Below are 72089 nucleotides of genomic sequence, written 5' to 3'. Positions count from 1 at the left end.
TCTCATGCAGACTCTAAGAGAACACAAATGCCAACCAAAACTACTATATCCAGCAAAACTCTCAATCACCATAGATGGAGAAACTAAGATATTTCATGACAAAACCAAGTTTACCCAATATCTATCCACAAACCCAGCCCTACAAAGGATAATAGGAGGACAACACCAATACAAAGAGGGAAACTTCACCCTGGAAAAAGCAAGATAGTAACCTTTCATCAAACCCAAAAGAAGTTAAGCAATCAAATTTAAAAAATAACGTCAAAAATGATAGGAAGTAACAATCACTATTCCTTAATATCTCTTAACATCAATGGACTTAATGCCCCAATAAAAAGACACAGACTAACTGACTGGATACATAAACAGGACCCTACATTTTGCTGCTTACAGGAAACACATCTCAGGGTCAAAGACAAACACTACCTTAGAGTAAAAGGCTGGAAGACAATTTTACAAGAAAATGGTCTCAGGAAACAAGCTGGAGTAGCCATTTTAATATCAGATAAAATTGACTTTCAACCCAAAGTCATCAAAAGAGATTCTGAGGGACACTTCTTGCTGGTCAAAGGAAAAATACAACAAGAAGAACTCTCAATCCTGAACATCTATACTCCAAATGCAAGGGCACCCTCTTTCGTAAAAGAAACTTTATTAAAACTCAAAGCACATTGCACCTAACACAATAATTGTGGGTGACATCAACACTGCACTTTCCTCAATGGACCGATCAGGAAAACAGAAACTAAACAGGTACACAATGAAACTAATTGAAGCTTTGGACTAATTAGATTTAACAGATATATATAGAACATTCTATCCTAAAACAAAAGAATATACCTTTTTCTCAGCACCTCATGGTACCTTCTCCAAAATAGACCATATAATTGGTCACAAGACAGACCTCAACAAATATAAGAAGATCGAACTAATCCCATGCCTCCTATCTGATCACTATGGAGTAAAAGTGGTCTTCATTAGCAACAGAAACAACAGAAAACCCACATACACGTGGAAACTGAACAATACTCTACTCAATGATACCTTGGTCAAGGAAGAAATAAAGAAAGAAATTAAAGACTTTTTAGAACACAATGAAAATGAAAACACAACATACCGATATCTATGGGACACAATGAAGGAGTGCTAAGAGGAAAACTCATAGCCCTGAGTGCCTCCAAAAAGAAAATGGAGAGAGCATACATTACCAGCTTAATGACACAACTGAAAGCCCTAGAACAAAAAGAAGCTATTTCGCCCAGGAGGAGTAGAAGGCAGGAAATCATCAAACTCAGGGCCGAAATCAATCAAGTAGAAACAAAGAGAACCATACAAAAAATCAACAAAACCAGGAGCTGGTTCTTTGAGAAAATCAACAAGATAGATAAGCCCTTAGCCAGACTGACCAAAGGGCACAGAGAAAGTATCCAAATTAACAAACTTAGAAATGAAAAGGGAGATATAACAACGGAAACTGAGGAAATCCAAAAAATCATCAGATCCTACTACAAGAGACTGTACTCAACACAACTGGAGAATCTGGACGAAATGGACAACTTCCGTGACAGATACCAAATACCAAAATTAAATCAGGACCAACTAGACCATCTAAACAGTCCCATAATGCCTAAAGAAATAGAAGGAGTCATAGAAAGTCTTCCAACCAAAAAAAGCACAGGACCAGATGGTTTCAGTGCAGAATTCTACCAGACCTTCAAAGAAGAGTTAACACCAATACTCTTCAAACTATTCCACAAAATAGAAACAGAAGGAACACTACCCAATTCCTTCTACGAAGCCACAATTATGCTGATACCAAAGCCACACAAAGACCCAACAAAGAAAGAGAACTTCAGAACAATTTCCCTTATGAAAATCGATGCAAAAATACTCAATAAAATTCTTGCCAACCGAATCCAAGAACACATCAAAACGATCATCCAGCATGATCAAGTAGGCTTTATCCCGGGAATGCAGGGTTGGTTCAATATACGGAAATCCATCAATACAATCCACTACATAAACAAACTCAAAGAACAAAACCACATGGTCATTTCATTGTATGCTGAAAAAGCATTTGACAAAATTCAGCATCCTTTCATGCTTAAAGACTTGGAGAGAACAGGAATTCAGGCCCATACCTAAACATAGTTAAAGCAATATACAGCAAACCGGTAGCCAGCATCAAACTAAATGGAGAGAATCTTGAAGCAATCCCACTGAAATCAGGGACCAGACAAGGCTGCCCCCTTTCTCCTTATCTTTTCAATATTGTACTTGTGGTACTAGCTCGGGCAGTTCGACAACATAAGGAGGTCAAAGGGATACAAATTGGAAAGGAAGAAGTCAAACTATCATTATTTGCAGATGACATGATAGTCTACCTAAGTGACCCAAAAAGTCCACTAGAGAGCTCCTACAGCTGATAAACAACTTCAGCAAAGTGGCAGGTTATAAAATCAACTCAAGCAAATCAGTGGACTTCCTATACTCAAAGGATAAGAAGGCTGAGAAAGAAATTAGGGAAATGACCCCCTTCACAATAGCCACAAAGAGTATAAAGTATCTTGGGGTGACTCTTACCAAACATGTGAAAGATCTGTATGACAAGAACTTCAAGACTCTGAAGAAGGAAATGGAAGAAGACCTCAAAAAATGGGAAAACCTCCAATGCTCATGGATTGGTAGAATCAATATAGTTAAAATGGCCATTTTGCCAAAAGCAATATACAGATTCAATGCAATACCCACCAACTCAATTCTTCACAGAGTTAGATAGAGCAATTATCAAATTCATCTGGAGCAAAAAAAACCCAGGATAGGTAAAACTATTCTCAGCAACAAAAGAAAATCTGGGGGAATCAGTATCCCTGACCTCAAGCAATACTACAGAGCAATAGTGTTAAAAACTGCATGGTATTGGTACAGTGACAGGCAGGAGGATCAATGGAACAGGATTGAAGATCCAGAAATGAACCCACACACCTATGGCTACTTGATCCTCGACAAAGAGGCTGAAAATAACCAATGGAAAAAAGATAGCCTTTTCAACAAATGGTTTTGGTTCAACTGGAGGTCAGCATGCAGAAGAATGCGAATTTATCCATCCTTGTCTCCTTGTACTAAGCTCAAATCCAAATGGATCAAGGACCTCCACATAAAGCCAGATACTCTGAAGCTAATAGAAAAGAAACTGGGGAAGACCCTTGAGGACATCGGTACAGGGAGAAAGTTTCTGAACAGAACACCAATAGCGTATGCTCTAAGAGCAAGAATTGACAAATGGGACCTCATAAAATTACAAAGTTTCTGTAAAGCAAAGGACACCATCAAGAGGACAAATCGGCAACCAACAAATTGGGAAAAGATCTTCACCAATCCTACATCTGATAGAGGGCTAATATCCAATATATATAAAGAACTCAAGAAGTTAGACTCTAGAAAACCGAACAACCCTATTAAAAAATGGGGTACAGAGTTAAACAAAGAATTCTCACCTGAAGAACTTTGGATGGAGGAGAAGCATCTTAAAAAATGCTCAACTTCATTAGTCATTAGGGAAATGCAAATCAAAACAACCCTAAGATTTCATCTTACACCAGTCAGAATGGCTAAGATTAAAAATTCAGGAGACAGCAGGTGTTGGAGAGGGTGTGGAGAAAGAGAAACACTCCTCCACTGCTGGTGGGATTGCAAATTGGTACAACCACTCTGGAAAGCAGTCTTGCAGTTCCTCAGAAAACTGGGCACCTCACTTCCCGAAGATCCTGCTATACCACTCCTGGGCATATACCCAGAGGATTCCCCACCATGTAATAAGTATACATGCTCTACTATGTTCAAAGCAGCCCTATTTATAATTTCCAGATGCTGGAAAGAACCCAGGTATCCCTCAACAGAAGAGTGGATGCAAAAAATGTGGTATATCTACACAATGGAGTACTATTCAGCCATTAGAAACAATGAATTCATGAAATTCTTAGGCAAATGGATGGAGCTAGAGAACATCATACTAAGTGAGGTAACCCAGACTCAAAAGGTGAATCATGGTATACACTCACTAATAAGTGGATATTAACCTAGAAAACTGGAATACCCAAAACATAATCCACACATCAAATGAGGTACAAAAAGAAAGGAGGAGTGGCCCCTAGTTCTGGAAAGACTCAGTGAAACAGTATTCGGCAAAACCAGAATGGGGAAGTGGGAAGGGGTGGGTGGGAGGACAGGGGAAGAGAAGGGGGCTTACGGGACTTTCGGGGAGTGGGGGGGGGCTAGAAAAGGGGAAATCATTTGTAATGTAAATAAATTATATCGAATAAAAAAATTAAAAAAAAAAGCATATAGCAAATAAAAAAAAACAAACCACTTTGCTATTTCATGGCCAAAAGGTGTTTACTTTCCTCAAATGTTCTGTCCTTAACCCTGCTACAGCATATCCAAATTGCCTCTGGCTTTCTGGCTTCTTATAATTTGACTGATAGCAGCATGGAATAAAAATAAATATAAATACAGAAATAAAGAAAGAAAGAAAGAAAGAAAGAAAGAAAGAAAGAAAGAAAGAAAGAAAGAAAGAAAGAAAGAAGAAAAAAGAAAATAAAAAGAAAATGTAAAGCTTTGTCTCTCTGTTTCAAGGGTCCCTCATTGGCCAGGCAATAGGCTTAGGTTTTGTTAATACTTTGTAAGCCAGTGAGAAAAGTAAAGGAAGAAAGGGAGAATTCAAGCACACATAGACCCTCACAGATACATTGGCCTGACATGTGGACACATATTTCAATAATTCTACAAGTGTTCATTTCATGTGTTTAGGCATGGTTTCATAAATAAACATATACCTATTCATGTATGTATGTTCATACATATAGACAAACACATACACACACGCACACACACACACACACTGCATAGCTGCATCATAGCACATACCTGTGGCTTCATTCTTAGACCTGACCTAGAATGAATGTTTTTACTTGATCACAAATTTGTTTCATGCCTGCTTTCTTATTCTAGTGCACTTAACCTGTGACACATGAAGGTTTGCAGATCTCTATTTGTAGCTCTATCCTATAGGGGGCTTGAGAGTACTTTTTATCAATTTACAAGTTCTATAAATTCATTATTGGAAATTGTAAAACCATCAAATTATGTAAATATCATTAATACAAGAGAATATATTTTCATGTTGATCTACAGGAAATTTGTCCAATAGGAAGGGCTGATGCCCAGGATTCATTAGGCTTTGTAATAGTAACCAATAAGGGCATATCAGCAGCAAGAAGCAATCCTGGCATGCAGTCTCTGTTGACTTTGCATTTCAAGTTTGCCAATAGTAGCCAGGCAAAGTGGTGGGCCATCTCTAGAAAACTCAGTTGCTTGCCTTAGATTTTCCTAAATGGCTTCTGTAATTTGTCATATATCCTTCTTTGCTCTCAAATTTAACTACTCTTCATTAATTATTGCTATAAGGGTCAGAGTACCAGAGTTTTCTGGAAGTTTATGTCTCCTAGAATTATCCGTAGCTATACCCTTAAAGTTTTACCAACATTGTGGTGTAAACACGTACTGAACAAAGATGATACCAAGAGACATGCTAACTTTGACAGGAGAAATCCCACTAGCTCAAACCTACATGAAAAGCTACAGGCACCTAAAAATGCAGAGAGTGGTGGAAATAATCTTTCCCCAGGGAAAAATGGTATTTTAAATACTAAATTCTTTTGTCAATTCTGAGAGATGTGAACCATCACATCTGAAACTGAAAATAACATAATAAATACAAATAATTCCTTACACATAGAATAATCTGAAAGAAAAGATGTTGAATTTCAAGTTAAAGAAAAAATCTATCCCAAAATAAAATCAAGAGAAAGATAAAAAACAATACATTAAGGGGACTCTGTAATTCTTCTAGAGGGTGTAATATACATATAGTCAAGTTTTTCAACAAGAAAGATAAAATGAAATGTTTTGAAGAAATTGTCCCTAGATTCTAAATTTGATGAAAACTGTAGCTTCAAGAACATCTGTATGTATTAGCAGTATGAAAGATATGTGAACATGCTTTCTCAGAGTCTTTTAGATGAATATATATTTTGTTCTTAAAAGTAACCTGGAGTATACTGGGCAAACTCTTGTCATACTGTAGTGAAAAACATGACAAGATATTGAAGAAATTCTTGAAGGTATACAAGATTTTGATGTCTCTTTTATGTAATTCTAATCCAAATGTTATAATTGGTATAGTATCATTTTATATGTTAAGGAATTTTTTTAATTTATAGCGATTGAATTACATATTCCTTTGGGGTTTTTTGATTTTGTTTTTTTTGTTTGTTTGTTTTTTGTTTTTTTTTTAAATCCAGGGTTTCTCTGTGTAGCCCTGGCTGTCCTGGAACTCACTCTGTAGACAAGGCTGGCCTTGAACTCAGAAATTTGCCTGCCTCTGTCTCCCAAGTGCTGGGATTAAAGGCATGTGCCACCACTGCCTGGCATATTTTTTTATTCCTTTGAGGGTTTATGTATGACTCCAGGTCTAAATTTAGCCTTATAACACTACTATTTCATATTTCCTTTAGATTGTCATGATTGTAAAGTGAAACCCAAAAGATATATCTATCTTTCAAGTACAGAGAAAAATTTAAAGTGATTTAAGTAAGCAGATTAAAACACAAAAATGATAGAGAAAAGAATGTATGCAATAGGGTTAAGGTAATATTTTCTAGTTTGATTGTCGTAAGATTTGATGTTTCTGTAAAATCTTTCTGATAAGTCACTTTATCTAACAGTCTTCAGAAGTACAGAGCTCTAAGTATAACTGTGTGTGGAGGCAGAGCTGCCTGGGATTGCCTAATCAGTGCATTGTGGGTCCTGACATTAATGCTCTAGTCTTCTACTTTAGAATTTAAAGGAAGCCTGGCGGTGGTGGCACATGCCTGTAATCCCAGCACTTGGGAGGCAGAGGCAGGAGGATTTCTGAGTTTGAGGCCAGCCTGGTCTACAGAGTGAGTTCCAGGACACCCAGGGCTATACAGAGAAACCCTGTCTTGAAAAAACCAATTCCAAAAAGAAAAAAAAAGAATTTAAGTGAAATGAAAAAACAAAAATTAAAAAAATATATATTTATTTTTTAAATTAAATGAGTAATAAATTATTTTTTTACACTCCACATTTTATTCTACCCCGAATTGTTTCAAATCCTATACCTCCTTCCAACTCCCTGTCTTCAGGTGGATTTCCCCCCTACCCCTGAACCCCACCTGACCTCTAAACTCCCCAGGGCCTCCAGTCCCTTGAGGGTTAGGTGCATCATCTCTGTATGAACACAGACCTGGCAGTCCTCTACTGTTTGTGTGTTGGGGGCCTTATATCAGCTGTTGTATGCTGCCTGTTTGGTGGTTCAGTGTTTGAGAGATGTCAGGGGTCCAGATTAAATGAGACTGCTGGTCCTCCTACAGGATTGCCTTCTCTTCAGCCTTCTTGATTTTAACAACAGGGGCCAGCTGCTTTTGTCCATTGGTTGGATGCAAACATCTACATCTGATTTTTCAGCTTCTTGTTGGGTGTTCTGGAGTGGGATCCTGATTGGTCCATTTTTGTGAGCTCTCCATAGCCCCAATACTAGTGTCAGGCCTTGGGAATCCTTGAGCTGGATTCTACTTTGAAAGTTATTTTTAAATTAATAGATTTCGAGTAAAATTGCCATTTCTTTATAAATAAATATTATTAAGTAAAATTAATAAATATATAATAATTTTATATTTAAGTTATGAAATACATTTTAAAATTAGTGTATAATTATTGAAAACTTTGTTTCTAACTCTATAACACAAAATTCAGACATATTTAATTTCATATGAATATTTTCCTTGCTATTTTGTAAATATACTTATAAATTTTTTTCTGTTGTTATCTTTGGATTCTTGATTATAAAACTTGGCATTTATAGTATGAATCATCACATTGACCCTGAATACATTTTTTTAGTGATCATCATGTTTATAAAATCCACTGTATTTCATCTTCCTAAAATTAGAGAATTCTCTATCTCTGCCACTCACAAGAAAAGATAACATTGTATCATCAAAATGTGAGAAAATTGCTCATGGCAGAGTCTATAACCATAAGCTTGTGGGAAATAAATGCCACATGGGAGAATTATTCACAGCAGTACATAGCAATATATAAAATGTTTACAAATGTCAACTGTTATTTATATATGGCCAAGTAGTTAATTGCATTCTATCCAACCAGCTATTGCTGCTACACCACAAATCAATGTAAAACTGGAACTATCTGGGTCTGGGAAGTATAAGCATTAATACCAGATCTTCCTCAGAGATTTAGCATCATTTCCAATTTACAGTCATAATAATGATCTTTATAACATATTTTTAGAATAGTGCTTGAATATATTTTTAAAGGCTATATAACAAACATGTGTTTACACATAACTCTATATTACATTCTCAATTATATTTAATTATTGAGGTACTATTAATTAAGCAAGTCACGATAATTAAGTTGTGTCTATTGTACCTATAGCATCTAGTTCTCCAAAATTATAATTTTCATAGGTATTCAAAAATAAACTGGGACAAAGTAACATGAAGATTGGAATCTCAAACCTTTAATCTCAAATTGTACAGATTCACTTGTTGAATTGGAAGCAAACACAGTGTTTTCCTTATTCACTAAATAAAATAATGCTAACCATGTATCAGGAAGTACAAATACTACACGACAAATGCTATCATTTATATCATGAAAACTTAGGCAATGCACAAATTGAGTAGAAGATAACCAGAGAAGTGAGTTCTAGTGATACAGCAAACTACTATAATACCAGTGTAGTGGCTATTCCTGGTTGTCAACTTGACTATATCTGGAATGAACTACAATCTAGAATTGGAAGGCTCACCTATGATCCTAATCTGGAGATCTCTTGGCATGGAGATCTTGATGCATAGTGGCTATGAATTTCAGAAGATTAAGACAAGGAGATATCTGAGTTCAAGATCATCTAGGATTAAAGGCACGGAGGCACGTGCCTTTTAATCTGGGCCACACCCTCTGTTGGAGACCTACAGCCTTTAATCTGGGCTACACCCTCTGCTGAAGATATATAAGGACATTGGAAGAAGGAAGATTTACTCACTCTTCCTTGCCTGCTTGCCTCGGACTCAGCAACTGCTAGATCCTTGGACTTTCATCCAAGCTGCTGCTGACCATTTTTCGGGAGTTGGACTATAGACTGTAAGTCATCAACAAATTCCATAACTATATAAAGACTATCCATATGTTCTGTGACTCTAGAGAACCCAAACTAATACAACCGGTTAAACTTTAGCGCTCCAAATTAGAAAGATCTGACATTCATACCCAACGGGGATATAGAGACTGAAGGGACCACCTCCTATAGCGGTGAAGAACTTCCAGAGGAGGGAGGGGACATCAATCCCCCTATAAAATCTTCAACCCAAAATTTGCCTTGCCTGCAAGATGTTCAGAAATAAAGATGGGGCAGAGACTGAGGGAAGAGCCAACCAACGACAGTCCCAACTTGAGACCAACTCCAAGTGAGAAAGTCAACCCCTAACATTACTAAAAATACTTTGATGTGCTTGCATTCAGGAAACTAGCACAACTGTCTCCTGAGAGGCTTCATTCTGCAGTAGATGAGGCAGAGACTCCTAGCTAACATCGGCAGAGCCAGGGAAGTCTTGTGGGAGATTGGGCAATAGCAGTAAACAAGAAGATCTACAGAGGCAACTAATCTTGGACCATCGGGGACTCACAGAGCCTTGGCCACCAACCAGGAAGCCTGCAGAAGCTGCACCTAGACCCACAGACACGTGTTCCAAATGTGCAGCTTGGTCATCATGTGGGTACCCTAACTACGGGAGGGGGGTTGTTCTTTGTTCTCTGCCATTATATCCCCTCATGTCTACCTAGAGTTCCTGTTTGGGCCTCAGTATAAGAGGATCTCCATTGTTCTGTGGGGACTAGGTATCTCAGGGTGGAGTGGTACCTTCTTTGAGGAGAAGGGGAGGAGGCAAAGGGGAGGGGAACGATTTGTAAGGGTGGAATTGGGAAAAGAGTGTAGAGGGGTAGTGATTTCAATGTAAAGTGAGTAAAATAATAAATTATTGGAGAAATACCAAAATGATCAACAACGTACAACACTTGATCTTAGCCAAAAGGCCGAGAAGTGATGATCAACAATGACAAAAGGAATGAGAGAAATAAAGAAGAAAAAGGAAACAAAGAAAAAAGAGGAACTCGAATTTAATGCCAGAATCAATGTAAAAAGAAGTGAGGCATTGTGGGATGTGTTTATGATCACAACACTGGGGCGTAGATACAAATACACCTCTAGGAATTTTGCAGCCAGCCTAATCTGCTGAGAAAGTTCAATGAAAATCTCTGTCTTAAAAGAATAAAGAAAATGAAAGAAAAAAGGAATAAATGTACATAATAGCCAGGGCTGTCAAAGAAAGTACTCTGTACTAACTATGTATGTCTTCTCTCTCTCTCTCTCTCTCTCTCTCTCTCTCTCTCTCTCTCTCTCTCTCTCTCTCTCTCTCCCTCTCCCTCCTCTCTCTCTCCTCTCTCTCTCTCTTGCTCTCTCCCTTCCTCCCTCTCTCCCTTTTTCCCTCCGTATCCCTCTTCCTCCCCATCTGTGTGTGTGTGTAAGAGAGAAACAAAGAGAGAGTGAGTGAGAGAGAGAGGTGAGAGAGGGAACTAACATTGATGCTTGTGCAAGAAAAAGCACAATTTTAATAAATGCTTTCCTGATAGAAAAAAATCTTACAAAATTAGCTGCCTTTTAAAGAGAAAATGCTAATATTATTACTGATTAATAGTTGAACTTCAGATTGACTTGATAGGAAAGAATTATAATACCCAATCATGAGAATTAATAGGACACAGTGATATGATAATTCCTTTGATATACATTTGTGGAGGTAAATGTCATGACTTAAAATTTTTACCAACTCCTTTAAAGGATAAATTGTATGTAAACATGAAAATATTTAGAGGCTTGTGTCTCTACACATGCTAAAATCAGCTACAGTGATAATATGTTACAATAGTGTTATCATTTTAACCTCTACATTCCCAAGTAGGTATATTAATGATAAGCTAATAAAAATAATCATTCAGTTGGCAGTTGCTTAGCCTTTATAGAAATGTAATGGTAAAAAATGTAGGCACATAACAGGTATGAAGTATGTAGGATATTAGCTGTGAAAGGAAGCAGGATTCTTGGTTACCCAACTCTTCCCAAAGATTTATGAAACTTCGATAAATAAAACCACACCTCAATTCTCACTTTTCTCCAACCTGGAGGGAACTGAGACTACAAGCAATAATCTGCCATCATGTTGATCTAACCAATCATTTTGACTCTGAAAAAAATAAGTGACTTCAGGATTTTGAAATAACAATAAATTCTAAGAGCTGGGAAAAAGTAGTTGCTCAAGTTGTTCATTAGCTGTAAGTGCAGGGCAAAGTTTGCAAAGCTCTTAAATTCTGGGCTCTCCACACCTGTGCCGTGGAATGATCCCAAATTATTACTGATTTGCAGCAGCTGCTACAAATCACGACTGCCAGGAGACAAATTTGTTGTTGGTAAGGAAATCTCCTGCCAACCTTCCTGTCTAAAAAAAGAGATTAGGTGATTTCAACAGTTGCCTGCATTACTAAATCAGGACAGGGAAATCTCCTTTTCTATTCTCACTACTGTCGTTCAAGGGATTTTGACTCCTCTGGACCTCTGCAAATAAGTTGTTTTCTGTGGACTGTATTTTCATTCTAAAGGATAGCTTTTTTCGAAGTGTTTGCAGTGTTGGAGTCTTCCTTCCAATGTAGCATTAAAAAAAATCCACAGTCAGATATTTCATTCTTCCCTATCAGGTATACATGATTTAAAATTAAACTTACTCTAATTTTGTTTTAAAATAGAAACATGCTCTGGTGTTATATCTGAGTCAAGCATAAACACCTACTTGTTGAGAACAGTGATCAGGGACAGTGGTGGATTCTCATGTATAAGTTCAAGATGGGTCTCACCTGCCTAATATGCTTATCAGAAACAAATATCTTAAAAGACAAGGCTTCAACTACATTAGTAATGTCATGACAAACTAATAACTGCATGAGCTATATTAAAATTGTCCCTAATGAAGTTTCCATACATGTATTAAGCCATCTCTATCTTCCACACATTGTGGTATAATAGTGAGAACTCACTGAGGACTCTTATTGACTATGTAATGCAGTAGCTTACTCTGTGTTCTTTTATTATTATTATTATTATTATTATTATGTCTTTGTTTTTTGAGACATGCTTTCTCCATGTAGCCTGGCTGTCCTGTAACTCAATGTGTAGACTAGGCTGGCCTTGAACTCAGAATTCCATCCACCTCTGCATCTCAAGTGCTGGGATTCAAGGCATGTGCCACCACTGCCAGGCTTACTCTGTGTTCTTTCTCCCTCCCAGTCTTTGTGTTGCCTGAAGAGACTCCATTTTCTAGCAGATTTTTTCCTCCATAAGTAAGATAGTGTACTTAATGTCTGCTCCATCTGGTAGGCATTATCCATCCAACACAGACTAATAAATTATACTGTGGGTTAGAAGAGTAGCCCTGTTCTAAGTTTTCTGGGAAGAACTGAAATCGTGAAAGACGTGTGGGTATACTAAAAATCATATCAGATTAACCAGGCCCAAATACTTATATTAGATGAACTGACTGAACACCCAACCCTGATTGTGATAACTGGTATGCTGATCAAAGACTAACAACTCTACAACTTGTCTGGACTCCCCACTGTCTGTGCAGTCTCCTGTTTGTGAATCCACCAGTGCAGAAGGGTCCTAGACTTGACCTTTGGATTCCTGCCATTATCCGTTTCCAGCTCCAATCCCAGCTCCAACTGTTTTGGCCTTTAACTTCACAGATGAGCTCTGTAGATTTGTTATGAAACTTGACTTCTATAGCTACAGGCACTTGTCTTTTTCATTATCTTATTTAATACAACTCTTCTAAATCCACTTTTGAGGCCCCTTGTATCTGCTTAAGTCTCTCAAATTTGTGTTCATTGTATAACTCAAAATATCATGCACAGATACAGAGCTATATTAGCTGTGCAGTGTGTGATTTCAGAGATAATGTTGTAATTAAGTCTGGAATGATGGAACTTACATTCACCTTTACTGAACTATCAAAGTAGCTAGATTATATGAAAAAAATAATATCATTAAAACACCAAAATTTTTGAATTTATAGATATTAAGCAAATTCAGATTTTATGGAAAGATACAAACATGACTGTCTGTAATTCTGACATAATGTGTGAGACACTATTTCACAGCTTCTAAGGTTTGTAAATACTGATTCTCTACCCAGTTCTCAATCCTGAGTACAGACTTCTGGCAGAACAATTGACTAAAGTGCTAAAGACTCTAAGTTCAAACCAACCAACCAACAAACCAATCAACAAACCAGTCCAAAAGAAAAAAAAAACCACAGAAAATATCTAAAATGCAGATTGTACTGTTTTCCATGGTAGTACTGATGGTGGGTGGGTGGGTTGTCTTCATTTCGGGTAATGAAGTGAAAATAAGTTTGTTTTTAATGTTTCTTTCTAATTTAAAGGATTAAAGCCACGAACACTGCAAGAACAAATAAGACATATTTTTCTTCTTTATATATTAGAAAATGAAATATTTAGACCTTCTAAATCTTTCAAATTGTAGAATAATTTCTAAATCATAATAATAATATTAAATAAATAATTAGGAAGATTAAAAATACATGGCAAATTGATTTATAAGTAACTATAATCCATTAAGTTCTAAAATAACTATATCAGTTCTATCTTTAAATATTACATCTTTAAAACTATAGTTTATTTTAAAAGTATATTTTTATTATCTAAGCATTTATCTTACTTCTGTAAAGTAGTGTAAATAACAGGAGAGTATGATTTATAGGTGAGAGAAAACTTGAGTTAATTACACTAAATTTCATATATGATTGGATAAATATTTTATTAAAGGTGAATGAATATGCACAATATTACAAAAAGGAAAACAAATCTATATCTATATATCTACATCTCTCTCTCTATGTATCTATTTGAATGAGTATCACCACTGATATGATAAATAATATAAACTTTAAAAGTCATATACTAACAGAATAATTGTATCTTTTCAATAGATGCCATGTTTAAAAGAAATGTTATTTTGGAACATTTATGCATTTGTATATATTATTAAACTTTGCTTAACAAAATATATTTAAAATTTTTTGTGTATGTTATACCAAAAAAATTGTCTCTGCTCTTTCATCCAGAAAACTGAATAATAATATCCTTGAAGTATTGTAGGAGTGAGATGCAACTACAATGATAAAATATTCAACTTACAAATATATCAAGTGTGAGACATCATTATATTTTAAAGGTTTAAATTCTCTTTTAAGAATCTTGAATAAAAAGGAATACTTAAACCAAGTTTATCAGAACATGATGAAATATCTTTCAATAGCTGAACTTAAAGATTCATGTGTTTTGTGTAGAAAGCATTCAACTACTCTAAACTAAAAAAGTTCATTTAAATTAAAAATGTATGTACTAAAATATGCTCAACTTTTACATGGCTTGAGTATTATTAAAGAAATGAATTACAACATTCTCATAATAAAAATGGAAATCAAAGTAAAATATAGCAATAGTTAAGTTTACTTGGCAAAGACTTGCAAGACAGGTTTTATTCCTAAAGCCCAGAATCAGTATTATTACCAAGGAATATAGAGTGCTTAATAAATCACAAGGTGTGTGAAATTAATGACTCAGAAAAAGGTTTAAATCCTCGACTCATTTAAAAAAATCTGTCGTTAACATGAAAAATGCAAGAACAGTGGATAATTTGGAAGTGAGGAAGACTTTGTTGAATTATTTATTGACAAACTGAAGATAACAAAGCACTTGGCTCATATTGAAATGAATGCAAACAAGCAGGATACATAACTTGCATTGCAGAGAAAATAAGAAAATCTGCTTACTCTGTTGAGTTGTATTTTAAAAGCCAGAGGAAGTACAGTAATGTATTAAAAGATAACTGCATAAAGGAGACATGGAATAGCTAAAGATTTTAAGTTTGTATGATGATGGGTAGTAATAAGACTCTTATGTTTAGAAACTACATAGTAGTTCTTAATTTTCCACTAAAATAATGGTAACAAACTAGAAGGGAAAAGCATCTTCAAATTCTAGGACATAAACAAAAATATAATTGCAGAATAGATGTAATATCAAAAGCCATAAGATCAGGTTATGTTTAACTTGGGATACTCAACTGAATTAAGAGAAGTCTGGAGAAGCATATATATATATATATATATATTCTTATAGCTCATTTTCTGAGGGAATTTGCAGATATCAGCACATTAAGTGTGAGTAGGTATACTGGGAAGGTCCATGCTTGAGTCAGACATGGACTAGCTAGCCACTCTATAGCAGATCGGATCAAGTATGAACAGAAACAAGATAGGAGGATCTTTCCTGGAGCTGATATATATATATATATCTTGTTGTTTGTTACCACACTTACAAATTCTCTCCACTTAGCACATCGGGGTAGACAGCAGCAGTGCCCCTACAAATCCTCAGAACTTCAGTTTGGGATGGAGATTGACTTGGCAGCTATGGATTGGGTATTAGGACAAAACCACATTGTTGGCATACCAGGAACTCAGTTTTATAATGACTTACTGTGGCAGAATTTGGTTTTCATAAATAAATAAACCTGTACGTGCATGTGCATATATATATTTTCCATGTATCATCTATCATGCTATCTAACTATTATTTATACATATATTATCAACCTATTAATCAATTTCACATCTATCTTGCATCTATATCTAACATCTATTTTGTATTCTATAATCTATGTAGCAGTTTATCAATTTACATACCTACTTATCTCCTATTGCTTCTACATCTCTCAAGAATTCAAATTATGGCAAGATATAAACCTTTTTCTTTTTTGAAAGCATTTAGCCTCTACTTCAGGAACAAAAAACTTTTTCTTAAAACAACGGAAGCCTTTCTTCCTAGTTATACGTTCAGTTGTTAGGCTGATGACTCAGAGTACCAAAAATAGAAACCACCACCACCCCCAACCAAAAAGAATCACCCAGAAACCAAAATAAATGAAGCTATTAAGCAAGTAAGTAAATGTCTTTAAAAGCCAGACAGGAAGCAGTCCTCGCCACAAATTTGTATATATGTGTGTTACATTGTTCATACTCACTTGGTCACATGCAGTCTACACACCGCATAAGACTGGACATCGAAACCAGTGCATTGTGTTAATTCCCTAAATTGATAGCACATCAGATTGCATTCTGTGTTTTGACAGGAAAATAAAATGCTACATAGATCAGAATTAAAGCAGAATCAGTCTTGAGGGTTTAGTCTTAGTCTTTATATTTCTCTACATTTGTTTTTTTCCTATTTTTTTCCTTTTTCCTTCAGTCCTCATCCTTCCCCCTGCTTTATTTGCTTATTTCTTTCATTTGAATGTATTAAGGATTCCAATGTCCAAGAATATTTGCGAGAAACTAAGATTCTTCCACTGTACATTGTAACATTGATTATTGAAGACCTTGAATTCAATAATCACCTGATGGTCTATTTATTGTACTCTATTACTATATTGCTATTTTGTATTACCAGAAAACATTACACTTAGATATCTGATAAGTGAACAAAGTAGTGGTAAAATATAAATTAATGTTATTTCCTGTGCCTCTGATGCAGACATCTTATTTCCTCTTCATTTTAAAGAAAAGATGGGAAATATTTTACCAAACATTTTTCATTTACCTTAATAAAGAAAAATTGAAGAACTGAAGCTTATTTTTCATTTTGAATATTTCAAGTTATTTTGTCTGGCACTGTAATAACAAATTTATTATTTCTCTCTACTTCTTAGATACTTCTAACTTATTATTACAACCATGTCCTGATTTATTCCCTGTCTTAATACAAGGCTCTCTTTGCTCTCTTATACAGCAACCCTTGTATGATACCCTTCTCTGGATGAGTATATTACAGTTGTTTCACATACTTTGAAATTCTTCATAATATTTAAAACAAAAAAAGGCTCTTTGTTTCCTGAGTTGGTGTTTATTTGCTGTCATCTTTTGCTGTCATTTCAAAACTCTAGAGATTGTAAAATGAATACATGGATACTAGACACTAAGGGAAATTGTCTGGTCAGTACTTGAGGAAGTTGAAAGACCTGGTACAATATTAGGGATTTTTTACATGCTTTCAGTTGGGGCTCTCTTCTGCAAACATTCTTGACTCATGAACAAAGCAGACATAAATGTGAGAAAAATTTTGGCTGTCTCTATACTGTTAGTACTGCTAATGCTAGTCATGGAACTAGAGTTGCCGCTTTGGTTTCTTCGTCTTGTTAATAGTATAATTTAAGAGAAAACTCAAACAGAAGCCCAATTTCATTAGAGGTTAAAAGGAAGTCTACAGGTCAGGAAAGCTGTAAACCTTGACAGCTACCCAATTGAGGAGAATAGAAATAAGGAGAAAGGCCTCACTGTTTTAGTTGCACTGACACAGATGTCAGCCTCAGCTTAAAAAGCAGCTGTGTAGTAGGTGGGAAGAAGATGTAGAGAAAGAAGGAAGTCCAGTATGATATGGAAAGCATGTTTTGAAAGAGCTGAAAAACATAAGGAAAAAGTTATATTTTTCTGACTAATACAGAAAATTCCTTAGACTTTAAACAATTCTGTAGCTCAGTAAGGACCACACTGAACTAGTTTGCAATCTCTAACAAGGAAACGTACAATATTTCTTTGATATATATTTTTTCTATATTCTTTGTTTACAATCCAAAAGCTTTCCCCTTTCCCAGGTCCCCCCTCCCCATATGTCCCATAAGTCCTCTCTCTATCCGTTCTCCTATCTTTCCCCCTCCCTTTTCTCTGTCCTGGTACTCCTCTACAATGCTGGATCAAGCCTTTCCAGGATTAGGGCCCTCTTTTTCCTTCTTCATGGGAATCATTTGATATGCTAATTGTATCTTCAGTATTCAGAGCTTCAGGGCTAATTAATATCCACTTATCAATGATTGCATTCCCTGTGTATTCTTTTGTAATTGTGTTACCTTGCTTAGGATGATATTTCCCAGATCCATCCATTTGCCTAAAAAATTCATGAATTCATTGTTTTTAATGCTGAATAGTACTCTATTGTGTATATATACCACATTTTCTGTATCCACTCCTCCATTGAGTGATATCTGGAAAACCATTGAGGATATAGGCACAGGGGAAAAGTTCCTGAACAGAACACCAATAGCTTATGCTCTAAGATCAAGAATTGACAAATGGGATCTCATAAAATTACAAAGTTTCTGTAAGGCAAAGGATACCATGAAAAGGACAAAACAGCAACCAATAAATTGGGAAAAGATCTTCACCAATCCTACATCCAATAGAGGGCTAATATCCAATATATACAAAGAACTCAAGAAGTTAGACCCCAAGGAACCAAATAACCCAATTAGAAAATGGGGTACAGACCTAAACAAAGAATTTTCACCTGAAGAAATTTGGATGGCCGAGAAGCACTTTAAGAAATGCTCGACATAATTAGCCATTAGGGAAATGCAAATCAAAACAATTCTGAGAATTCACCTCACACCAGTCAGAATGGCTAAGGTTAAAAACTCAGGAGACAGCAGGTGTTGGTGAGGATGTGGAGAAAGAGGAACACTCCTCCACTGCTGGTGGACTGTAAGCTGGTACAACCACTATGGAAATCAGTCTGGCGGTTCCTAAGAAAACTGGACAAGACACTTTCGGAGGACCCTGCTATTCCTCTCCTGGGCATATATCCAGAGGATTCCCCAGCATGCAATAAGGACACATGCTCCACTATGTTCATAGCAGCCTTATTTATAATAGCCAGAAGCTGGAAAAGTACAATATTTCATTAAATGAATAATAGTTACCTCCATTGCTTTAGCAATACATAATGTCAAACTACCTTTCTGAGAGGTTCCTTTCTCAGGTGATTGACCCACCAAACTGGAATGTTAGGTTTCCATCTAGACAAAAGACTTCATTTTCTTGGCAGTAGCTTTCATCTCAAGATGAAATAACGTTTGAAAAATTAATTATTTTATTTATTTATATACCAAATTTTGCCACCTCCCCATCTGTCCTCACAGAGTTCATTTCCCCTTCCACCTCCCCTTTGCCTCTGACAGTGTACCTGGCCAATATTCTTCTACCCTGGGAAATCACATTCCACTGACAGGACATCCATCTGCTTTGTAATTGCTGGGACCTTGCACCAGCAAATGTATGCTCTTTGGGTGGTGGGTCAGTCTCACCTCATGGAGCTTCTAGGGGTCCAGGTTAGTTGATAATGTTGGTCTTTCTATGGTGTTGCCATCTCCTTCAGCTCCTTCAATTCATCCCTCAACTCTTCCATAGGGGTCCCCGACTCCAGTCTAATGGTTGGTTGTAAGTATCTGCATTTGTCTCAGGCAACTTCTGATAGAGCCTCTAGGAGGACAGACTCCTGTCTGTAAGCACAAAATAGCATCAGTAATAATGTCAGAGATTGGTGCCTGAACATAAGATGGATCCCAATCTGGACATGTCACTGGTCAGCCATTCCTTGGGAACCGGACAAGGCATTTCTGGGTCTCTGCCAAAACAAGACCAGGGTCGTTTTTCTTACAATAGAATAATAGTGGTTCCATCTCTAAATGACCTGCCCCATTTGTACATCATCATTTCCCGTTGGAAGTAGTAGCTCTGACTTTATTTTAGAAACTGGAGATGCAGACAAAATTTGGTTTCTTCCTAATTGTTGTAGGTCATTGGTCTGGAAATTGAGGTCCCATTCCAGTGGGCTTATTTGGGAAATCTCAAAATAGCATAAATATTTTATAGAAGATATATAGAGAAAAGAAAATTATTTTCTACTGCCTGGAAAGAGAGCAAAAAGAAGAAGTAAATCTAGAAGTAGCTAAGGGAAAAGTGGAGATTTAGTATCACAAGCCATGTTGAGAACATCAAGATAAGCCAGAGTAGGGAAATTTTTAAACTGTTCAAATCAATGTCCATTAGAATGCCTGAAAAGGGTCTCAAGAGTATTTATTCTTTGGGGCTCTGCTGATCTCTTGTTTCCAAGGCTGCATTTAGGAGTGATGAACCCAGGATTCACTTTCAGTCACATTTATAGGTAAACAGAAAGCAACAATCATAATGTGACTTGATTAGTTGTAGGTGGTGGTGGAGAGAGAGTTTTGTACTGCATCCTGCTTCTCCAATGGGAATGGTCAAACCACCTCTGGCATGCAGCCTGGCAAAGGCCAGACTGGAGAGTCCACAGTCAATGATTTACTTAACTGGAGCAGAAGAATCTGGGACAAATGCTGTGGTTTCTTGGCTCCTTTGTACCAGGCTCTGCCGTGATTCCTCTGGGAGTTAGGAACAGGGTCCCTGTCTAGGTACGGGGACCCTGTTCATGATTCCCTTCAGAGTATCCACATGCTGGGCAGGAAGAGGAAGGCAGAGCCAGGACTGGCAGGTCCTGCTCTGATCCTGGTCTGAGAGTCCTGGAGAGGAAAGAAGAGGGGAAGGCCTTCCTAGGGAGTTTTGTCATAGCTCTTTAAGCCTTCTCCACTACAGTTGATCCTTTCTTGTTATACTGTTTTATTTGATGGTGGATGTAAATCTGCCAAAGTATTCAGAGTGATCCAGGGTTTAAATAGCTTTGAGAGAAAGGAATGCCCAGGAAAGAAAGCTCATTGGCTGAATACTGGTTGTTCTAGGAACTTCATTAGCATGGAAAAGAATCTAGGGTGTTTATGCTACTTGGCCCACTGCCCATAGTCCTCAGTGGGGTGTCCTGATTACTGGTAGAGGCAGGATGGGAATGTCTCCACTCCTGTTGATCTCAATTCTGAGATTCCCAAGGTTTGATCCAAGTTTACCTTTCTCAATTCTGTCCTGTAACAAGGTCTCACATGCTGAGAGAGAAAGAGATAGAGATAGATAGAGAGAGAGAGAGAGAGAGAGAGACAGACAGACAGACAGACAGACAGACAGACAGAGATTCTCAGCTTGAAACAATGATACTCCTGTTACTCAAAAGAAAGTAAAAGCGCTTCACAGATGAGCAAGGTTATGATGCCCTATAACAATGCACTGAATACTCCTTATTAAGAAGATAATTGCTAGTGAGAGGTAGAAATAGTATCTGATATCAATTTAAGCCTATTATCTGGGAAGTATGATTCCTTGAACTAGTTAAACAGCAGATCGACCATTTATAGGTATGTGTGAACATTCTTCTCAGGTATTTATGGCCATGCGGGTGACCATTCATAATGTGATTTTATGTTTACTTTCTAAGACAGTTTTGAGTCTGGAACTCAATCATCACTTGGACTGGGGAGAAGCTCTTGGCTCCTTAAACTTATTTTCTTTCTTTTAGGAAATTGTTCTGTGTATTGAGAATGAGTTAATAACCTTGCTTGACTTTGGTTTCTTTTAGTGTTTAACACATGGTGGTGGCCATCTTACCACAGTGGTATAACCTCTGCCTTACAACCTGATTAATACTTAATTAGTACAAAGGGGAATAGTTTGATATTGAGCCAAGTTTCAGGAATATGTGACAAACAGGCACATACACAGCCATTTCACAAGATGAGAAAGCTTTATATAATACTGTCCCTAGATGGAAAAGCTATAATTCATAGAAAAGTTTTCTCATAATGTACTTCAACTTCCTCATATACATCACACATTTTCTTCCTTTAATTTAAAAATCAGCTAGTAAAGTCTGACTTCTGAGAACTTTAGATATTGTGAGTTATTGTAAGAATGGGTGACTGGGAATTTATGAATAAGAGTGGTGTCTATGAGCTTCTTGCTGTGGCTGCTATTGAGAGGAATTAATTACTATGTCTATGTGTCATCACAGTTTAACGGAACCCTTATCCATGTCAATAGCAGATCAAAGTGAGCCAGGGATTTTGTTTTCTTAACCAGAGATATTATGGGTCTCCAGGGTCTTTACTACTATTCATGACCCTCCCCCAACAGAGTAAATAACACCAATTCATTTTTGAACTTGATCAATTGTCAGAGATACCGAATACCTCTGTCATCTTTGAACTCTGGTTCAAACAATGATAACATTGTCAATAGACTCAATGAAATTTCTGACTTTGTGTTTTAAAAATCAAAGTGGTTTCATTTGCTTGTTTGTTGTCTTTCATTTTGTTTGAGGATCTTACCCTAAGCTTCACCAATTTCTATCTGCTGCTTTTACCACTTCCCATCTGCAGAGGTTATCATGGAATTGGAATAATGTCTAATCTTCCATTTTTAGACTTGAGAATATTTTGTCAGGTAGTATAAACTTCTAGTAGGTTTTAAACAAACACATACACACACATCAACTTACACAGATACACACACACACACACCAGTCATTGGTTTTATTTGTATTACTGTCAGATTTCAGAAGTAAAAGACATCCTTGACTTTCAGAAAAAATTATTAACATTATAAATCCTAGGCAGGTGATAAGGAGAATCCAACACAGAATCTATTTTTAAAAGGTTCAAATCAAAGTTCATTGATGAGTTCACAAGAGACTACATCTCTTTTCTTTGGTTCCTCCTAAAGTTTTATTATTTTTCTGGGGCAGGGTGGGGAGGGTTGCGTGCAGCTGGTGGAAGTGTTTGTTTGTATTTTAGTTTGCCTTCAAATCTTGTCTTAAAAGAGTTAAAACCAGGACCAGTCTCAGGCATTTTGACAGCTGACAGAGTAGATAGAATTGTGGTATGGCTTCTGGTGAGGTAAAAACAAAATATTAACCACCACTTGATTTATAGGTTAAAATAATAGTGGTCCTGTCTTTCTTGTATATAGGTACATAATATAGGTGAGTTATGCTGAGGTTAGATAACATTTTTCTTACCAAGAAATAAAAACATTACCATTAAGAAACATTTGTTCAGAAATATTAAGAATCAAATCATTACTGGGAAACATCTTTTTAGGAATATGAATTGGACCAATTTTAAGGAGAAAGTATAAGGTATACCAGGGTTGTACATGTCTTTAATGCCAGCAGTTGGTAGCAGAGGAAAATGAATATCTGTGAAGTCTAGGCTAGGATAGTCTACATTGAGAGTAGGTTAGCCAGAAATACATAGTGTGATCTTGTTGAGAGGCCACATCTACTCCATCTTGAGACCAGCCTCTACTTTAAAGAAAAGAGAAAAAAAGAAAAGAAAAAATCCTGAGAACCTAAGCTATACACAAGTTCTCCCTAGCTACTTCCTAGAAACAGTTAGCCAAAGATTAGTCTCATCATTTTAGATGTATTTTCAGACTCTTTTCTTTAATTAGATATTTTCCTTATTTACATTTCAAATGTTATCCCTTTTACTGCTTTCCCCTCCAGAAACCCCCTATTCTATTCCCCCTTCCTCTGCTCACTAACCCATCCACTCCTGCTACCCTGTCCTGGCATTCCCCAACACTGGGGAATGGAACCTTCTCAGGGCCAAGGGCCTCTCCTCCCATTGATGTCCAACAAGAACATCCTCTGCTATATATGTGGCTGGAGTCATGGGTCCCCCCCCCCCCCATGTGTACTCTTGGTTGGTGGTTTAATCCCTGGGAACTCTGTGGAGTCTGGTTGGTTGATACAGTTGTTCTTATGGGGTTGCTCCTTCAGCTCTTTCTCTAACTCCTCCATTGGGGACCTTGTGCTCTGTCTGATGGTTAGGTGCCAGCATCCACCTCTGTATTTGTCAAACTCTGGTAGAGACTCTCAGGAGACAGGAGCTATATTAGGCTCCTGTCAGCAAGCACTTCTTGGCTTCCTCAATAGTGTCTGGATTTGGTAACTATATATGGATGGCATGGGTCCCCAGGTGGGGCAGTCTTTTGTGATTGTATGTGATGTTACTTCAGAGCACCCCCCTGCCAGCTTACAAAAGACATTCAGTTAAATATTTACCAGGATCTTACCTTCTTCTCGACTTACTTCAATTTTCTACAAAACCTTGTTCTGCTGAGGGTTTGAAGTTGTTCAGCCTTCCCTTCCTGTCCTGCTGTATCGGGGTTAGGTTGAAGGAGAGCCCAAGCCCATAAAGAGACCCTAATGTTATACACTGGAAAGCACTACTTGGTGTTCTTTTGGGGTTCATGAATGTTTCCTGGCACAATACTGTCTCAGGAACAAACTATCAGACTAACAAAACAGCAACAATAATAATGATAACAACTGCTCCTTCCCCACACACCAGGAAAAAGCAAAAACAACAATAAGAGAGTATATAAGAGCATTGGCCACTGGAGACCAAGCTTTAAGGATACTAATGTTCAGGGATAAAAGCGAACTAAACTCCAAACAGTTCCAGTTATGCCGCTTTCCTCCACAATCTACCCTCTGCTTTGTCTTGTGTTCCAGGTGTGTCTTATATACACTTTATTGATTCTATTCACACACCTACAAATGTTTCCCATGATAGAATAGATCATGTAATTAAAACATAAATCTACCTTCTAAACCAAATTATGGATGAACTTCTTAGGTATATATCATTATTCAAAGCATGGTAACTGTGCCAGCTAGTCTTAAGTCAACTTGACCCAAAATTAGAGTTATAGAAAAGCAGGAAACTTTAATTCAGAAAATGTCACCATTGTACCTGGCTTCAAGGTGTTTTTAATTACTGATTACTATTGTAGGTCCCAGCCCAACAATAGGCTTGTAGTCCTAGATCCTAGAAGAAAGAAGGCTCAGTATACATTGTGGAGTAAGACAGAAAGCAGTATTCCTCCATATCCTCTCTATAAGTTTCTTTCTCTATGTTCTTGTCCTGTTTGAATTCCTGTCCTGACTTCTTCTTTCTTTTTTTTTTCTTTTTTTTTATTCGATATAATTTATTTACATTTCAAAAGATTTCCCCTTTTCTAGCCCCCCACTCTCCGAAAGTCCTGTAAGTCCCCTTCTCTCCCCCTGTCCTCCCACCCACCCCTTCCCACTTCCCCATTCTGGTTTTGCCGAATACTGCTTCACTGAGTCTTTCCAGAACCAGGGGCCACTCCTCCTTTCTTCTTGTACCTCATTTGATGTGTGGATTATGTTTTGGGTATTCCAGTTTTCTAGGTTAATATCCACTTATTAGTGAGTGCATACCATGATTCACCTTTTGAGTCTGGGTTACCTCACTTAGTATGATGTTCTCTAGCTCCATCCATTTGCCTAAGAATTTCATGAATTCATTGTTTCTAATGGATGAATAGTACACCATTGTGTAGATATACCACATTTTTTGCATCCACTCTTCTGTTGAGGGATACCTGGGTTCTTTCCAGCATCTGGCAATTATAAATAGGGCTGCTATGAACCTAGTAGAGCATGTATCCTTATTACATGGTGGGGAATCCTCTGGGTATATGCCCAGGAGTGGTATAGCAGGATCTTCTGGAAGTGAGGTGCCCAATTTTCGGAGGAACCGCCAGACTGCTTTCCAGAGTGGTTGTACCAATTTGCAACCCCACCAGCAGTGGAGGAGAGTTCCTCTTTCTCCACACCCTCTCCAACACCTGCTGTCTCCTGAATTTTTAATCTTAGCCATTCTGACTGGTGTAAGATGAAATCTCAGGGTTGTTTTGATTTGCATTTCCCTAATGACTAATGAAGTTGAGCATTTTTTAAGATGCTTCTCCTCCATCCGAAGTTCTTCAGGTGAGAATTCTTTGTTTAACTCTGTAACCCATTTTTTAATAGGGTTGTTCGGTTTTCTGGAGTCTAACTTCTTGTGTTCTTTATATGTATTGGATATTAGCCCTCTATCTGATGTAGGATTGGTGAAGATCTTTTCCCAATTTGTTGGTTGCCGATTTGTCCTCTTGATGGTGTCCTTTGCCTTACAGAAACTTTGTAATTTTATGAGGTCCCATTTGTCAATTCTTGCTCTTAGAGCATACGCTATTGGTGTTCTGTTCAGAAACTTTCTCCCTGTACCGATGTCCTCAAGGGTCTTCCCCAGTTTCTTTTCTATTAGCTTCAGAGTGTCTGGCTTTATGTGGAGGTCCTTGATCCATTTGGATTTGAGCTTAGTACAAGGAGACAAGGATGGATCAATGCGCATTCTTCTGCATGCTGACCTCCAGTTGAACCAGCACCATTTGTTGAAAAGGCTATCTTTTTTCCATTGGATGTTTTCAGCCTCTTTGTCGAGGATCAAGTGGCCATAGGTGTGTGGGTTCATTTCTGGATCTTCAATCCTGTTCCATTGATCCTCCTGCCTGTCACTGTACCAATACCATGCAGTTTTTAACACTATTGCTCTGTAGTATTGCTTGAGGTCAGGGATACTGATTCCCCCAGATTTTCTTTTGTTACTGAGAATAGTTTTAGCTATCCTGGGTTTTTTGTTGTTCCAGATGAATGTGATAATTGCTCTTTCTAACTCTGTGAAGAATTGAGTTGGGATTTTGATGGGTATTGCATTGAATCTGTATATTGCTTTTGGCAAAATGGCCATTTTAACTATATTGATTCTACCAATCCATGAGCATGGGAGGTTTTCCCATTTTTTGAGGTCTTCTTCCATTTCCTTCTTCAGAGTCTTGAAGTTCTTGTTATACAGATCTTTCACATGTTTGGTAAGAGTCACCCCAAGATACTTTATACTGTTTGTGGCTATTGTGAAGGGGGTCATTTCCCTAATTTCTTTCTCAGCCTGCTTATCCTTTGAGTATAGGAAGGCCACTGATTTGCTTGAGTTGATTTTATAACCTGCCACTTTGCTGAAGTTGTTTATCAGCTGTAGGAGCTCTCTAGTGGAGTTTTTTGGGTCACTTAGGTAGACTATCATGCCGTCTGCAAATAATGATAGTTTGACTTCTTCCTTTCCAATTTGTATCCCTTTGACCTCCTTATGTTGTCGAATTGCCCGAGCTAGTACCTGAAGTACAATATTGAAAAGATAAGGAGAAAGGGGGCAGCCTTGTCTGGTCCCTGATTTCAGTGGGATTGCTTCACGTTTCTCTCCATTTAGTTTGCTGTATATTGCTTTTACTATGTTTAGGAATGGGCCTTGAATTCCTGTTCTCTCCAGGACTTTAAGCATGAAAGGATGCTGAATTTTGTCAAATGCTTTTTCAGCATCCAATGAAATGACCATGTGGTTTTTTTCTTTGAGTTTGTTTATGTAGTGGATTGCATTGATGGATTTCCGTATATTAAACCAACCCTGCATTCCTGGGATAAAGCCTACTTGATCATGGTGGATGATCGTTTTGATGTGTTCTTGGATTCGGTTGGCAAGAATTTTATTGAATATTTTTGCATCGATGTTCATAAGGGAAATTGGTCTGAAGTTCTCTTTCTTTGTTGGATCTTTGTGTGGCTTTGGTATCAGTGTAATTGTAGAAGGAATTGGGTAGTGTTCCTTCTGTTTCTATTTTGTGGAATAGTTTGAAGAGTATTGGTGTTAACTCTTCTTTGAACGTCTGATAGAATTCTGCACTGAAACCATCTGGTCCTGTGCTTTTTTTGGTTGGAAGACTTTCTATGACTCCTTCTATTTCTTTAGGCATTATGGGACTGTTTAGATGGTCTAGTTGGTCCTCATTTAATTTTGGTATTTGGTATCTGTCAAGGAAATTGTCCATTTCCTCCAGATTCTCCAGTTGTGTTGAGTACAGTCTCTTGTAGTAGGATCTGATGATTTTTTGGATTTCCTCAGTTTTCCTGACTTCTTCTAATGAAGTACAACAATATGAGAGTGTAAGCCAAGTAAACCTTTGCTTCCCCAACTTGCCTTTTTGGCCATGGTGTTTCCTTGCAGCAATAGACACCCTAGCTAAGGCAGGGTGTATCTGCATCTAAAACTACAGTCCACAGTTTGTAAGCTGTATAGGATACCTGTTTAAAACAGTTAACCCCCAGAGCATAATTGTGATATATCAAAGAATTTACCATCCAAAGAAAGTCCCAAATTCTGTTCACTACTTTTCACATTTACCTGTTTATCTGGAATGTTTTGAAATTTTCCTTTAAATATCTAGGTGTTGCTGTGATGTATTTTGTATGTCACAAACACTACTGCTGTACCCATGTACAGCAGTACATTTCTGCCTCTGTGCCTTATGCCCTGTGAACAAGAAATCTTTCATTAGACAATGCCTTCATTGTAAAATGTCTAGCCTCTAAAACATGAAGAAATATACTTCCAATTTAGGTAAACTACTGAGTTTTAATTTTAGGCATTTCGTTATGAAAAGATCACACATGCACACACATATACATATGAGAGAGAGACAGACAGACAGAGAGAGAGAGAGAGGAAATATCCTCAATGGTTGATTGATAATTAAAAACTTTTGTGTTTAGTGAGGTCCCCTAATATATATTTCATATATCATTTAACTGCTTTGTTCTGTATTTCTCTCAAAGTGACTGCCCAGAGTTTACATTTCTGCCTCTGTGCCTTATGCCCTGTGAACAAGAAATCTTTCATTAGACAATGCCTTCATTTTAAAATGTCTACCCTCTAAAACATGAAGAAATACTTCCAATTTAGGTAAACTGCTGAGTTTTAATTTTAGGCATTTCTTTATGAAAACATCACACATGCACACACATAAACACACATGAGAGAGAAGGGGGGTGTGGGGAGAGAGAAAGAGAGAGAGAGAGGAAATATCCTAAATTAATTGATTAATAATTAAAAACATTTGTGTTTTAAAATTAAAATAATCACAGTTATAGCCTTAAGATTCCTAAATATGCTAAGTAAGGATAAAAATTCTTGTGAACAAAATACTCACAGGAGCAGATATGGAGACAAAGTGTGGAAAAGAGACTGAAGGAAAGGCCATCCAGAGACTCCCCTATATACAGTCACCAAATGCAGACATTATTGTGGATTCCAAGAAGTTCATGCTGACAGGAGGCTGATATAGCTGTTAGCCACATAGTTGTCTGCCAGAGCCTGACAAACACAGAGGCAGATGCTCCCAGCCAACCATTGGACTGAATGCTGGGTCCCTGAAGGAGGAGTTGGAGAAGGGAATGAAGGAGTTGAAGAGTTTTGGAGCCCCATGTGGTAGCAACAGGGTCAACAGGCCAGAACCCCCAGAGCTCCCAGGGACTGGTCCACCAACCAAAGAATACACATCGAGTGACCCATGGCTCTTCTGGCCACATATATGGCAGATGATGGCCTTGTTGGACGTCAGTGGGAGGAGCGGCCCTTGGGCCTGAGGGTTCAATGCCCCAGTGTAGGAGAATACCAGGGCATTAAGACAGGAGGGAGGGAGGGAGGGTATAGGTGAGTGGGTAGGTGGGTGGGGGAACACTCTCATAGAGGCAGTAAGTGGGGAATGTGACAGAGAGTTTCTGAAGGGGAGACCTGGAAAGGGGAAAACAATTGAAATGTATATAAAGAAAACATCCAAGAAAAAAAGTAAAAAAAACTTCCTGTGGAAAGGTGGAAGAGTTAATTCATGGTGTTCATATATTTCATGTTATTTTTATGTATCTGTTACACCTGGACCTATGCTGTATTGTAGGTTACCTATCTGTGTCACCTGTGAAAACAGGGTGTCATTTTCCCCCACTATTAATAAGTTCTATTGAGTTTTGTTATTGTCACTTTGTTTTAGGAACTCTGGAAATTTTAATAAGCTCAATTACCATACAAAATGAAGAAAGTTTTGTTGAGATGTCAGTTTTAGTACTAAGAGTTTGTATTAAAATAGAAACCCCCACATTATAGTAAGAATTATTTTTTATCAACCACTGAAGCAAGTGCACAGTTGCAGAAAATTAAAGCCCTTCTGTTAAAATGCCATTTTATGTATACAGATACGATAACTTTCAAGGGTTCATTTAAAGCAGCAATGTTGTAACAATCAAGTTATAAGCAAAAACATAAGGTAAGTGACATTTTATTTAGTAAAGAAGTTAGTCCCTCTCTGCATCACTGTCTTAGTATCTAGAAATTTTAGATTTGAACAAAAATACAAATATTAATTATAGACCCTAGAATGGTTACTACTCATTGCTCTTTTCTGATATTATGGGGAGAGAAAACAAAACTAAAGAGGAAAAAGATGGAAAAAATGTAGAAAATTTGTGTGGGAAGGAAGTAAGCAAGCCAAAATTTGCAGAGCAGATAATACAGAAATATCATTTACTACTAACGAGATTATTAGATACAAGGAAGAGTCCTCAGCTTTGGCTCTAGTACTAAGCAAACTGTCACTAGAACAGGATCGCTCCCACTGAAAGCTACATTTATCAGGAAGTAAAATTTATTTGATGAGAAAAAAGCAAGGGGTAACTTGCAGTCATTCTGTTGAGGGACATCTACAAAAGGATTTTGTCAAGGTCAGCCTCTCAGATGCTTAGAGGCTCAGGAAGGACTTGTGGTGGCTCCAGAGTGAGTTTCAGGCTGGCAGAATCATTTATCATCTCGCATAGTGCTGGTTTATAGGTTTTTCTGATACAAAAATGGGGAGACCTGGAGGCCCAAGTCAAACCATCTAGATCTCTGCTAAGTCAATATGTAGCAGGACCAGCCTTACTGCTCACATCCCTGAACAGGCTCTAGATGAAGGTGGGGAGGTGACATTTAAAGTACAGTGATGAGTACAGGTTCTTTGGAGATGTCAAGGACTCAGGATTTTCACAGAATCAGTGAGACAGGGTGTGAATGGTGACAGCTCACTAACGGAAGCATGTGAGCATCAGGCAACAGAGACAGAGGGAGAAATGTACTCATGGTAGTTTTGGCCTAGATGATGAACATGTTTTGACTTTCTGTCTCTGATACAACATAATGAGCAAGAAAACAATGGCTAGATTTTAGAGTACTTATTATGTAGACAATTGTAGGTACAGTTAGAGTTTCATGCAAACCAGATTGTCTTTCAGTCTTCCGTTGTTCTGATATTTTCTTGCTTTATTTTAGCGTATAATCTATTCTTCCTGTCATGACATGAACTATCCCTTTGCCATGTAAAAAGAATAATATTAGCCTTTACTTATAGAAATAAGAAAAGCGCCGGGTGGTGTTGGGGCATGCCTGTGATCCCAGCACTCTGGGAGGCAGAGTCAGGCGGATTTCTGAGTTTGAGATCAGCCTGGTCTACAGAGTGAGTTCCAGGACAGTCAGGGCTATACAGAGAAATCCAATCTTTAAAAAAAAAAAAAAAAAAAAAAAAAGGAAAAAACTAAAGAAAGAAGAATAGCAAAATGGTAACAAATGACAGCTAGGCTAATGGCTTCGTTAATACTAGTGGAAATAAAAAGGGGATGGTCCTTAAACTTTATAGGAAGTAGAAAGTTGACTGAAGGGAGATTCCATTTTGCAACTTTTATGAAATTTTCATATGACATAGTCAGCCTTTTAGAGTGAAAGCTCTTTTTTTTCGTTTGAGTCATCTAAAATTGTCCTGATAAGTAATTTCTCATACAACCTGCTATAAGTAATTTCAATAAATTGATTGTTTCAACAAGCTCAGCTTGGGTGGAATCATTCCATTGGTCTGTTCTTATTGTGTTATCTGGAAAGCAACACAGGATTCATATCTCTCAGGAAAAGAATGAAAAAATTCCATTTTCCTTTTGTTCTCATATGTGACATGAGACTAATCCAATTGTATATTGGAAACATCACTTTCAAAAATAATCATTCATAGTTAAGGGACTGCCTTATTGTTCACACAAGACTTGGGATATTGATATTTTGAAGTGTTTTGGAACTGAAAAATCTGTTGGAAAATGTGAAACTGAGTTGAGTGTATTTTTTTGTTAGTAGATGCCAATGAAGCTACAGGGGCAAAGGTTGAAATACTATGGTTTTGATATAAAATGCGTTCCATATGGTCAAGTGTTTTAGCGCTCAGTCTCCTACTGGTTCGAATGATTTGGGTGGTTCTGAAAAATTGAGAGGGTAGAAGTGAGTCGGAAAGCAGAAGACCTGTAGGGTTTTAGCTCAAATGTGTTCTGGATCTTCTATGTCTGTCTACTTCCTGTTCTTCTGAGATGAGAGAAAGTAGACTCTGAATCCTGCTGTCAAAGTCAGGAGGTCATCTTTCTAGTGTTTCTTCCCCAAAATGATTGTGCGCTCAAACCATGAGCAGAAATGCACCTTGCCTTCCTTAAGAGTATTATTTTCAGGCATTTGCTCCAATAGTAGAAAAAGTAAAAAACACAGCTACTATTGTAAAGATAAAAAGTCCTTTGTATTAGTAGGTGGTATACCTGTAATATTACAGAATATAGTTTAATACTAGATAGATCAAATAAATAATACATCTTATATATGGTAGATAAAACAGAATCTTAAGTACAAAAAACTAATCTTGTTATTTGCATAGCTGCATATAGTTTTGGGGGATCCCCTTGTCCCTCTTCGCAATGTGGCTACCTTGATTAAATCTTGCCTTTATTCTTTCTAATTTTAATTTGACTTGTTTAATTTACTCATTGAAGACAGGAGGTCAGACCTGAAGGCCAGGCTGTGGCATACAAGCTGGTAACTCCCAGGTTGGCTATTGTCAATAGCTCCTGTAACCATGCCTGGCTACTACTATAAAGACATTTTGCTAACCAACCACCCTTGATTGATATTTTGTGCAATATATAAAGTTTAAATACACAACTATATGCATTCTTACTCTGATATATAGAGCATTAAATGTACTAAAATCAATTAAAAATACTTCTTGCCCAAGAAGTCATTTAAAGACTTCTTTAAGAATAATTGATCCTTAAATGAACCTTACTTTAAAACAATTTTCTAAGTAACCAGAAGTCTGAAATATAATAGCAGAAAATATTAAACATTAAATCATGTCTTAGGTTTATCACATAAAACAGTTTCTCTAAGAAGATGGAAAGCAGCCATTTATGAGATATAAATTCATACAGTCCCCAACAGTCAAATACCATACAAACTGTGCAGATTACTTTTCAAATAATGACCCAGATACATCCATCACATATCAGAAGTTAAGTAACTTAAGCTAAGAGGAGCTGTCCTTCTCATAACAATAACCAGATGAAATTTCCCCAGGTTAGAAGAAAAGAATTTACAAAACTATTTCATTAGCTATCGTGTGTCTTCCAAATCACACATACATATTAAGATCAACACACACACACACACACACACACACACACACACACACACACACACAGTCATGTTTTAAAATCAAGTAGCCAGTCGAAACACTGAAATGTTAGGTATTCTTAAAGAACAGTGAGCATGCTCCCCACTATGGGCCACAGAGGAAGCATTTGCAGTCTCCTTACCACCTCTCTCTCTCTCTTGTTCTTCCTTCCCTCTCCATAAATGTAAAAGAAATGGAAGGCAGCCTTCTGAGCATCCCCGTTTGTCCCTGCTTCTTAGTTTCTGATTGCAGCTTCTCCAAACCTTAAAGCTGTCAGGAGCACACTGTGTATAATGAACACACACAACAGCTAAACTAAACATTTCTTTGTTTGCCAAGTAAAAATTTACATACGGGTCATGTAACATTCTAACCAACTGTCTCATAATCGAAGGAACAATACACTACACTATGTCAGGTTTTTAAACATGCAAAATATTTAGCACGAACTACAGTTAATATGCCAAAGGTTTCTTTTTTTGCTTTTTATGTTGTTGTTTGTGTTGTTTTGTTTTGTTTATAGTCTCTGTACTCCAAAGGAAATATAAATATTTGGAAAAACTGGAGAAAAACACTCAGGTAAAGATGTTGAATGCACTGTCTTTATACAAAAAGTCAAAATGTGTAAAGAAGTATTCAAGGAACTGGACAATGATAATGTCACTTACATCATAAGAGCAGCTCAGCTATCAACATTCACAGCAAGCTTAATAATTCGATAAACTTTGCTTCTCAATCTAACATTAGAACTCTGTGAATCATATTGGTTTTGTAGTAACAAAATATACTAAAATATCTCAGAGTCAAAAATAAATTTTCATGAAAATCTGCCTAATCACGAAGTAAGTAGCTTTCTCTTTCTTCTTTCTTTCTTTCTTTCTTTCTTTCTTTCTTTCTTTCTTTCTTTCTTTCTTTCTTTCTTTCTTTCTTTCTTTCTTTTGTAGATAACAGGGATGCAATATTTTATTAGGCAAATAAATAAATAAATAAAAATAAACAAGAACAAAAAAGAAAAGATCCAGGAGAGACAGAGCACATCTCTACCCTTCAAGAAACTTTACGTGGAGAATGAAGAATTTATCTAAGCAAGGGATGACTCCATCTATTTTCCCCAAATAATCACACTATCATGGACCACCTTGAATATGGAGCCTGCATGTGTTCTCAGTTTTTCTAACCACGACTACTCATGTTCTGTACCAATAACTTTCTCCTGTTTTCTTTTCTTTCTTCTTTCTTTTTCTTTCTTTCTTTCTTTCTTTCTTTCTTTCTTTCTTTCTTTCTTTCTTTCTTTCTTTCTTTCTTTCTTCCTTCCTTCCTTCCTTCCTTCCTTCCTTTCTTTCTTTCTTTCTTTCTTTCTCTCTTTCTTTCCTTCCTTCCTCCCTTCCTTCCTTCCTTCCTTCCTTTCTTTTTTTGCCAGAGCCAACACACTGTAGGACCTACAGACCCCCAGCCCCACAATAGCCTCAGCCTCATATATCCTAAGCTAAAAGGCCTCCAAGCTTCTTGAAACCTCATTTAAAATCTCTCAGGAAGGAGACTAAAAAGCAGTGAAAGGGAACACTAGCAAAGTATTCAGTTGTTACAATGCATTCTTGACAACAGAGTGTAATATGTCTTAGCAAGCATTTTAAAGCAAGTTAGCTCATCTCAGCATTGACAATGTGCATACACTTGAAATGAACCAAGGCAAACATAGCTAGTATCTAGATACAGGTCAGTCCTGAAATTAATCAGTTTACAGTGTAATTTTTTCTATCAAAATCAATTAAGGTATTTTAGAAAACTTAACAGAAATGTATGTTTTAGCTGTCTTCGGGTTGTCTTTATTAATTTGTAATCAGGTATTTTTCTTAACCCAAATTTTAATTACTGATATTTAAAAAAAGCAGATCTAAAATATTTCAAGGAATGATTAATATTAACTTCACAATTAATTTTAAATAAACATGGCAGAGTAAATGTCTAAAAATTAGCTCTTTAAAATTTTAGAAGCCTTGGATTTTGTCATTTACAAAAATGGCCAAAACCAAATAGTCAGCTATGATATCATAATACATGTAACATTAATCAAACAACACAGGTTATATTTAGAAATGTATATATATGTATATATATATATATATATATGTGTGTGTGTGTGTGTGTGTGTGTATGTATATGTATATATATATATAGAGAGAGAGAGACATATATGTGTGTATGAATATGTATATATACACATATGCGTGTGACAATATTAATAAAAAAGAGGCCATAAATTTAAAAGACAATAAAAAGAACTCTTAAGGGGGTTCAAAGGAAGGAAAGTGGAGATATATGTATTGTAATAATATTATAATATCAACAAATAATAGTGATATATTTAGATATTGTTGATACAAACAATATTTTCTACATGCTCCATATTATATGTTTCTTTTCTCCTCACTGAAGTTCAGCTCAGAGCATTGCAAATTTAAAAGTAAGGCAAATCCTATTAAAATTTTTCAAATCTGCTAGTGTTATGTGCACAGGGATCACTGTTTACAAGCCTGGTAGTGTTGCTTGTCTCTTTTCTTGCTTTATTATTATTATTATTATTATTATTATTATTATTATATTATTATTATTTCACTTCTTTTGGACTGACCATTTGTAATTGGATAATCGAAAGGTGTGTTTTTCTCTGAAGTAGTCTATTTCTTCCACTCTTAACCTTCCTTTTTTGCCTGTGCTTCTCTGTGTAGAACTGCCTGAAGAAAGGCAAGAAGAGTGTTACTTCTTAATCTCTCTGCATATTACACGTATTAAAAGAGATCTCAATGACTACATTCTCACAAAATGTTCCATAAGTCTTAGCCAATTTTGTCCTCTATGGTGATGTATAATTATCTTACACTTTTGTTGTTTGTTTAATTTTTGAGATAGGTTTTCACTACATAGCTTTGTGTGTAGCCTTCTCAGCTTGCTTTGTGATTCAGTCTGGTCTTGAACACGTAGAAATTCCCACTTCCTCTCCCTCACGAAGGTTAGAATTAAATCAAATTAATTTAAATAATATCAAATTAAATTAAACTAAATTGAATATGTGCATTGTCACACCCAGAAAAGAAGCAATGCTATACATTTTACATACTCTGGCTTTCTGAGTTAAAATAAATATAAACCTAACTTACTATTAGTATGTAAAATATTTTGAACATATTTTATAAAATATTTAAAAGAAATAAATTTAAAAAGATATTTCTTACATTTCAGGTACTGTGCTGTGTGTATGGTACTCAAAATATTAAGTGTCAAGTCTGTTAGCAATTTTAGATATAATTAAAGATATGATTGAGTAATTACTTATTTAATTTCTTTGGTATCAATGCTATTCATCATTTTTTAGAAAAGCTCTTATCACAACAGAACAAATCAAGTATCACATATCCACAATGGGAAATAATGTTTAATTTTCAGGCATCTAAGATTTTATTTTTTATATATTCTCTTAATTTAAATATTCATTAAGGTTTCACAAGCAAAATCATACTTTAATGCATGAATTAGAAATTTTTTATTTATTTCATTTCATTTAACCTGTTGGAAATGTTAATGCTTATATGATTCACCAAGGAACATATGTTTTTTTTTCAGTAAATTTTGAAATGAGAGAGGGGGATAGAAGGAGGAAGAGAAGAAAAAAGAGGGGGAGAAGAGGATTAGAAAGAAAAAGAAGAGATGGACTTGGACATTTCCACTATATATTATAATTTCTACCTAATATGCCTTCCTCCCTCAATATTAGGTCTACTCATTAGTTTTAATTCACTCGACTTCTCGACTCTCAGTCCACTTATCATAAGTTTGAACTGAGTCAAAAGCTCCATGCTGTAACTTTATTAGTTTCCCCATGGCTTCCAAAGATCAAGGAAATTTTCAAATTTTACCTACGGATTCACTATTAACCTTCATGTCACATGAAGCTGCAGGCCTGTTGAGTATCTGTGCTGGCAGACATAGGGGCTAATGATTGATGAACTGAGGCTTTTCAGGCAGAGTGTCCTAGGAGTAAAGGCATCTTTAGACTCACATTTAAAGAGGTAAAACTGAATTTTGTTATGCCTAAAGGGAAAATAAAAGATCTTTGTCCATTTTGTAGTTGACCTGACTTTCGCAGGGACCTGCAGATTGCTTGTTCTTCATCAAAAAGTATAGATACAAGCAGGTTGACTTTTGACAGACTTTTAGAAGAAGAATGTATTATTTTGTTATGTCAGACATTACTGTGCATATTTTGTAGTTTTTGAATATACTGAAATAATTAAATCACCTATTTAAATCAATATATAATCAATACCATCATATTTGCAATGTTTTTTGAAATAGGGAAGGGTGTGGTAAATGGTATGCAGGTAACATACATCTGAGATTTAAAATATGTCTCTTTGAGCATGACATCTCTTTGACCTTATCTGAAATCCATTTTAGGGGGTCTCAGTAGGAAGAGATATCTATTGTAACTGAAATGCATTTCTCTTTGACTTTTGATTTTGAAAACTTTAGGGTGACTTTTACTGTAGAGGAAAGGATGTTTTTGAAGGAGAAGCAGACTTTATATCACTGTTGTATCTTTCCACTCTATAATACAGAGTAAAGAACAGAAAAAAACTTTTTGACCTAATTTTTTTGGAAATTCAGAAAAAAAAGATTTTAATTTCCCTGTAGTGTTAAAAAATTTCTATTCTGAGCTGCTGTTTTGTATTTGACAAAAGGTAAATAATTTTACATTACCTGTAATACAATGAATATGGTGTGGTTTGTTCACATGTTGAAATATTTCTGCAAACTATTTAAACATACCCTTCTGAAGAAGCCTTTAAATTTTCAAATATTAAAATAAAATAACTTGCCAAAAAGTGTACATTAAATAGTTTAATGACAAAATAATAAGTCACTCTTTCTTTATACCTTTTGCCTAATATGTGTTGTGATTAAAAATAGGTCATTAAGTGAGAGAGCATAATTCCACAAGTGTCTCACATCTCTACCTCTTAAATAGATTCTTTAATTTTATATTTATTTCTTTAAAAAGTAATTTATTTGTGTTTTTGGTTAGCATGGACATGTGGTGGGGTACCCGTGACAGTCAGAATACAATCCCATAGTCACTAGTGCTGTAGGAACAGGGAGTTGTATAAATTCCTATGTGGATTGGGAACTAAACCTTGGTCTTCTGAAGAGAAGCAAGTTCTAAATGACTGCCATCTCTCTAGCCCCAGCTCATTCCAGTTTCTATATCTCATAAGTCCACTTTCAATAATAGTGCCTCTTTTCAGACTTCTCATTTTCAGAATCAGCATATTTTCTTGAACAATTGACATTGACCTTCTACAAATGTTTATTGACATTAATAACGGTGGTGGCCTCAGTAAACATTTGATCGTCAAATTATATCTACTACATTTTCAATTTTGATGGCTATTTTAGTAATCCACATGAAAAGCAAAGCCAGAAAGAATAATACGTATTTAAGAAAGCAAATCTTGAGCTATATTTTTCATTACAGACTGTTTTTCTCTATAGTGTTACTATATTATTTTATATATGATACAATGCCAAAAGTAAATTAACATTTGTTGGTCCCAGGGTTCAGACACTGACCTTAAAGATTCCAATTTTCCAAAAGATATTCTCTAGACTAGTACTTCTCTACCTTCCTAATGTTGTGATCATTTAATACAGTTGTAATAAGCCCAACATGAAATTAATTTTGTTGCTGCTTCATAAATGTTTATAACATTTGCTAATGTTATAAATCACAATGCAAATAGTTTTGGAAAAAGAGTTTTGTCAAAGGAGTCGTGACTAACAGGTTGTTAATCTCTGCCCTAGACAAACATTAAATATATACTTAGCATCACCTTTTTGGTAGTAACTTTAGCCCACCCTCAGTCCAGGTCATACTGTGGTCACTAGTAATAAATGCGATTGATTTCATTTTACTTTTTTATGCTTGCTTTTTCATATGTATTGCTATTGAACACTATATAAGTTATAGAGAAGTTAACAATTATTTAATAATTTTACACATTGTGATATTAAAACATGTATAATTTAATAAAATTTCATAGAGCCACACATTCCAAAGACACCAGTTTTACACTTGAACTAAGATTTGTCTCTGTGTCTATAGCTCTTTTTCTGACTAAGGAAGAAAAGAATAATCTTTAATGAAAGTGTGCTTTATTGAATCTTTTTCTGAAATATATTTAAAGATGAGAGCAAATATCTATTTCCAAAACATATATTGTATTTTAATTTCTGAATTTTAGGAACTATAACATTTAAAATGTAAATAAAGAAAATATCTAATTAAAAATAGAAAAGAAAAGACAAAACAAATTAAATCTAATTAAAAGACAAAAACAAATATTGTTTAGTAATACTTAAATATATTCATTTAAATTATACATATTATATTCTTTGTTTTTAAACTAATTTTTCAAATACTTATCAGAATGCTTATCACATAAGACTACTATATATGCATTACCTCCATCCCTCTCTCTATGTACCTCCTATTTCCTTTCAAATTCATGTCTTCATCTTCAGCTTAGTACATATATGCATATATAGAACATATTGAGTCCACTAGGTGTTGCTTTTATAACTTGTGTTTAGGACTGACTATGTGGGCTTGAATAGCCCCTCAGAGAACTCTCCAGGAAAAGCTGATTTTCCTCTCAGCCATCATCAGTTCTTCCAGAAGTAAGACCTTGTGAGATGTTTATCGCCCATGTCGGTATGTCCATTTGGTCACTGTATATGTCTGGTTTAGTCAAACATAATGCTGAAAATTTCATGGGTACAGGTTTCCTGTCATGTCCAGAAGACACTCTTTTCTAGTAGGCTTCTTGGTCCTCTAGATCTTACAATTATTCAGATCCAGCTTTTGAAAAGAAATTTTTTTCTGAGCCTTAGAGGTAGGGGTTGCATTGCAAAGAATTGTTTGGAGCTGACGACTTATTCTCTGTATTTTTGTCCTTTTTGACATAATTTACTGTTGTGGGAAATATAAAATGTATGACAAGACCCGGAGCTACACTCAGCCCCAGCCGTCTCACAGGCCAGTTCTTATCTCCTGGAGACTCTGACTTAGAGCTCCAAAATCTCTCTACCTAGCTCACTAAGTTCTCTCTGCTGGTCACTACCATGCCAGCCCTATGATTCAAAACCCCCACTATCTTTGTGGTACACCTCAGACAAACCCAGGCTTTGCTGCTGTACCTTTTTCTCTTGAACACAGTGGAACCACCATATAAAGGAAAACACCACCCACTTAGATCAGAAACAATGGTAACTCAATCCCTGGGCACCACAGCTAGAATTGTAATCTTGTAAACCATATTAAACCTAAATCCTCCGGTGGTGATCAGATAAAAGTCAGGAGACATTAGTAGCTACATCTTGCCCTCTCACCAACCCCATTCAAAAAGTTCCTCTCTCCTGCTTCTTCTCTTTGTCTGTCCTACCTGGAATCCCTCCCTGCACCCCCTACTTAGCCAGCGATTGTTCACTTTATTCCCTGGGGAAGGTTCACAAGAAGTCACCTAAGTAGGTGACTCATTTCTCTTTCCAGAAGGCCCTTCCTGGGAAGGCGGAATTAACATCAAAATTACAGGTATCACCAGAGCCATTGCACAACAATAGGAATAGTCTCTATCTGTAGCAAAAAGGAGCTTCTTTGATAACTGGAAAGAGCAACTTTTATCTATAGGTATAATATTTAAAAATTTTTGGGAAATTCTATTGTTCAAGAAAAGCAGTGCAGTAGGTTTTCCCTTTGGGGGTCTGTGTCACCACCCCCACCCCAGTAATTGGCTAGATTTACAGTAATAGGCATAAATTCTCTCTTATTCTGTATGGCTTAGGCTCAAGGATATTGCTGTTTGATGCAACCCTTTTCTTCCAGGTAAAAGTGGCAGGATTGTACCATTGGGGACACCTTGCCTGGTCATCAGTGCTGTGGTTCCGAGGCTTCTGGGAGGACTATTGATTGCTTTTCTCCCTAGGTAGCTTACACAACACCTTTGGGGTTACTGCAGGAGCTAATCTTCCTGGAATAGGTTTTTAGCTCAGAAATGCAGACATAATACTATTTCTATTTATAATTCTAACATAATTCTAGAATCATCATGTGATATGTTTAGTTCATAGGTTTAAGTATTTAAAAACATATCTCAATAATTATATTGAAAAGCTATGGTATGATAGAATTTTAAGTATTCTAATACATATATTCTGGACTGTTGTATGTATGCAATTAGACAGTACCCTGATCCTATGAATGATATCTGACTAAGAGTCGTTTCAGAGTGGACAAGGGACTGAGGTAACTATCTTACATATTTACATATTAGGTTACAGACCTGGTGTCCTGGTTCTCCAAGCATCCCTTAGTTCCCACCTGGCTTACCCTGCCCCCAACCCTGAACTTTCCAGCTCAGGGGCTGGGTTGCCATTTCCCCAGAAGTTCTTTCTCATACAATCTAAACATGTCCTATGGCCCTCTCTTTCTCTCCTTCTCTTCTCTGTTCATGCACCCATTCCCCCATCCACCAACCCACCCCCATCACTCTATGGCAGAGACTTTCCTGATATCAATCCTTGAGGTCAGTGAACTAGTCCAAGAACAACTCCCAAGTAAACCTGCCTTTAATATAATTTAATCTGGCTTGAACTGACTTGTTTCACCAGTGTCAGAGACATAAACTATTGAAGACAACATGTAATACTTCAAAAAATTATTCTGTAAATCCTGAATTGCCTTTTAAAACTTTTATATATGTGAGTACACTATCACTGTCTTCATGTACACCAGAAAAGGGTATCAGATCCCATTACAGATGGTTGTGAGCTACCATGTGGTTGCTGGGAATTGAACTTAGGACTTCTGGTTAAGAGCACTGGCTCTTAGCCACTGAGTCATTTCACCAGCACTGCCTTCCAAAACTTTTACTCTTAATTTGTCAGTAACATATAATAACATTAAAATATTTATGTTAAAATATATGGAAGATCACTTCTCGGCCTTTTGGCTAAGATCAAGTGTAAAATATATGGTAGAAATTAAGCCATACAATTTTTCCATTTATTTGTGAATTGACACAAAGCCACATATATTAGCAGATACTTTGAGATGCTTTGATCATGAACATATGATTTGACATTTCAGAAAGGTTAATAAATAGCTGTTGCAAACAATATTCTTTTTTATAATTAAAACAGTCAAAATATTTTATGGAATTTCTAAATCTACAGTATGATACCATTGTATGTTGTCATGTTTCTGTGTGCCAGTAAATAGAAGCCCTCGTTCTTCTCAAATCTAACTTAATGTACACTGATAAACCTCTCAATGCTCCTTCTTGCTTTTGACCTCTCTAATACCAGAGGAACAGCATTACACTTTCAACTCATAAGAACTCAACCTTTTATTTTTACCTCTTTTTATGGCTAAATCTCTTTCTCCCTCCTCTGTCCACCCCTTCCTCATCCTGTCTGTCTGTATGTGTGTTTGTGTGTGTGTGTGTGTGTGTGTATAATGTGATAATGTGTGTGTATATATGTGCATGAAAGTCTGACTATCTTTCCAGGCTGTCCTTGAACTCATGCTCCTCCTGCCTCAGAATGGAATGTCTACTTTATTTGGATTATTCACACAAATGAACTCCTGTGGCATTTGTCCCTTTATGCCAGATATTTCAATTAGTTCCACTGTGCCCCAGGTGTGATATCTTTAATATTTACAGTCTTTTATTATTTTATTACTTGATTTTGATAATATTGGAATAAGCTATATTCCTTTAAATGATACTTGGTAAAGATATAGTAATGAGCTCATGTAAAGTTTCAAACTGCGATGGAAGTTCAGATTTCATCCAGTTGCACTCTGTGTCCTAAATCATTACTTCTATAACTCTTGTCATAAAACCTAACATCCCTAATGATGATATTTTCAATACTAATTTAAATATTTATTAACACATGTTTATCTTATTTGCACTGTAGTCTAACAGCATTAAAATATCTACAATTCACACTTTTAGACTTTACATTAATTTTCTAAATGTTCATTTTCCTGTTCTACTAGGTTTAATAACTATATTTTTATTCATGTGTTATCCCTAAATAATATTAAAAATGTAGCATGTGTAAGTCACTGTTGAGGTCCATAGAAATTAACAGTAGAAAATTAGAGACATCAGACACTCAGTCATGTATACTTGGAAGCACAAAACAGTAAGCTGAGGAGATGGATAAACTTAAAACTCTGCCTATTCATTCTTAAAACTGTACTTAGAATTGACCTTATGTTTGGATGGTATCATAGGAAGATGAGAATTAATAAACAGAGACACATAGAAGAAAATTTTGATTGTTACACATATATTTACTCTTGGTGATGATGGTTTGGTGGATGAATACACATGATAAAAACTTTTAAATTATAACCTTGATGTGCTTAGAGTACATGTAATATGTAAATCATCACTCCTTCAATTCAGTAAAATATATTTAAGTCTATACTGACATTAGAGGGTAAATCTAAGAAGTTACATTATTTAATATTAGGGTATCTAGTTCATGTGGTAAAATGCTTTCCCTGTAAGCATGAGGACCTACTTTTGATTGCTGGCTCCCATTTAAAACCCATGGCATGATGGCACATGCTTTTAGTATAAGCATTTGAGAAGTGGTTACAGGGGAATCTATGGTGCTCAGTGGTCAGGTAGCCTAGTCTGATCTGTGAAATCTAGGCCAATGGCGGACAAAAATGTAAGCTGTAGAACAACAGCACTCTATGAAAAGAGACTTTATACAGTTCAAACAGGACACTATTGGATAAGATTTCTCAACAATGGTTTATGAGAGACTAACAATTTAGTTCTCTTTTAAAGAATAAGCACTGTTCAGAGGCACTAAAAAGAGCCAAATTCATTGATTTCTAAATAGACAGGTGGATTTCTTTTTCTTAAAAAAAAATAAAAAGAATAAAAAACAAGGTTTTTTTTAAAAAAAACTGAGCTTTTAAATTCACCAAAAACTATTCTAATACTCTGAAAATAGTTTATTGCAGTGACTATAGGTTATGAAAATTGATTATTTATTTAATTGTATTTTACCAATTGAAATTGTACATCTTTCCGAAATAGACTATATCGTTTTGAATGTTGTTAGATTGTGTGGGTGGAGGAGGCACAAAACCTCTGCTTTTGTTTTTCTATGTATAAGATACAAATGACTTTAAACTGTATTTTCAAATAAGGCTTTTATAAAAATATTCTCACAGCTCAACTTTCCCAGGCCGTTCAAAGTCAATCTGAAATGTAATCCTTTTTTAAAGGAAACTAAAGTAACAATCACATGAGGTTTAAGAAAGCAAACAAATGAATTTCATTTTGCTTTCAGTTGACTTTTTTTTCACAAAAATACTGATTTATGCTACTGTCAGGTTTCAATGCATATAATACAACTTTCCCAGATTGAATCCAATTGATTTTCTATAACAATGTCAACCATTCAATACATCACAGGAGCATTGAGACTGTAATAAATAATTCTTTCAGGAAGAAAGTGATTCTTCTTTCCTTAAACACATGGGTAAATATTGTTTGCTTTTTCTCTTTCTATCTTTAAAAATCACTCTGTTCCAACTTATTTTTGCAATCCCATTAATGCCAAAGCAGCACTTCTTGTAAAATTTTTTCATGATTTTGTTTTCTTGTATTTTCTTTGTCTGGAACTTATTTAATGTTTGTCAGAACTTATTTAATATTGAGTAAAAGCCCATCAATGACCATTTTAAAAGAAAGGAAAATCAAATACAGCTATTTCAGATGATGTTTATAGAGATAAACCTATAGGAATATTGTATGAATATTAATTTGCAAAAAAATAGATTAAAATGAAGATCTGATTGAGTCCAAATCACTATAGTTTTTTATGTATTGCAAGTGAAGCAATACATTCAACATTATCTTATTAGGATGTATGAGGAGTTAAATCAGGTATTGGAAACAGCTTTTTATATGTACAGTGGCAACTTATAAAAGTAACAACCTTTGTTGTTGTTCAGAACACCTTGGTGTGCATTTTAGAAACATCCCTGATGTTATGGCCTGGGAATAGTGATGGGGAGGCTCCGACTGTGGCAGTTTATTGGCTCCTTTATTTGTATTCGTGTGTATTCATTATGTATAATCCTGGATTTCATAACTCAGTTTTTGAAGTATGTATAATTATTGCTACTTTGATTTTCAACTTGATTTGATGCAGAATCAACTGAGCAAGACAACTTTTGACAATAGGATTGAGGGCATTTCTAGGGAAGATTAACTGAAATTGACAGACGCCAATGAAGGGCAACAACTTTCTAGTTGCAGCCTGGACAGAAAGAGATCCAAAGAAATAGTAGCAATCCTGTTTGCTTGCTTCCCTTCAGTTTGAATCTCTCACTGTTGTTTCTGCTATTATTCTTTGCTGCAGTTAGAGCCTAAATTCCTCCCTGTTCCTAAGTGGACTGAACACCAATGGGTTCTCTCCAAATCCTCTAGGTCTTCATTACTAAAAAGTGATGATTCCTCATGAGATGAACATCTACTGCATTTTGTTTTCAGGCTCTACAGCATGCAAATAAGCATTATTGGATAAACCATCCCTTATAGCATAAGCCAGTATGACTAACCCTCATCATGTGCATTTATTTTATTGGTATCCTTCGTGTAGAGAAACTTATTACATATAATATTGTATTTAGGCCATACTCATTCCTATACTCTTCTTCTATGACTTCCTCATCCTATCAGCTTCATTTTGTGCTCTGTTTCATTCTATTATTATCTCATACATATACGAGAGGTTATGTGCATCTACTGAAAATCTAGGGTCAAAATGAATGAAAACATGTTATTTTGCTAAATATGATGTTCTCTAGTTCCACTTTGTTACATCTATTGTCTAGTAAACAACAACATTTTGTTCATCTTTATGGCTATATGAAAACATTTTCTGAATGTCTACTGTCATTGCTTTATCCATTTGCCAGGTAGCAGCTGATTTAAAACATCTCTTGAAAGCGTGGTCTCTCTTTCTCTTTCTCTCTCTTTCTCTCTGTTTCTTTCTTTCTTTTTTGATACCATAACATTATTGCAACATTTTACTTTTTTTCTTCCTCTCAAACTCTCCCATATACCTATTCCTGAATTTTTTTGAATTTATGGCTTTCCACCCCAATTGTTACGGCATTCATATAAGTGTATATATAACTTAAAATAACATTGGACTGTATTAGACAAAGATATTTTATAAACAAGAGAAATGAGAAATATTGTTTTTAAATATTTTATTCATTATATTGTATAAAATATTTGTCACATGAAATTCTAGTTTACTTGGAAGACTTCCTAAACAAAGGGGCATAACACTGAAGCAGAAATATTAAAGACAGCATGTTAATCGCAAGATAGAATTCTAAGTCAAAATTTTTTCACTATTGCTATAGTTCTGTAATACTGTAAATATATTATAAAATGTTATCTTTTACAATTTTAATGGGCAAGCTTTATACTATTTGAATAATAAAACTGATTTTAAAAGAGAAAAATGAGATTGTAGAACACTGTTTGAATCAAAGTTTACCATTTTAAAATGACCATACACTATCCATTCAATAATTCTTTCTCTATGTAGAGGTTTCAATTTATGGCTAACTATAAGCAAGTACACTGAGTAACTTAAAATCTTATTATAGAAGATGGCATAGTGATTAACTTATATATAGCACATTGGAAGGTGGTAGATCTTAGTGGAGACAGAATATCAAGTGAAAGTAGGGGAACATCAAGTAATAAGTAGAACTTCAGTTTTCAAAAGTTGCTATGGTTTCATAAGTTAAAAAAGTAGGGTAGAGTCCAGAACTCATTATCATCTCATTAGTCAAATCTTTATAATGTATTAGTAGACTCCAAAATTTTTGCATTATACTGGAATAAACTTTTTAAAATGTTTTGTTTGTTTTTCACAACACAGATGTAGAAGAATCAATAATATATTTTTGTAAATTTGTGGTGTAGTATAATGAAATCATATTTAGGGAAATTAGAATTTATATAATTCTACAAATTTTATAAATAAATGTGTAAGTTTAATCAACTTAACTTCAAATTTTTCTTTCATACAAAGTATTTAGAGATAATGTAACATCAGATTCGTTAAAACAATACAGAAATAATGCAAGCTACAGACAACAATTAAGAATCAGCAGGATTCAAGAAGCTTTTATGCCACTTTGCATTTTATGTGTTTACAAAGTTGCAGCCTATTGGCATTTAATTCCATATTTACAGTCTCATTGCACAGCAGGATTCAGAATGAGCCATAAACCTGTTATCGTAAGTATTGTGTCAAATGAAAATTTAATTAAGTCACACGTTTTTAAGGTTTCCTCTCTGTGTTACCCTTGGGTCTGTCATTCTTTGCTAACACTCGTTTTATTACTTTATCTATGCTGAATTACAAACGATAGACAAAACTAGATTGATGAATCTGTCAAATATTTGGAGTTAAGTGACTTTTTTTTCTGAAGCTATAAGTATATTAGGAGAAGTTATTTAATCTTACTGACTTGAAAATTTAAAGTAACATATAGTTTAAAGTTCTGAGAGTCCGTCTTCTAAAAATTGTACAGTTACATGACAAGGACATTTTAAAATAAGGAAAGTACATACTCCATTTAAATTTCATTGTAAGCTAAACACAGTGGTGCATAACTGTGTCTCCTGGTTCTTGAGAGATGAAGGAAGAAAGATTAGTAGTTTAAGGTCAGCAGCAACTTCTCAGCAGGTGCATGGTAAGTTTGAAGTATAATCACATCCTACCTAGAAGTTATGTCATTCTGTACTTTTCTATTTTTAATTCTTATGTAAACATACATGATCAAATTTTGTTTTGTATGGCCTTAAGACCAAATGATTTTTATACTAACAAATCATGCAATACTAAATATATTTGGTAAAAAATTGTTTACTTAAGAATGTCATTTTTTTTTGCAAAAGAATAAAATAAAGATAGTTCTTCACCTTGACTTGTGTAAGTGAAGTGAAATGGTAATTACGATAAGTGCGCTGTTTCTTTGCAACAGTTGAGAACTATCTAGGGGGGAAAGGGAGGGGTGGAAAGGTGAAGAACCAGTGCATATAATTTGCTCACATCAGAGTATTGTAAAACTCTGAAGACCTCATTGCATTTCCATTTTAAAAAGTGAGAAGAAAATTAGCAGAAAAAAATGATTTCTCATTAGAATGTGGGATAGTACTTAGAATTTCACTTGAAAATAGTAATAATTAAAGAAATGATGTGACAAAGAGAGTTCAAATCTAAAGAATTTACAGCAATGCGAGCCAGGAAGATTTATAATTGGTCTAGTTGAGAAAAAGTTCAAACCATGTTCAAACATTTAAAGCAGTTATTACAGTTCAAGCCGTCCTAAAGGTTCAGGTGAAGAGGTACAACCTTATCATGATGAGCAAAATTAAACCACAGCCCAATTATTGACATAATCACCTGAGGTAAGAAATTACGTCTGATAGCATAGTGATAGTAAGTAGGGAATGTGGTAATACAATTTTTATTGTAATTAATTTGCTTACTTTACATTCTGACCTCAGGTTTTTCCCTCTTCTCCTACCAATCTCCCCCTGAACCTCTCCTTCGTCCACCTATTAACTCCTCTTCCCTTTCTCTTCAAAAAAGGGTAGATTTCCCATGGATATCAACCAGCCTTGGCATATCAAGTTGCAGTGAGATGAGGCCATCTCCAATTCTTGAGGCTGTAACTAGTCAGGCCAGAGAAAAGGAAAAGTCCCAAAGGCAGGTGAAGAGTCAGAGACAACACCTGTTCCCACTGTTAGGAGTCCCACAAGGAGATCAAACTTCACAACTGTACCATTTGTGCAGAGGCCTTAGGTCAGTCCCATGCATGATCCCTTGCATCGCAAGTTCATTCTCTGTGAGTTCCAATGGGTCCACATTAGTTGATTCTGTGGGTTTTCTTGTGGTGTCCTTGACCCTCTGACTCTTAAAATCCTTCCTTCTTCTCTTCTACAACATTCCCCAAGCTCTGCTTAACATTTGGCTTTGGGTCTCTGCATCTGTTTCCATCAGTTTCTGGGTGAAGCCTCTCAGGTGGCAGTTAGGCTAGGGACTCCTTATGCAAGTATAGCAGAAAATCATTGACAGTGTCAGGGATTGATTCCTTCTCATCATATGGATCAATCTAGACCAGTTGTTGGTGGCTATTCCCATGGATTTTAATAAGAAAACAACAGTAGTGAATTTGGCAATAGATTTCAAAAAGAATTTGAAAGCATATAAGAAACAATAATTTGATAAGAACCAAAAATGCTAAATTTTCATAATTCATGCTCTTCTCAACATTGAAATATTTTAATAAAAATATATTTGTATTAATATATTTTTGTAACCGACTGCATGGGGGTCTGCCACAGGGGAACCAGGGTTCCTTGGTCCAGGAAGACACAGGTCTGGCGGAAACATGACAAACTGACATGACCAGAGAGATGGTTTAAAATCTGAGTGTATTTCTCGGGTATCTCTCAAAGTCTAGTTTAGTCAACATCTCGAATTAAGCATCATATACATTTGTGAAAGGCTAGCTAGTCTTTCTTGGGCAATATAGGGTGTTTACCCCAAGTCCAGGGTCCATGTGGCTAAATTGCTTTTTCATCTTGGTCTCGATGTCGCGCCGGCTCGGGAGCTGAAGAAGGATGGTTCTTGTGCCTAGCCTCCTGGCGAAAATGGCGACATTGGACATTGTAGAACTTGAGAAGCTGTCTTGCTTGCGCTCTTTTAAGAGTCCTTTTGCCTAATCTGCCGGTTGCATTCTTTTCTGTGCCATGCTTGGAGCCATCATACGCGCCGAGCCCAGGGCCATCATAGACCCCTGGGTGATCAGCTCTAATGGTTAGCTCTGGTAGCAGCCTCTAGCCTCTAGCCTGGTAAAGCTAACGGGCTGTGGCTTGATGAATTAACTAACTCATTCCTCCTCCAAGCGACTCTCTCTCAGGTATAGAGAATCTGTTGTCTCTCCCTGTAAGTCAAAAGTATCTACTGTCTCTGTCTGCCTCTCTGAAATTCTCTCTCTCTCTCTCTCTCTCTCTCTCTCTCTCTCTCTCTGTGTGTGTGTGTGTGTGTGTGTGTGTGACTCAATTTAGTCTCTCTGAGTAAGTATAAACTGTATCCTGAATCCCTGAATCACACCTGGATAAGCTAAGAAAAGTTGTTTTCCTTAAGGGCTCCCTGCTTGAGACCTGTAACACAAAAGGCCAATTCCTCATAAAGCTTCCCTTGCTATTCAGGTGGGCCTGAGATAGCCTGTCTGCAAGCAAAATCAAGAGTCAACAGGCAGAACTAGATTAACTTGTGGGGGGAGGTAGCTAGGGACCAACTCAAATGTAAATTCTACCTTGCCCAAACACTCCTCTTTCTGCCTGGGACCTCTCGGAAGATTTTTCAGATGTAAATATCCTTAGTCTGGGCTATTGTTTGGAAACTATCTGCCCTGAAAGGTAGTAGGTTAGAACCTGTGACTGGAATTTCTGGAATACCTTTTTTACCATAATAACATAAGTGGTTGAAGCAAAGCAGAATTTTTTGTTATAAGATAGATTCTAACATATCTATATTTGCTTGGTTAGGCCATGTCTCAGCTATAAGCATTTAGGAGAGTTTAAGAAATTGCCAAGTGAGATTTATCTGCTTCTAAATATATGGGGAGGTCCATTATTCCCAGGAGACGTTTTTTTTGTTTGTTTTTTTGTTTTGTTTTGTTTTTTTTTGCCTCTGTCTGTAAAATATCATGTCTACAGACTTTCACTGGGCAACCGTGGCACATTTTGAACCATTCTTGACTCAATAAAATAAGATATATATGAGAAGTGAAAGAAGAGAATTTAAATGGAATCATAGAATTATCTTTTAAATATCAAGCTATCTGATTTATTTTGGGATAAATTTGGGTATACATAGCAACTTAATAAAAAATGCAGAAAATCATTTAAGGCAAGGAAAGTAGGCTTAACTTGTCTGAGTTTTCCCCTTTTCATTCAGTTAACAAACAGAGGGGTTGTGTGATCTGAATTAATATTATTGGGATAAAATTATTGTTCTATCCTTATCCTAACCACTGTGAATGTGATCACTGCTGTGTCTGATGTGTCCACACTCTATAGAATACCAATTACTCAACAGATATAAGCCATCCTCATTTCTTTTATCAGAAAAATTGACTTCCTGTATTTTGATGCTCAAGTAACTCTTATTTATATAGTAATGACTCAAAAGCAAAGAATAGAAATTTTGGAAATCATTTAAATGCCAAAGAACAGCTGAAGTTCTTCAGTGAGGAGAATTGTCAAATTTATCAATAAAGCAAGGGATTATCTGTATTCTCCTGTATTTAGAAGATCTTTATAAAACAGAAAAGCATTGTATTGAAGTATATTTATAAAGTTATGATTTCCACAGGAAAATAAGAACACACAGCAGGGTATTATCATTTAGTAGTGCATTGAATATAATTATTTTGAATAATAATTTTGTTTTAAGTATTTGGAAGGGATTTTAACAAAAGTCAAAAACATCAGGTAATATTAGATTAAAAGAATATTCAATTTTGGGTCTAAAGAAGTCACAAATATTTTAGAGTAAACGTCTCCATTTACAATTTATTTATGCCACTAATATTTAGGGTCCAGCCCATCTTCCTCTTTATTTCTAATTCAGAAAATTTTAATATATGATTAATATCTTGATGTACTTAAGGTGCTATATTGTACCTTAGTGAAAAACTTAAAAGCATTGTAAATATTTTATTGTTTGGAACCTGAATGGATGATAGAGATACAGAAATCTTTATGCAAAATGGGAAAACTGAGGTGCAGCTCCTAGCAACCTGAAGAACTGAGAGTGGGAAGTCTCTGAACCCATGTAACTAATTTTCTTTACCCTTGCTCCTATTGGCAGAAGTTAATTGCCAGAAGCCAACAGCTTTTGGCCTCTGAAAAGCAAGAGAGAGATAAATTGCCAGAAGTCATCAGCTTTTGGTCTTGATCCCAGGAGCCAGACACCTCGCTGCTTTCCTCAGGAACATAATGGTTGGAGTGGGACATTGGCAGTTATTTTGTCTTCAGAATATGAAATAAAGTTTTCATTTGGAAAATCTTTTTCCCAACTAAAGAATGAGATTGATATTTCTCCCCTTTTCTGACCTCTGTCCATCATCTCTTATATTCATACTTTTTTACCTCTCAAATTCAAGGCCTCTATTTTTCAAATGTTATTGGTACATTTTATATATATATATATATATATATATATATATATATATATATATATATATATATATATGAACATTCTCATAGAACCTGCTCAGTCCATTTTGTTACTTGTATGTATATGATTTCAGTGGTGACCTATTGGTAGTAGAAAGGAGTATAGGGTGTCTTGTCCATTGAGATGACTATTTATCTCGCTTTTAGCATGTTTTAATTGCCTGTAGCTGAACCTGCCCTTAACAATGCCTTAGTATTGATTTTGGATATTGTATCTATTTTCATATGTAACTATTAAATTTGTAACTTAAAAGATAAAAGCTTACATTTATCCTTCTTTTAGTATATGAGTTGCTGTATAAAAAAATGATGATCCTTGAAGTATCTTTCTGAGTGTTTTGACAAGGTAAGGTAAAACAGATCTCACCAAATTTTTATTGAACCCAGGTAATTTCAGTCTCTTAAATATTTATCACAAAGTATTCTTCATAATACATTCTTTATGTACAAAGTATTCCATATACAGATTTTATTTGCATGTGGCAAATATAAGACAAAGCATTGAGAATTCTTAAAATTGTAATATTTAGAAAGCAATAGAAACAGGAATGTGGCATTGGTGGTTGTGGTGTGTGTGTGTGTGTGTGTGTGTGTGTGTGTGTGTATGCATGTGTGTGTTCAGGAATGTGTCGGTCATGGAGCACATAAGGATATCTGAGGAAAACTTGTATAATTAATTTTCCACTTCCTTCATGTCTTTCACAAGAACCAGAACTCAGATCCTCAGATTTGTGAAAAATGCTCTTAGACATGAATCCACAACTCCTTCAGTCATTTAATAAAACCATTCTTGTTAATACTTCAACTTTAAGAGAACACAAAAGGCAAATAACTGTAATAATTGATTATCAGATTTTTCAAATCTTCCTTCTCTGTTTTTCTAGTTCCTTATGAATTTTGTACAATTACTTTGATCATATTTGACTTCTCCCCTTTACTCCTCCTTGATCTGTATCCATTTCCCTACCAATGCAAATTTGTATTCTCTTAAAAACCATGACCAAACATACACAAGCATCATGTTCACTTGCACTTGTCTCCTTCACATTGGTTCACAGGAACCAATGGCCACACCATCAGACATGTCTATCCCTAAGAAGCTCTCTTTGCCAATACTTCCTAAGATAGAGATGAAGTTTAATGTCCACCTCTCTGCTCCCCTTGTTGTAATTTTTGTCTGTCTTGAGCTTTAATAGATATTGGGTATGCTTTAATAAATGCTATGAATCCCTATGTGTAACTGCCCTGCAATATCCAGAAACCACCCGTTCATTGTATTCCTGTACCATCTATGGCTCATATAATCCCTCTATACACTCTTCCCAATGTTCTGTCAACCTTATAGAAGGGTTTGTGATGTAGAGATATTATCTGTATGGATGAACATTCTACAGACTCATAGTCTCTGAAACTTGACCAGATGTGAGTAACTCTGTTAAAAACTACTGCCATTAAACTGATACATGGGCACAGTATTAAACTGGCTCCTACTTACTTCCCGTTTAGCCATCAATTCAGTTAACTCTTATTAAAGAAGATTCCATTTAGAGTAGTTGATGCTTAACATGTTCTAAACTTTTTAAAAGATTCCTAAGTATCTTTATTTCTTTTTATTTTTATTTAAATTTATTTTAGATTATAATGAAATTACGTTTTGTCCCATTCACCTTTCTACCTCCCCAAACTCCCATATGTCCCTCCTTGCTTTTTTTTTTTTTTCAAATTCATGGTCTCTTAACCATGAAGCCATCTCTCTAGACTTCATATGTGTAATTTTTATTGTATTATGCTATGCAGTCCTCACAATTTATGTTACCAAATATTTTACTTGCCATTATGCTTACAGCTCAGAAATGCTAATAAGATAAAATAACTAAACCTAAATTAAGAATCTGAAATCTGAATTTTTTATGGAATAAAATGTCTTCACTACTGCTTCAAATGCATTATTTATATTAAAAAAATACAGCTCCCTTAGTATAAACTTGAATTTAGATTAAATCAGTAAAAATACATAAAATTTTAATGTTGCCTTGATTAATATGTTTTCATAGAATGCTATATTTGAGAATCATCAGCATCTTTATACCATGATAATAATATTTATTATGAGCTAAGCATTTCGGAGTTCTTCATCATCTCCACAACAAATGATATGGTATGTGTCCTCATAAATGTTGAAAAATCACTGCTGAGATTTGAAAGTTTAAGATAATTTGCTGAAAAGTCCAAGGGTTATCAAGAGCAAAGGTAAAATTTAGAGTTTTTGTATCTTTTTTATGTAACTTTAAAATATATTTTATTTCTGTTTCTGTTTGTGTGAGTGAGAGTGTGTATAGATGTAAACATATGTAAACATAAAGAAGAGATCTGGGTGTGCTGTTCTTTCCCTCTCTGCCATTTTCTTGAGAAAATGTCTCTTATTCAATAGGTTGAGAGAAACTGGCTGATCAGGAAACAAACCTTATTTACTCTCCTGTCACCACACAGATGAGCTTTGAGTTACACGCACAGACATTCTTTGCTTCCCATACAGCAGTTGGCATTTGATTTTAGTTAAAGAGTTCCAGGTCAGTTATATAGGTTTTGTTTGTTTAATAATTTTGTTTTGTGACCCACTAACTTTTTAAATAAGAACTATCTGTGTGACTACTGGTTTGAAAGTTTTCTTCGAGAGCTTGTAGACTCAATAGTGGATACACAGATGGAGATATTGACTGTCCTTCTAGAATTTACACCTAAGCTCCGTTTATTAGAGAGGTGTATGCCTTCCTGGGCTGCTTCCCAACCCGTGACTGACTGTTGGGAGACTTAGACTTATATAGACCCAGTGCTGTAAAAACAATTGCTGTGAGGTCTGGATTGCAAAGGCTGTGTTGTGTCTTGAAGACATCAGTTCTCACTGTTGCTTCCTTTCTTTTGCTTTTGCCAGGAATTGCCCTCAGACTTCAGGAAGGTACTATGCTACTCTTGTTTAGTGGTAAACAGTCAACCTCCTGTTTATATTCTCTGGTATGAACCAACTAAAAACTATAAATGTAAGGAAAATAGAGTTAAAAAGAAAGATAGGTGATTTTAAAAATCACTTTAACTTAAACAAAAATATCTCAGAATCATATTTATTGCTGTTCTATACAGATAGAAATTCTTTATTTAAAATTAGAGAAGTATTCATCTATGGTTATAATACAAATATTTGGAGTACAGTTTGCTATCTTGTTATTTTTTTATTTTTTTTATTTTCTATATTCTTTGTTTACATTCTAAAAGCCTTCCCCTTTCCCAGTTCCCCCCACCCCCATATGTTCCAAAAGTCCTCTTCTCTCCATCCATTCTCCTGTCTTTCCCCCTCCCTTTTCTCTGTCCTGGTACTTCCCTACAATGCTGGATCAAGCCTTTCCAGGATTAGGGCCCTCTTCTTCCTTCTTCATGGGAATCATTTGATATGCTAATTATATCTTCAGTATTCAGAGCTTCAAGGCTAATTGATATCATTCCATGTGTATTCTTTTTGTGATTGTGTTACCTCTCTTAGGATGATATTTTACAGTTCCATCCAATTGCCTAAAAAATTCATGAATTCATTGTTTTTAATTGCTGAATAGTACTCCATTGTGTATATATACCACATTTTCTTTATCCATTCCCACATTGAGAGATATCTGGGTTCTTTCCAGCTTCTGGCTATTATAAATAAGACTGCTATGAACATAGCGGAGCATGTGTCCTTATTGCTTGCTGGGGAATCCTCTGTGTATATGCCCAGGAGAGGTATAGCAGGGTCCTCCAGAAGTGTCATGCCTAGTTTTCTTAGGAACCACCAGACTGATTTCCATAGTGGTTGTACCATCTTACAATCCCACCAGCAGTGAAGGAGTGTTCCTCTTTCTCCACATCCTCACCAACACCTGCTGTCTCCTGAGTTTTTAACTTTAGCCATTCTGATTGGTGGGAGGTAAAATCTCAGGGTTGTGTTGATCTGCACTTCCCTAATGGCTAATGATGTTGAGCATTTCTTAAGGTGCTTCTCGGCCATCCAAATTTCTTCAGGCGAAAATTCTTTGTTTAGGTTTGTACCCCATTTTTTAATAATTACTTGGTTCCCTGGGGTCTAACTTCTTGAGTTCTTTGTATATATTGGATATTAGTCCTCTATCGGATGTAGGGTTGGTGAAGATCTTTTCCCAATTTGTTGGTTGCCCTTTTGTCCTTTCGACAGTGTCCTTTGCCTTACAGAAACTTTGTACTTTATGAGATCCCATTTGTCAATTCTTGATCTTAGAGCATAAGCTATTGGTGTTCTGTTCAGGAACTTTTCCCCTGTGCCTATGTCCTCAAGGGTTTTCCCCAGTTTCTTTTCTAATAGTTTCAGTGTGGTGTCATGTTTTATGTGGAGGTCCTTGATCCACTTGGAGTTGAGCTTAGTACAAGGAGATAAGAATGGATCAATTTGCATTCTCCTGCATGCTGACCTTAAGTTGAGCCAGCACCATTTGTTGAAAAGGCTATCTTTTTTCCACTGGATGTTTTCCACACCTTTGTCAAAGATCAAGTGACCATAGGTGTGTAGATTCATTACTGGGTCTTCAATTATATTCCATTGGTCTACTTGCCTGTCCCTGTGCCAATACCATGCAGTTTTTAACACTATTGCTCTGTAATATTGCTTGAGGTCTGGGATACTAATATCCCCAGAAGTTCTTTTACTGTAGAGAATAGTTTTAGCTATACTGGTTTTTTTGTTATTCCAGATAAATTTGAGAATTTCTTTTTCCAACTCTGTGAAGAACTGAGTTGGGATTTTAATGGGGATTGCATTGAATCTGTATATTACTTTTGGCAAGATGGCCATTTTAACTATATTAATCCTGCCAATACACGAGAATAGAAGATTTTTCCATTTTCTGAGATCTTCGATTTCCTTCTTCAGAGACCTGAAGTTCTTCTCATACAGATCTTTCATTGTTTGGTTAGAGTCACACCAAGATACTTTATATTGTTTGTGGCTATTGTGAAGGGTGTCATTTCCCTAACTTCTTTCTCAGCCTGCTTATCCTTTGAGTATAGGAAGGCAACCTACTTGCTTGAGTTGATTTTATAACCTGCCACTTTGCTGAAGTTGTTTATCAGCTGTAGGAGTTCTCTGGTGGAGTTTTTTGGGTTACTTAATTATACTATCATGTCATCTGAAAATAGTGATAATTTTACTTCTTCCTTTCCAGTTTGTATACCTTTGGCCTCCTTATGTTGTCTATTTGCTCTAGCTAGGACTTCAAGTACTATATTGAAAAGATATGGAGAGAGAGGGCAGCCTTGTCTAGTTCCTTATTTTAGTGGGATTGGTTCAAGTTTCTCTCCATTTAGTTTGACACTGGCTACCGGTTTGCTGTATATTGCTTTAATTATGTTTAGGTGTGGGCCTTGAATTCCTCTTCTTTCCAAGACTTTCAGCATGAAAGCCTGCTGAATTTTGTCAAATGCCCTTTCAGCATCTAATGAAATGATCATATGGTTTTTTTAGTTGAGTTTGTTTATGCAGTGGATTGCATTGATGGATTTCCTTATATTGAACCATCCCAGCATCCCTGGGATGAAGCCTATTTGATTGTGTTGGATGATTGTTTTGATGTGTGTACAGAGCCATATTGGGGCAGCCATGCACATGGTTTGAATTTGACATTGTTCAAGGACAATCCCTGGCTTCAGGCAGGAATCTGCTGTTAGGACATAATAGGGAAGTAGGTTAAAGCAGGAATTTTTAACCTAGGGTCTAGAAGCTCAGTGAAGGTTAAGCTCATTGTTCCTCCAGGTCTAGAAGCAGGTGACCCACCCAGCTGCTGGAGCAGTCAAGACAAGGATCTCCAAGAGAAGCTAGACAACTTCTACCAGAACTCAGCCTGGAGTCTGGGGGGAAGGGTTTGACCAAACTGTTAAAAGGTTTGACCGCCATTAAAGTTTCCAGCCTTGATCAGTGAAATATTCTCTTGGCCCTCCTTTCTTTTTGCCCCTTCCTCATCCATCCCTCAGTTTCTGTTCCAGCAACCCAGTTCCTAATAGCTGCAGGCAGCTATGGAATACAACAGATGTGTTCTTGGATTCGGTTGGCAAGAACTTTATTGAGTATTTTTGCATTGATATTCATGAGGGAAATTGGCCCGATGTTCTCTTTCTTTGTTGGATTTTTGTGTGGTTTTGTTATCAGTGTAACTGTGGCTTTGTAGAACGAGTTGGGTAGTTCCTTCTGCTTCTTCTGATCCTATTTTGTGGAACAGTTTGAAGAGTATTGGTGTTAGGTCTTCTTTGAAGGTCTGATAGAATTCTGCACTGAAGCCATCTGGTCCAATGCTTTTTTTTTGGTTGGGAGACTTTCTATGACCATTGTTATTTCTTTAGAGGTTATGGGACTGTTTAGATGATCCTGATTTAATTTTGGTGTTTGTATCTGTCTAGGAAATTGTCCATTTCCTCCAGATTCTCCAGTTGTGTTGAGTATAGGTTTTGGTAGTAAGATCTGATGATTTTTTTGAATTTCTTCACTTTCTGTTGTTATATCTCTCTTTTCATTTCTAATTTTGTTAATCTGGAGGCTGTCTCTGTGCCCTTTGCTTAGTTTGGCTGAGGGTTTATCTATCTTGTTGATTTTCTCAAAGAAACAGCTCCTGGTTTTGTTGATTTTTTTGTATGGTTCTCTTACTTTCTACTTGATTGATTTCAGCCCTGAGTTTGATTATTTCCTGCCTTCTACTCCTCCTGGGTGAAATAGCTTCTTTTTGTTCCAGGTCTTTCAGGTTTGTCATTAAGCTGCTAGTGTATGCTTTTCTTTTTGGAGGCACTCAGGGCTATGAGTTTTCCTCTTAGCACCGCTTTCATTGTGTCCCATAGATTTGGGTATGTTGTGTCTTCATTTTCATTAAATTCTAAAAAGTCTTTGATTTCTTTGTTTATTTCTTCCTTGACCAAGGTGTCATTGAGTAGATTATTGTTCAGTTTCTATGTGTTTGTGGGCTTTCTGTTTTTGTCGCTATTGAAGACCACTTTTACTCCATAGTGATCTGATAGGAGGTATGGGATTATTTTAATCTTCTTATATTTGTTGAGGTCTGTCTTGTGACCAATTATATAGTCGATTTTGGAGAAGGTACCATGAGGTGCTGAGAAAAAGGTATATTCGTTTGCTTTAGGGTGAAATGTTCTATAAATATCAGTCAAATCCAATTGGTCCAAAGCTTCAATTAGTTTTACTGTGTCCCTGTTTAGTTTCTGTTTTCCTGATCGGTCCATTGAGGAGAGTGGAGTGTTGAAGTCACCCACAATTATTCTGTTAGGTGCAATGTGTGGTTTGAGCTTTAGTAAAGTTTCTTTTACAAATGAGGGTGCCCTTGCATTTGGCGCATAGATGTTCAGAATTGAAAGTTCTTCTTGGTGGATTTTTCCTTTGACCATCAAGAAGTGTCCTTCTGTGTCTCTTTTGATGTCTTTAGGTTGAATGTCAATTTTATCTGATATTAGAGTGGCTACTCCCGCTTGTTTCCTGATACCATTGGCTTGTAAAATTGTCTTCCAGCCTTTTACATTAAGGTAGTTTTTGTCTTTGACACTGAAGTGTGTCTCCTGTATGCAGCAAAATGTAGGGTCCTGTTTCCTTATCCAGTCTGTTAGTCTATGTCTTTTTATTGGGGCATTGAGTCCATTCATGTTAAGAGATTTTAAGGAATAGTGATTATTACTTCCTCTCATTTTTGATGTTATTTTTATATTTGATTGGTTATATTCTTTTGGGCTTGATGAAAGAAGGTTACTATCTTGCATTTTCCAGGGTGAAGTTTCCCTCCTTGTATTGGTGTTTTTCTCCTATTATCCTTTGTAGGGCTGGGTTTGTGGATAGATATGGGTGAACTTGGTTTTGTCATGGAATATCTTGGTTTCTCCATCTATGGTGATTGAGAGTTTTGCTGGGTATAGAAGTTTTGGCTGGCATTTGTGTTCTCTTAGAGTCTCCATGAGATCTGCCCAGGATCTTCTAGCTTTCATAGTCTCTGGTGAGAAGTCTGGTGTGATTCTGATAAGTCTTCCTTTATATATTACTTGGCCTCTTTCTCTTACTGCCTTTAATATTCTTTCCTTGTTTAGTACATTTGGGGTTTTGATTATTATGTGACAGGATGTATTTCTGTTCTGGTTCAGTCTGTTTGGAGTTCTGTAGACTTCTTGTATATTCATAGGCATCACTCTCTTTAGATTAGGGAAGTTTTCTTCCATAATTTTATTGAAGATATTTGCTGGCCCTTTAAGTTGTAAATCTTCACTCTCATCTATTCCTATAATCCTTAGGTTTGGCCTTCTCAATGTGTCCTGGACTTCCTGGATGTTTTGGTTTACAAGCTTTTTGAATTTTGCATTTTCTTTGACCATTGAGTCTATGGTTTCTATGGTATCTTAGGCATCAGAGATTCTTTCTTCTATCTCTTGTATTCAGTTTTTGATATTTGCATCTATGGTCCCTGATTTCTTCCCAAGGTTTTCTATCTCCAAAGTTGTCTCCCTTTGTGATTTCTTAGTTGTTTCTACTTCTGTTTTTAGATCCTGGATGTTTTTGCTCAGTTCCTTTACTTGCTTGTTTGTGTTTTCCTGTAATTCTTTGAGAGATTTTTGTGTTTCTTCTTTCATGACTTTGCCTGTTGATCACATTTCTCCCGTACTTTTTAAAGTGATTTTTGGATTTCCTCCTTATTGGCTACTATCGTTTGACCCATATTTTCCTGAATTTCTTTAAGTGATTTTTATGTTTACCTTGTAAGGACTTATAGCTTTTGATCATTTTTCTCTTGAATTTCTTTAAAAGATTTATTTATGTCCTTCATGTGTTCTTGTAACAGCATCACGACCAGTGATTTTACATCCAAATCTTGCTTTTCTGGTGTGTTGGGGTATCCAGGACTTGCTATATAAGGAGAATTGGGTTCAGATGCTGCCATATTGCCTTGATTTCTGTTAGTAATATTCCTACGTTTGCCTTTTGCCATCTAGATCTCACTGGTTTTAGTTGATCTTGTAGTTAACATAAGACTCACCCTTGCAAGATGCCTCCCTGTGGCCAGCCTCCACATGGACTGCTGGCCCTCTGCACTGCTTGGAGATGCAGCCTGTGGCCCTGGCTGCTTCTGATCCAGAGGTGGCAACTGGAAGGCTCCTGCCAGAGGCCTCCGGATGGATCCTCCACCAGGTCAGATGGACTCATCCAAGCAAGCAGTCTCCCTGTGGCTGGCCTCCAGATGCACCGCTGGCCCTCTGAACTGCTTGGGGACAGCCAAGTGGCCCAGGCTGCTTCAGTTTTTTTTTCTTTTTTCTTTCTTTCTTTCTTTTTTTTTTTTTTTAATGGCAGTACTATATATCTCTCTAGAACAAAACATCGTCAGCCATGGAACTTTGTCTAGGTTTAAAGTAGCAAACATGCATTCCCTCTTGTGGAATAGGCTCCAAATCCAATCTTTGAGGGTGATACCTATTGTAATGGCCATGCTTCTACTGCAGTAGTATACACAACTTCTCTGGCAGATTGCTATTTGAATTCACATAATTCACATGTTTTAATTTTATCTTTACTTACTATCCCATGTATCATCATCTTCTTCCTCTTCCTCTTCCTCCTCCTCCTTCCCTCCTCCTCCTCCTCCTCCTTCTTCTCCTTCTCCTCCTTCTCCTTCTTCCTCCTCCTCCTCTTCCTCCTCCTCTTCTTTTTCTTCTTTTCTTAGCTTTTATTTTGATATTAAAATATAATTACATTTCTCCTCTCCCTTTTTCTCTTATATGCTCCTCATGCAATCTTTCCTCATCTCCTTTAAATCCATGTAAGACTATGAAATATAAGACATAAATAGGAAGCTTCAAGCTCAGTTCTAACATGATTTCTTTATATCATGCAATTAAGGTATGCAGTGTCTTTAGTATCAGAGTCTTAGCAATGAGTTTTTGTCAGATACCAAGAGAAAAATCAGAAACTTGTATTGCTCTGATGCCCTTAGTATCCTCCATGACTAATAATTCTTAAGGGAATACCTCCCTTGCCTGGCAATAGGAGTTTGTTTGATAGTAATAAAAATGGCTTATAGGAATAGCATTGTCCAACCATGAAGAACATATCCCTTATAGATCTCTCTATTTTTCTTTCCCCCTCTCTCTCCTGTAATGATGGTATAGATATCTGTACCCAAGTTCCCAAAATAATGATGGTGAGACTAAATTGTTTATATTTAAATGCCTAGGCCAAAAGCTTTTGCTTGTTAATGCTAGACTGTAACTCAGTTATTCTATTAATTTTATTCTAAATCCTACCATGGGCTAGTTTCCTCTCCTCAGGTTCATGTGACCATCTTTATTAGCATTCTGGGCAAATCTCTTCAGTGCCTGCCTCCATTCTAGAAATCCTTCTCCCTACTGGAACTCCCACCTCCTATTTTTTGCCTAAGCAAATAGGTCAATAGCTTTTTAATTGACAAGTTATACTTCTACACAGAACTTGCAATCAATCAATATATGAATGGATATTGAAAATGTAATAAATAAACCCAATGGAGGGTAGGCCATTGCCCTACTCTCTCACTCTGTCATTAAAAATTGCTTCAACCCAGGCATAATGACACTTTGATTTTTTATTTTGAATAATTTGGTTATTATATAAATTTCAGAAATAAATTATATAATAAATACATATATAAATTTTATATTTATTATAGAAAACCCAATAACTGCTAATGCCTGTGACTTTGTAGAAAAGAAAAATAATCCCAACAATTCACTGTTGTTAGAAGCTTTTATTGATATAATACTTGTGGAAATAAATATATAGGTTATTCACAAAGCTAAAATAAAACTACCATCTGGCTCAACTAACCACTGATGGCCATGTAACCAAAGAATTCTGTATCCTACTACAGAGGAATTTACTATGTTCATTGCATCTCTATTAACAATAGCTAAGAGTAGAAATAGTTTGCAATCCATCAAAATATGAATGGATATTGAAGATGTAATAAATATACCTAATGAAGGATTATGATATAAAAAGAAAAATGAAATTAATAAATTTGCATGTTAATTATGGAACTAGAAAACATACCAAGAGATAAATTAAGTCCAGATAATATTTCTGAATATGTTACATTTTACAGTTTGGGATGTACTCTTGAGAAATGTTGTTCTTGGTTATCATTTACTCCCTACATTGCATGGCTAATATGTATGCAATAAAATTTCCATCACTTTATTAAAATATCAAAGACTCGCTTTGTTACAATATATGTAAATAAACATACCATACATGTATTTCTTAAAAATATTGTTCTACTGAAATTCTTAGAAATTTTGAAATCCTTTAAAAAATCAACCAAAGTCCTCATTACAGTGTTTGATATGCAGCTTGAGTACAAGTCTACAAAATACTAAAACTAGAAGTTGATATAGTATTTCAAATAAACTCTACTGAAACAGAATATACTAGTGCACGCAATCCTTCTGGACAGTTTGCTTTTATCAATTCCATACTGGTAATTATATTGACCTTCTTTCCAATAAAGAACTTTGATGATTTTTATATAAACTCCTGACAAGTCCGATCTCTCCTCTTTCTTGTGCTCTTAATGATTTCTCCATGGATTTTTAAATACTGCTTAAATCAATTCAAGTTTTCATCAAGGTTCAGATGGTCATTTCAGAATGTCAGTAATTTATTTTTAATGAGTGTCATGCACCTTCCAACTCCACAGGAAAATTTTATATTATCAAGTATATCACAACTTCAAAACAACAAATATTATCATTTATTCATTATTATAGCACCTGGACAATTTTGTAAAACTTGACAACCCATATATCATGTAATAAGCTTTTTGCTTTTATAACTCTTTTTTTCTTTTATGTACAAATATAGTTGGATGAAGTATTTTGATTAAAGGAAATTACACATTTCCTTTCCAATTTCTGGCTTCTGCTTTATTGGGCAATAAGGAATCCAGATAACTATTTTATAGTATCTTAATAGTGAGCTTGAAATATCACACTTTTGAATTTTTACTTTAACAAATTTTTACTTTTATTGAAAACATAATAGATTATCTATCTACTTAGTAATCTTATGCCTGTTTTTATTAACAAAAATACTGACATTGTCTTTTTTTTTCTTTACATATTTTCTAACCACTTTTTGTCAGTCAGTTGTTCGTCTTTGGGATAAATTTGCATTTTCCTTGTCATATATAAACAAACATTAAAGAGAACCTCTTCTGAAATGTTTCAGGTATTTTAACTGCTCATGACCTTGACTCTCTTTTATAATTTGTTTTGTGGCGTTCTTTTTATAAAATTGAACATATAAACAAATCTTAAGACAATCTTGGGTATATAAAATGCTATCTCTTAAAATTATGTTGCATTACAACTGCAGTTTGATGACTAACTCAGTTACTTCTTGACAATATTCTGTAGCATACATCATCCTTCTGTGGATCTGCATATATGCTAACCTTTATTATTCATCGTTTTACTGTTCATTTATCTTTTTATAACAATTATCTACTCATTTGTTTTTAATTTACATGTATTTATATGGACCACATGTGTGCAAACATCAGTGGAAGCCAAAGGGTATTAGATACCCTCAGTTTTGCAGTGTTGATAACAACCAAATTCAGGATCTCTGAAAGGCAGTAAGTGCTTTAAAAAACTGAACCATCTCTCCAAGCCCTTAATAATTCTTCTTAATTAAGATATAACAGAAATGTATTTAAAAATGTGAAAGTTACACATTTATTAAATTCACTACTTTAGCACTTTAGTATTATTTTTACACTGAATTCATCAATTCTAAATTTGATATAAATTAAAGAAATTGTCCTACTGATATTTTCTTTAAACATGGCAAAAGTCACCTTGTATTGTATTAAACACACATGTTGACACACACTCTTTAATTAATTCTCAGAACTTCTACATAATGATGAGTTACTGTATTCAAATCAAATTAACTAATATTTTCATCAGAGAAAGTAAAACAACCCTTTATGGTTTTATGATATTCAGGTACATAAACTACATGGAATTAATTCTGATTTGATGACAAATAGCATATTTTTATTATAATGATGACCTAAATACTGCACAAGAATACTAATACAAATAGATCTTATAAAAAATATATAAATATGAACATTTACAGATAAATATTGTATATATATCATTTGGGTATATCTATATGTATGTGTGTGTACAAACATGTATGTGAATAAACATACAGATTATACAAAGAGTGTTGTTTAACCCATGACAGGCTTATATTATGTACTGACAAATTATTTGTAATTTGATAATATCAGAAGGAAAAAATGATTTTATTATAATTAATTCCCTAATCATCACACATGTGGAGTCCTCACCAAATATGAGTAGTTCTTGCTTTATAGGTCTGGTTAGAATTGTACTGTATAGATTGTAATGATGAACTCTTTGATTGCATATCTTTTTGTAGCATGCATATTTAACTTTTACTGTATTGCTTTATTTATATCTCTCTATATATCCATAAACAATATTCTTAGATTAACATGTTTTATTTTAATTTGGAAAAGCCATTGCTATATATTTCACAGAAACAATTTGTTTTTTTACCAAAATTTTAAAAACTGTCAGTTTTTCAGTTAGCACAATCCAAAAATTAGAAAATAAAATTTCTAAAAATTGATTACTGATTCTTTGTGAGTTTTGCATCATCCACTCCCATCCTGTCCATCTCTCTGCCTCCTTATTTCCTATCCACCATTTGTAACCTCCCCTGAAAATAAAACAAACACAAATAAACAAACAACACCAAAACAAAACAGATAGAAAACCTCTCATTGTGGAAGCTGTGGTATGTCACAGTGTGGGGCTCACTGTCCCCTTAGCTTCACTTGGAAACGTTCATTGCAATGAGTCATGAGTCTGGTTTGAAGTCTTTGGCTTATGTAATATCATCAATATTGGATCTTTATCTGAACTCCTCCCTGTAATCCAGTTATTGCCCTGTGCCATGGAATTCTTCCCAGACTTGTCCTTTCATGTATTTGCAGATGATACAGACTTGGGGGGTGGGCCAATTCAGAGCCTGAATCAGAGTGGCAGGCAGCTCAGGTGGTTAATTAACCCACTGGCTCTCTCTTTTCCCCACCAATAGGGAAAGTTCTCCAGCGTTCAAGTGAGGCCCTCCAATGCCACTACAGGCAGGTGGCAGGGTCATGTCCCCTGATTCTCATGCCCTTAGGGCCTGCTCACCCACAGATATGACTCTCCAGCCAGTTCCACTCTACACTGAAGTTGCAGAGCCCACTCTCCAAGCAGCACAATCAACAATGCGGCTGGGACAGCCCTTTGGCCCTGCTTTTAGTCATCAGGGCCAGCTCTACTTTGTTGCTTAGGTAAAGTGCAGGGCTTGCTCTCCTGCTGCTACAGCCAGTGACAGTGGAGGGCTAACTCTCCTGCTTTCATGACTCCAGGGCCAGCTCTCCTGACTACTACAGTTGTATATGTAGGGAAGAGGGAAGGCACCATGCCCACACTCACACCACCTCACACCCAATGAGTGGTAGGAAACCACCATTAGAGCTTGACCAATCACCTGTGCCGCCTCCACAGGGCCAGCTCTCTAGTGTGCTACTAACATAAGGGACAGGGTTCACTGTCCAGAGTGCTGCAGTCAGTAAGGCACAATGACAGCTCACCTGTTCTCATGAGCCTGGGGCCAATTCTCTAAACTGCTGCAGGTGGCAAAGGGTGCAGTAGAAGAGGGGCATTATGCCTGGAAACCTGCCATATCATGGCAGAAGGGTGGTGGGGCCAGTTTTTTTGAGCTCTTAACCTCTTGGCTTTCTCACCTCTTCCCTTTCTCCCAAGTGCGCTTTGCTGTGCTGGTGCTGTCCAGACAATTTGCAGGGCCCACTCTCGCAAGTGCTACAGCTGGTGAGAGCCAGAGGTAACTTTCCTGAGATCAGGACACTGTGGGCAGCTTTCCTGACTGCAGGAGGCGATAAGGAACATGCAGAGGTGGAGAGACATGGCATCACACCTCCACCTGTATCACCGCTTGGCAGACAAGTGGCAAGGTCAGATCTTCCACATTTGTATCTTTAGGGAAGGCTTGCCCACACTTCTCTAGGCCAGCTCCACTGTATTGCCTGAGTTAGAGGTGAGTTAAAGGTCAGACTCAAGTGCTACCTTCAGTGAGAGATGGGGCCAGCTCTCCACAGCATGGAAGGCAGTGAGGGAAGAACAAGTTTGAATAGCTTCTGGGCAGGCAAATGGTCCAGAGAAGGGATATCCTTGTGTTCTTTAGTGGTAATATGAGGCACGGGCATCAATATCAAGGCTTGATTCTGCATAGCCATGGATTTAGACATTACCCTCTTCATGGCCCCTGTTGATGGTGCTAGCTATTCACAAAAGGCTACTCCTCTCCATCTGCCAGTATCTAGTTTCATTTGTCTTTATAATGCTCAACCTGCTCCACTTCTCTTTCTATCCTATCTGACCCCTACATACATATACTGGTGGATCCCACTGAAGGCTGGCCCAGTGGCTGGCAGGCCCATTAATAACATCCTCCATCTGTGCAGCATGACCTGGCTACAAGATGGAGTCTATGATCTATTTGTAGCAAGCACTGGACAGCAGGTCTTTGGGTGTGTACTGGATGGTTTTGAGTGTCAACTTGACACAGGTTGGAGTTATCACAGAGAAAGGAGCTTCAGTTGTGGAAGGGCCTCCATGAGATCCAGTTGTGGGGCATTTTCTCAAGTGATCAAGGGGGAGGGCCCCTTGTGGGTGGTACCATCCCTGGGCTGGTATTCTTGGGTTCTATAAGAGAGCAGGCTGAGCAAGCCAGGTGAAGCAAGCCAGTAAGGAACATCTCTCCATGGCCTCTGCATCAGCTCCTGATTCCTGTCCTGCTTGATTTCCAGTCCTGACTTCCTTCTGTGATGAACAGCAATGCAGAAGTGTAAGCTGAATAAACCCTTTCCTCCCCAACTTGCTTCTTGTTCATGATGTTTGTGCAGGAATAGAAACCCTGACTAAGACAGGGTGTGTGGTATAATGGTCTTCAGGTCTCTGCCTTATTCTTTCCGTGATGAGCTGTCTGGATTAGATTTTACTTGCCTTTTGATTTTATGAGTCCTCGGCATAAGACAGTTTCAGCCACCAGGCCAGAAATCATGGTAGGATGAATAAAGGACTCCTATCTGCTCTGCCTCTGACTGATATAAGAACACAACATGTGGTGTGAGTCAGTTGTGGAATGCAGGTTCCATTTTGTCCCTCAGGGTGTGCAGGCACACTACACAGTAGGCTGGACAAATGAAGCAGAGCCCTGAACAGGTGGGGTCTGCAGGATTCTGTTCCAGCTCAGAGTGGATACTAGGTAGAAAAAGGACTTCTCTGAGGATTTTACTGAAACACCTCTCCTTGATTATCTTAGCTTGTACATATACCTTTATTCAGAGTAGGGTTGTACAATTACAATTTATTCTGGGTGACCAAGGTCTATATATGAACTTTGGAGAGTGGGAATGGATTTTCAGGGTGAGTAAAATTATTGGCTGGTGTTTAAAATGCTGTGAATGCCTCGTTTGTATAAAGAGATATTCAAGGATTCCCAGGTTCTTGCCAGACAGATTCTTATTGGAAAAGAGGAAGTTGAATTTACAGGTTTGCCAAGAAGCATTTAAGGTAAAGTATGTGGAGCGGTGGGCTCCCCAGACAGGGCCAGAGAATGGAAAGCATTTTTCAAAGAGATGAGAGGAGCTATCTAGACATTGTAGACTGTGACCTTAAATAGTAGGGTTTTCCCCACAATACCACCAATAAGGTGTCTCTTTTCCCATTGCCATTGGGATAAAAACAAAATTGGAAAGATATTACTTGTGGTGGTTTGAATAGGTGTGGCCCTCCTAGACTCATGTGTTTGAATGCTTTGGCTCATGGGATTTGTAATTATTACAAGGTATGGCCTTGTTGGAGTAGGTGTGGCCTTGTTAGAGTAAGTGTATCACTGTGGGTGTGGGTTTTGAGATTTTGTACTCAAGCTCTACCCAGTGTTAAACAATCTCTTCCTGCCTGAATTGAAAAAGATAGATTCCCCTTTCCTGGATCTGCCTTCCCCAAAAGTCCTATAAGCCCTCTTCCCTCCCCCTTTTCCCAATCAACCTCTTCATGCTTCCCTGTCCTGGTATTCCCCTACACTGCTACACTGGGCCTTTCCATGACCAGGGGCCTCTCCTTCCTTCTCCTTGATCATCATTTGATATGTGAATTGTTTCTTTGGAATTCTGAGCTTCTGGGTTAATATCTGCTTATCAGTGAGTGCATATCTTGTGTGTTCTTTTGTGATTGGGTCACCTCACTCAGGATGACATTCTCCAGTTCCACCCACTTGCCTAAGAATTTCATGAATTCATTGTTTTGAAATGTAAATAAAAATATATCAAATAAAAGTAAAACAAACCAACCAAACAAACAAACAAAACCAAAGGCATAACTAGTTAACGTATAGAGAAGAACAGACTGTGGAGTAGCCACCCCAGTGGACACATCTACAACAGAACCCTCATCCTCTTAAGGCTAAGAGAACACTGTGGAAGTGATGGAAGAAATGCTCTAACAGGCAGAAGACCAGGCCTTCTGCTGTAAGGAGTGCCTTTATACCCATGACAGGAAAGTTTTACCCATAAAATCTCAGCAATATGATTGCCTAAACAGGTACTGAAAATGACATGCCAACATGCATGAGGGAAATCTCACAAGGCACCACCCTCAAATGAAGAGCTATGGGTAATTAATGGATGCAAAGGAGGGGAGACGGTCTTCTCCAGAGACAGGGCTCCTTGGTTGGTTATCCAACATCATTTGGCCAGTCCTAAACACATACACATATGAGCAAAACTAAACAGATTTAACAGGTTGTGTTTATTAACTTATATCTGTATATAAATGTATGTATGTGTATATGTGTATATGTATATGTGTATGTGTATGTGTATGTGTATGTGTATGTGTATGTGTATGTGTATGTGTATGTGTATGTGTATGTGTATGTGTATATGTATGGACGTGTGTATGAATGTTTGCAACAATGTTAAAGAGTTTGAAAAGGAAGGGATGGAGGCACACAGGAGTAGTTTGAGATAAGAGAAGTGATATAAACACAGCACTCATATATGATATTCTTAGTTAATAAATGAATTTATAACAATTAAGAAAATAAGGAAAAAAATAGATCCCTGAGCTGGAACCTTTGGATCAAGATATAGAACCCTTGGTTCTTCCAGAGCCATGCCTACCTGCAGGCAGTCAGATTTCCTGCAATGATGATAATGGACCAAGCATCTGAAACTCTAAGACAGGCCCAAATAATTCTTTCTCTTATAGTATCTATCTTGGTCATACCATGTCTTCACACCAGTGGAAACCCTAGCTAAGACATTACATTATGCAACGAGAAATTTATGGCTTTCAGCTTGCTAATGGTTCTTATTCTATGCAACTTGAGAATTATAATTGATAATTGAGGTTCATAATGATATCAGTTAATGGAAATCATTGGAATTTATTTTAAGGAAAGAAAGGAGTAGAAACAAAAAAATAAAATGAACTGATAAATATTCCTATCCTAGAAGTTCAGTCCCAAGTAAGGGCAATCTACTCCTAAGGCAGAGTGCATGCAATGGCAGGAAGTTTGAATATTAGCCTAAGGCACAGAGTCATTATTCAGAAATGTATAGTCTTAATACTGAACATTTCACAGAGAGGAGAGGAAAGAAAAGAGAGAGAGGCATATGCGATGGATTGAATGAGATTGGCTCCCATAGGCTCACAGGTTTGAGTGCTTGGCTATCAGGATGTAGCACTACTTAAAAGGATTAAGAGGTGTGGCCTTGTTGGAGAAAGTGAGTAACTGTGAAAGGGCTTTGAGGCTTAAGAAGCCTGATCCAGTCCACTACCTCTCTCTTTCTTCTGCATCTGGATATATAACTCTCAGCTATGTTTCTAGCACTATGCCTCCCTTCCTGGAACTGCAATGATGAAAATGAACGAAACTTTAGAAACTGTAGGCAAGTCGACAATTAAAGTTTTCTTTTTTACAAGTGTTGTACTGGCCATGGTATCTCTTCTCAACAATAGAACAGTGATTGAGAAAGGGGATCAGGGGCAACTGTGTACACCTAAAAAGCAAGAGTAGAGTCCACAGAGGGGACAAACAGATTCAAAAACACAATCAACACCGGATGCATCATAGAGAAGATTTGAAATCAAGCCTCATAGGAGACGAAGTATAGCAAGCCACAGAGTA

General features: G+C 36.3%; 1 pseudogene; it reads left to right on the top strand.

Annotated features, from left to right (window-relative positions):
• The first annotated feature begins 42326 nt into the window (after positions 1-42326).
• On the top strand, positions 42327-42462 carry LOC127691751 (uncharacterized; annotated as a pseudogene).
• Positions 42463-72089: the final 29627 nt, after the last annotated feature.

Source organism: Apodemus sylvaticus, chromosome 8 (genome assembly GCF_947179515.1).
Source record: "Apodemus sylvaticus chromosome 8, mApoSyl1.1, whole genome shotgun sequence".
NCBI lineage: Eukaryota > Metazoa > Chordata > Mammalia > Rodentia > Muridae > Apodemus > Apodemus sylvaticus.
The sequence above is the reverse complement of the archived record's forward strand: the minus strand, read 5'-3'. Positions and strand labels throughout refer to the sequence as shown.